Source organism: Marmota marmota, unplaced genomic scaffold (genome assembly GCF_001458135.2).
Source record: "Marmota marmota marmota unplaced genomic scaffold, marMar, whole genome shotgun sequence".
In the NCBI taxonomy this organism is placed as follows: Eukaryota; Metazoa; Chordata; class Mammalia; order Rodentia; family Sciuridae; genus Marmota; species Marmota marmota.
Window position 1 is genome coordinate 43,789,597 of NW_025999932.1, and position 72,089 is coordinate 43,861,685.

At 39.1% G+C, this 72,089-nt stretch overlaps 1 protein-coding gene across 1 annotated transcript; it reads right to left on the reverse strand.

The window, feature by feature from the left end:
• Window positions 1-8,887: 8,887 nt before the first annotated feature.
• Window positions 8,888-42,128, reverse strand: Tnfsf11 (TNF superfamily member 11). Its single transcript, XM_015484032.2, has 5 exons — window positions 41,525-42,128; window positions 34,520-34,687; window positions 16,214-16,259; window positions 16,038-16,136; window positions 8,888-10,409 (listed from the first exon to the last, which is right to left on the reverse strand). The coding sequence occupies exons 1-5, from the start codon at window positions 41,753-41,755 to the stop codon at window positions 9,988-9,990; spliced, it is 966 nt and encodes a 321-aa protein (XP_015339518.1). The 5' UTR covers window positions 41,756-42,128; the 3' UTR covers window positions 8,888-9,987.
• Between the last annotated feature and the right edge of the window lie 29,961 nt (window positions 42,129-72,089).

The window sequence follows — 72,089 nt, forward strand, 5'->3', positions numbered from 1 at the left end:
AAAACTTCCCTGGGATTCCCTAATAAAACTGAAGTGTTAGAGAGACACATTGTCTCTCTCTTCTCTGAGATGAACTGCTCTCTCCCTTGAGAGTGTACCCTTTCCCTTTTATTATTCCTTTGATAAACTCATTCCTGTTACTCTGAGCGACATATCTGAAATCTTTCTGAATTGAGAGCAAGAATTAAGGTTTGAAGGGGTTTTTCAGGCTACTCAATTTCCTGAAAGTCCTAAGCTCTGTAACAGTCTGAGTAGCTTCACAAATGGAGGCACTCTTCAATTCCCATTACATTGTGTTCTTTATGACATATTTGCACATTTATTATTTTACTTGAACCCTCCACAACTCAAAAGGTAGGTGATGTGACTATTATTTCAATTTTATGAAAAAAGAAGTGAAAGAAAGATTAAGTGTCTTATACAAAGTTAGGAAACGATAGGATTATATTTCTGATCTCCCAACAAAATGTCTACTCTTTCCACTTGTCATACTTCCCTGTCATGAGATTACAGGTAAGGCACTACACCTGAGAAAGTTCTCAATACAAAAAAGGCCCCCTTGTCTACAGCCTTACCTCCACTATTTACCCAATTTTATTTAGTCCCAGTAAGAAATTTGGATGAGAATTCCAAGGTGTCACACAACAAAAGATGAGCTGTGGTCACTCATGGTTGACAACGGATATGGGTGAATTCACCAATTATGTATTCAAGGAGCTTATACTGTGTTCTTATTTGGGACTCCGCATCTTGGGAACACAAAAGAAGTACAGAGGACAGACTCTCCCAGTACTAAAGCAGTTCCTACTCCTCTTGAAAGCAAGAGGAAGACTCAGGAAACAACTATAAGGTGGTAGAGATAAGACATGCCTTAGATTGTATGGTTAGCTAACACAAACATTAGAATGGTAAGAACCTGGTCAGGTAAGAAGTGGGAAGACATTTCAGAGAGAAAGAACTAGACCAATCACTTTGTCTGTGATAGCAGGATTGCAGGAGGAAACACTATTGTCTTATATTCACACTTCCACACACATTTCAGATGTCTCTTACCTTCTTTGAATCTGTAAAATGGTTTAATAACAGTTGCTGCAAGAAATATAGTGAGAACTAAGAAACATTATGTCTGAGAAGAGCCCTAGTGAAATGCTCAGTACCTAGGAGTGACATGTCTTTCTTCTCCACAATCCCCAATGTTTAACCATGGACACATGCTGGCACTGATCTCCAAAATGGGAAGAAACAAGCCCAGTTGTGCCTTAATCATTGATCCAGGCAAGTGAAAATACATTGCATTGCCGGGTTTCAGTTCTTGCGACTAAAAGGCTCAGGGGTGACTCCAGTTAAACTGGGCTAACTGGGCTGCATGAAATAACCACACAAGAGACACAAATACCTTTTTCTTTGGGGTGCTGTGACGGCTCCTCTGACCTTAAGGGTCTGCAGGAAGAGAGAGAGCACGCTCTGACCCCTTTTATTGAGGAGAGGCTATTCAAATGAGGCAAGGGGTCAGGTTTCAGGGGGCTGAGTCTATCTTCATGATGTCCACTGTCAGCAGGTTGACTGACACCTGGGTAGGCCTCATCCAAGGGCACAGTAAGAGAAGGGGACACACACACAAGGCACTTCCATGGAAGATTCTATCCTAAACAGGGCAAAAGGTTATATTACAAAGGAACAGGTGAGCATAGCTTCACCCATGGGGCTGTAACAAGACACACCCAGGCACAGACCCTCGAACCCAAGAAGGGTGGGGAAAGCTCTGCCACATTTCTGTGACTGAGCGCCTCAGCACCCAGCTGGGGAGTGTGACTTAGTTAAGTGCAAGATTGGTCTCCCACATTGCATAAATCCTTTCTAGTAGTAAGAAGGGAAATTGTGGGGTCCTCTTATTGTATGTGTGTGTACCTGTGAATGAAACCAGAATTTTGAGATGAGATTAGATTCCCTGCTTTGCCAATTTCCTTCTGGGTTCTTGTTGCACACATTTTGGAGAACAAAATCCACAGGCAAACACAGAAAGGAAAAGTAAATGCAGTAGGATTTATTTAAGGGAGAAGAGAGAACTCAAGCTATGTGGGAGGGGAACTGATAGCAGAAAACCCCATTTTGGTGTGCTAGTTTAGGAGATTTTATAGTTCTGGGTAGAACATGGAGCAAAATCTATGTTAAACAGGCATTGAAAACAGGACTAAAATCATTTTCAAAATCTATGTAAAACAGACATTGAAAATAGTAACAAGACTATCCCCTTTGAGTTTTAACTCTCCTTATCCAACTTCCATCTGGGTTCACCTCCATTCCCTGTTGACTTTCATTCCCATTTTCCTGCCTCCACGTTTGGTTTCTGCATTTGAACAAGACCTCAATCAGGGCCCATCAATTATAATTGCTGACCTTTGATTATTCATATTCATTAAGACATAGGACAACTTTGCTACCTTTAATAGGGCCAAATTGAGTGACCCAGAGAGGCGGGCCAGGAACTCAAAATGTAAGAAGTTGGAGATGGAGAAAATATATGGCCTTCTCCATATGCTGGGAAGGAATTCATTTTTGGCCCTGAGGGGCACCCATAGGGGTCAAGCTCCTGACAGGAACCATAAGGGAGAAATAATAATCTCCATAGGTTCTTAGTTGGAATGAATCTCTGTTATAAAAAAAAATCATTAACAAGAGAAAAACAAACATAAGCTCATTAACTTGTATATTTTATATACACACGTATATATACATACCTTGAGAACAAAGAGCTCTGAAAAGACAACTTTGAATTCAAGTTAACATAGCATCTTCCACTACAAAAACAAACAAACAAACAAAAACCAAAATAACAACAACAACAAAAAAAAAAAAAACAGTAAATTTTCACAGAAGTAACAAGGCAAAACCTTTCCTGCATCTTCTTCTTTGCAACTGCCTTCAACTTAACAATCCCCCATATTTTGGGAAGCCATATTCTGATCTCTCAGAGCATTTCCTGTAAACAAAAGGAAGCTAGTCAACTATGCAGAGGGATTCTGATGAACTTCAGGAATCCTTTTACTGACTGTGATATGCAAGTTTGGACCAGACCTGAACTGTTCATGACAGCCAAAAGGAGGCTTAATTCTGTTACCAGCAACTTTTTCTCTGCCCTTTCATATACATCATTCTCCTTTCTCCTAAATACATCTTGGACAGATATTTTTAAATATTCATTTAAAGTAGATTAAGCTAGTCTGCTCCATGTGGTTCAGGACCCACAGGCTGATAAACCCAGAACATTGAATGAGTCTTTCCTTTCAGGGATGTCAATGACGACAAAAACCTACCTAAGTAAGTCCCTTGTTAAGGTTGTGTCCAAAAAATTGCTTGATTTAATAATGTAAAGGCTATAGACATTAATAGTAACAGAGAATTAATCCTAAGGGATTTTGTTGTAAGTCACAAATAAAAAAGGTTTCCTAAATCATGTTTTATTCCTTCCCTGTGATGGTTAATTTTAGGTGTCAATTTGACTGGATTAAGGATTACCTACCTAGCGAACTGGTAAGGCATTATCTTGGGGTGTGTCTGTAAGCATATTTTCAGAAGAGATTTGTATGTGAGTCTGAGTGGACTAAGCAGAGAAGATCTGCCCTTAATATGGAAGGGCATGACCCAATTGGCTGGGCACCAAGATGGAACAAAAACAGGAAAGGCAGACGATCTCTTTCTTGGAGCTGAGATACATTCTTTTTCTCCTGCCCTTGCACATCAGAGCTCCAGAGTCTTCAATCTTTAGACTGCAGGACTTAAACTCATAGTCTCCCAGGTTCTCAGGTCTTCAGACTCAGACTTAGCTACCCTATTGGCAACACAGGGTTTCCAGTTTGCAAATAACTGGTCTTGGGACTTCTCTCTTTCCACAATGGCATGAACCAATTCCTTTAATAAATCCCCTCTCAGATAGATAGATAAATCCTTTGAGTCTGCCTCTCTGGAAAACCCTGATACATTCCCTTTAACCAGGTTTTTCTGATTAATTTTTTTTTTTTAATTTTGTAGTCCTATTGGGCCCAAATCTTTACCATTTTCTCAGGCCATTGATACATTGTAGATGATAGCAGCCTGCAGGTCTGGGCTTCTCAGGGACAAGGTCTCAGGCTTTTCTAGGAATCCTTAGGTTTGAGAGGTCAATGTTTCTACTTTAAAAGGAATCCTTTCTTATTATACTGCACATGTACACACACATACACACACACAGACACACACACACACATACACAAATATACCTGACTTCGAATTCGTTTCAACAATTCATTAAAAACACACATACCCGGTTAAATAGCCATGCTGCAAGGATACCATCTTTACCTAAGCACTTTACGTGCTCAGGGAACATTTCAATTAATTTATTTCTGCATACTCTCTTGTTAATGGCAGAAAACAAGTTATCAAGTCATTTTTAAAAAATTAACTCTGAGACTCTAGGCTTTGTTTAGGTATGCAGGAAAACAGCATACTAAATATGCATACCTTTGAAACTGCATTGCATATGAACCTTGTGTATATAAAATATAAAAACTTGCAAATATAAAGTATGCAATCTTCATCTTGTTTTCTAAAATCCGGAAGAACTGTGACAAGTCAAGGGTTAGGAGGGAATGGCAGATATCGGATGCTAAACCAGGTTCCTGCAGGTTGCAATCTAAGGCAAAGGCTGTGAACAGCAAAAGGCAGCTCAAAGGGAGAAGTCACTTCTCCCCACTCTGAAAAGCTGGCGCCTTATTCTTCCAGCTCATGTGCTTTTCCCAAGCCTCTAGGGCATTCCATTTCAAAAGCACACAGGCCCACTGCCCAGAGCCTACATTCATTCAGTGCCATAAGCTGCAATTTCTTTTATTCATTAAAAAGATCAGTTTCAATGTGCTTTATTATTGAAATCAATGGCAATGTAGCAACAGTAGGAAAATTTTGAAATGTAGAAAACATTCATAATTCCACCTCCCTAACACAACAACACACTCATGTTTATCTACTCCCTCTGGGATTGTCTCCATGTGTTCACACTTTTAGAAATTTGTAGAACTAGGAATTTGCATCATTCTGGATTTTACTTATTCATTGTTCTCCCAATCTCCATCTCTCCCTCCTAGGTTACCTGCCCCTCCCTAGAAGCTACGGCCCCAAATATTGGATAGCAAGATGACTGGCCAAACAACAGTGGGGCTTAGACAATATCCCTTGGAAAGTATAGTGCACAGACCAGAGATACCCCCAAAAGGATCTCTGGGTCTTAAACCCCAGAACTTGTGAACATAATCTCATTTAGAAAAAGGTCTTTGCAGATATAATTCAGAATCTTAAGACATCATCCGGGATGATCAGGGGGACACTGAATCCAATGACAAGTGTCCTTATGAGAAATAAAAGCAGAAAAATGCACCAGGAGAAGTGAAGAAGGGCAGGTAAGATAGAAGCAGACATTGGAGTGACACAGCTACAAAGAACTCCTCCGAGAGCCACTGGAGCCTGCAGGAGGCAAAAGGCTGTGCTCCAGAGCCTCCAGAGAAAGCATGGCCCTGCCAATGCCTTGATTCCAGACTCCCAACTCCAGGACTGAGAGGACACATTTCTGTTGTTTCAAGCCACCGATTTTGTGGTAATTTGTTATGGCACCCATAGCAAATTAATACGGAGTGTAAAAGCTTTTGGGTTTCAAGGACAGGATTGCATTGAAGCTTCCAAAATCTGCCCCACAGGAGAGCCTGTCTGCCTATCTGGACCATTCAGCCAAGGATCATGAGCATCTGGGGTTTCTTCTTACACCCAGGGCTCCCTGGTGTCTTGGCAGAGTTCACCACCACTATCCCTAGTCACCTGAAGTTCTGGTTCATTTCTGAGGATGTTAGTAGTCTCCTTCCACAACTGAATCCCTGTTTTTGAGCTGTTGCTCACATACTAAAATCATATCCACGTTAATGCCCTCAGGCCTGAATAGACATTGAGCCTCACCCCTGAGATGCACTCCCATCTCATTCCCATGGGCCAGGCACTCCCTACCCCTCCTGTACTATTGTCCTGGGTCTGAACTTAGATGGGACTTACATTTTGGACTGTGAATCACCTGTGTTCGTGATGCAGAAGATAGAGGAATTGAAGGTGCTGCACCTGTCCCTTGTACATATCTGATGTTCTTTAGGGGTTTTTCACCCCTGCTATTCAAGATGTGTCCCTGAACTTCAGTTAAACTCATCTAAACTCCTATCCCTGTTTCATGACTTAATATCTCATTTAGATATTTTCAATAAGTCTTATGTATTATTTGTGTTTCTCATGGAGTTGCATGTAAACTTTTCTCCTTTCATCTATTTATTTAGGATATTTTCCTTCTAAACTTAAATAAGCTACTTCATAACTGACTCAGATATCCCAGTGCAGTATGATGATCAACTTGACTGGGCTAAGGGATGCCTAGATAGTTGATAAAATATCATTTACAGACATGCCTTATGAAGGTGTTTCCAGAAGAAATTAGCATTTGACTCATCCTTACCAATGTAGGTGGGCATCATCCAACTCACTGAAAGATCTAAATAGTATAAAATATATAGTATAAAAATGTATAAGAAGAGCTTACTCACATTCTTTGTTTGAGCTGGGGCATCCATCTCCTGTCCTTAGACATCAGCACTCCTGGCTTTGTCCATATCTGATAATATCATAGAGATTTTTCCTACAACTATCCAGAATACACATAAGATGCAATAGCAGCAAGCCTCTGCAAAGAAAATGTGTCAACATAAAAAGAGGGGGGGAGGGTAATGATTAAAAACTATAATTTTTAAATTACAAAAATGTAGAAGTATCATAAAAATCTTATTAATCAAAAGGGTAGTTTTCTGTTTTATAGATAAAACCCAACACTCACTGTATACATTTTATTATAAAAAGTGACACAAGGCTAAATCATCATAATGTGAATCAATACCTAATTAGCATTTATAAATGCAGCTACTGGGAAACATATTTCAATTTCATTGCAAGGAAGCTGGAGAATCAATTAATAAAGCCAAAGTGAAAGTGAGGACATGTGTGGCCTGCCTCTGCTGGCTCCACAGGCATGGTAGGTTTGCAAGTTGAGTCAACGCTGTGCCCACTAATGTACAAGTATAGCCTGATGCCACTCTCCCAAGACAAGCCAATAAAATACACACACAAAAAGATGAGGTCTGAGACCCTCAGCTTCCCACCAAAGTCACCGTGGAAATGGTCATTTTCCAGATGGCCTCATGGAAATAAAGGAGACAGAAGGAAAGAGGGAAAGCAAGGACACTGCACAAGAACTGCTGCTTACATAGAGTTTTGGAAAGAGGCAACAGTGCAGGGTCTGGTGCAGTCATAAAAAACTGATTCAAGAAGACAGATGGCTTTGAATTTGGCCTGCTTTTCTTCTTTCTTATTTGACATGCATTAAAATTGAAATGGAGGAGTTAAAATGAGCAACAATTCAGTTCGCCATTGCAGCCGGTATTTGTTGGTTTCCTGGCATGATTTTGTCACAACTCAATATATTTACTCAGCTGTGGCTGAGTGATGACTTGATCTAGTTCCATCTCAATCAGATGCAGCAGCCTCTTTATACCCTAAAGGCTACCAGAGAGACTAACTGGTCCTCCAGTCAAGAGCCAAGCATGAGGGAGGTGGGGAGGATTGAAACACACACAGAAGAGTAAATGTGGAAAAAAGGAATAAATGAAAAGAAAGAGCAGAAATGAAAAGTGGCCAAAGAGTGGGAAAATCAGAGTTTTTCTTCCTGCATTTGAGACCCTATTGCTCAGAGCCTGACATGAACGTGATAGAAAAGAGAAGACTTTTCCCTACCTTCTGCCATATCCAATTGCTGTAGCTGCCTCCTTCCAGGCACAGGGTAATTCACACCAATATTTCTTTAGTCATTATTCCAGCAAAGCTCTAAAACCTTGACCTACTTGGGTGATAATGTACAATAAAGTCTGGCTGAATTCCCAAGGTCTACTCTCCAGTCTCTCCATTGGTGTTGCAGACCATCTGCCTTGCTAGCCATTTGGCTAGTGCCCAGAATATCCTGGGTGCTTTCTATTCCTGGACCTTGGGTTTAGTTCATCCTTGAGAGATTGCAAGTTGGTTGCCTCTAAGAGAAACTGTGGAGAAACCGTGATTGTAGCTCATCAAAATTAATTTTTTTCTGAAGCCAGGAAGCAGCGATTGGGGTATGCAACACAGAAGACATATTTTGTACCCATCTACCTCAAATTTACTGACAGTCTTAAAGTAATAGGAGTATTTCGGCCAATCAGTGAGTCCCACCATTATGGCTCTGCTATTTAAAATTTGCGATTTCTATTTTGCAGTATCTGCTCTACCTTCTCAGCTTCTATTCTGTCATAACCATCAAGAAACATTGTGACTTCCCAAGGGAATCATTTTCTCTTCTCTCTCTCATATGAGTAGCCACCCTGTTTAGGTAGCCCACCTACATACATTTCCATGAGGACAAGTATCTAGGCCACTGATCTTTACTGTGTGAAAGTAGAAAACATTTAGATTTTCCTCCAGGCCAAACAGTTATTTTTCCAGGACATTATGAACTTGTACAAAACACCTGATGTGTTTTTCTCCTGATGTAAACATAACATAAACTTTTCCTTTATGAGTGAAGAACACTGTTTTCTATCTGGCTACATCCTTGCATACAAATCCCTTGCAAATTAATTTTCAAATTCCAAGGTTCATTAATTTAATTGAATCTGTTCCTAGTTTTTAATTAAATCTGCATTTCTCCCAGTAACCTTCAGAAAAAGATAGGAGCCACATTATCATATTGGAGAGAACAGGATCACAGAGCAAGACAGACATAAAAGAGAAATACAAAATCACAATGCAGGTTTCATATAAATTTATTTTTGTACCAAAAAAAATTAACTTTCAAAGGCAATGTTTTTATTGTACAGTATAAAATAATTCCCACTAACTTAAAACTTGGGTTATTCTTCGCTGATAAACCACTAGTAGCTTTTCTATTTAAAAAAAAAATTACAATTTGCAGCGTTTGTAGAAAAAGACACCTGTTCAATAATTATATAAATACTCTTGACAGATTTCAGTAGCCTATTATGTATTCTTTTTGGCAATGTCAGCTTTCTAAAGTCAATTAGCTTCTAAATTTGAAAGGCACCTGGTAGCCAACATACCGCTTGTTATTCAAGGCATCCATTTTAATTTTTTTTTACACAGGTTTGACAAGTCTGAAAAAAAATCTATTAAGTTAAAAAGAATGAAGAAATATACTACATTTGATATCAGGAAACAGTATTTTTCCCCCTTAGCTGCAAGTTTTCCCCAAGGGATTTACAAAGTGCACCAGTTAAATATGTCTGTACATTTAAAACATTAAATATGTCAACAGTGAGACATTTTTTAAATATTTCGAATCAAATACTATAGCACAAATATAATTTACAATACTTTGCACAGAAAACATTACATCTGAAATATAACTTTAGATATTATATAAAAATACATATATTTTCTCTCCTCACTAGAAAAAGTATTGTTTGCAGGTTCCAGCATGATGTAACAATTCAAAAGAACTTAACCCTTCAGAAGATCATCTGTTTACAATGCGATGATACCCTCTCCACTTGAGGTGCACAGTGGCCCATAAATCATGGGTTTGATCCAGAGAGCTCACCCCTCTTGGAGCCCAAAGAGCAACCATACTTGCTCCAATCTGGTTTAATTCTAGGAATTCATTACAAAATTGTAAAACCATTGTGTAACACGCTACCATAAGTCCAAGCTCACCCATTGGCTGTACATATGCATATTGTCTACAGGGTTGAGAGCATGGATAATGAGTCTGTACCATTGTGGGCCATGCCTCTTAGTAGTCTTACACACCTATATACATATTTCTTGGTTTGTTTAAGTGATGTTTCCAAATATCTACGAAATATGTGATAATGCTCCACAGAATAGGTCTTAATCTATATCTCGAACTTTAAAAGCCCCAAAGTACGTTGCATCTTGATCTGGATCCAGTAGGGAAGGGTTGGACACTTCAATGCTTATTTCTTCACCAGACCGTAGCTTAAAAAATCCTCCAACATTTATGGAATAAAAATGGAACTCTGAATTCCCTGACCAGTATTTGGTGCTCCCTCCTTTCATCAGGGTGTGAGAACTTGGGATTTTGATGCTGGTTTTAGTGACATAGACCATCAGCTGAAGATACTCGGTTGCTAGATCTCCTGAGGTTTCATGATGTCGAAAGCAAATGTTGGCATACAGGTAATAGAAGCCATCTTGGTTAACCATTAGTTTTCCATTGCTCAAAGTCATATTGGAGATCTTGGCCCAACCCCGGTCATGGTACCAAGAGGACAGACTCACTTTGTGGGAACCTGTGGAGAGAGAGACGCCTGATTTACAATCCACTCCTGGAATGAGAAAGACAGTCTCACAATTCCATGAAGTCAGAGCAGAAAACAGCTTAACTGTCATTGTTCCTAGGGGAGAATAACTTCTTGGAATTTATTTTTCTATACAGGGAGAAATAAATTCAGATGTATTTAGTGCTCTTTGGTAGGCACATTAGAGGGTACAAAAGCCAAAAATCTCACTTTTCCTGCCTCAAGGAAGCTTCAGTACATTAGAGTTAAGTATAGAATGGGCTCAGACAAGAAGCAAGTTTGAACTGAAAGGAGAGGTACAGATAATTGCTTCGGGAATTCAATAGGGAGAGAGATTATTTCCACCTAGAGGGATCAAAACTGACTTTGTGTTGTTGCTAACTGAACCTGGGAACTTAAAAAGAGGAATAGGATTCAGCTCCACAGACAAGAGCAGTCAGGTCATTCCAGATTGAAGGAAAATGATTAGAAAGCCAACCACCACAGCAAAGCAAGAAGCTAGCAGAGGAGAATCCTCCTACCTCACATGTTTCTGCCTTTTCTTTTATTCTATGGAGAGGGATATGTAGGAGATGAAAATCTGGGTCACAGTAACTTTGAGCAAATGGCCAAACTCCTAAAATCTATTCTTATCACCATTTATTTTCCCCACCTCTAAAAGCCCATATGTCTCTCAGGCTCACACAACTAAAAAGCTATTCTCAGAGCAGCTGGAAAAAAAAAAACAACTTCATAATCCATTGTGACCAAAGTATAGTAAAATTTCTCCCCAGTGACCAAATGTTCCTTTAGTCCCTCCTCATTCCTGGAATGAGGTGACAACTAATCCTCATGCTTTTACCAGAGCAGTGAAGAATTTCCAAAGAATATTCTAAATCAGGAGCAAGTCCAGTGCTTTTTTTTTTTTTTTCATATTACAAGTCTCTAATGTATTTTTAATGGCTTTAAAATTTGGTAATACCTCTATGATGTAATTAATTAATCAAAGATTTATATTTATGTGGATACTTATTATTCTACTGGAAAAGATGATAACTAATGAGACACTAAGTAGAAATACTATAGAAAGTCTAGAAAGATTTTTATTTTACTTCAGGGAATTTTGTACATACTTAGGCTAACTGAAGGTCATCATCTCTCTGACATCAAAAGTCAAAACAGAGCTGAGTCTCAGATGGGTTGGGATTAGTTTCTGCAGCTCTGAGTTCTTGGCTATTTGTTATGACTGCCCAACAACTTAAGTCAGGTCTTGAGACAGTGAGGTAAAGAAATTGGCCCAGGGTCTTAGTGGATCCTCTGGTTAGGTGGATTCTAGGAGATCCCTGTAGACTAAGACACCCACTCATGGTACTTTCCCAGACTTGCCTGAGACCTGGAGAACACTGAACATCTCATGCACCTTCCCCAAGAGAGCCACAAGTTGGAGAACATTCTACTCTCTCTGGGGTATAGCTTGGAGCCTCAAAAGCAGACTATTCCAAAGGCCAAGCAAGAAGTAGGATAAATGGAGGGGGAAAAATATGACTTGGCCAGTCTACAGTGGGGCAACCCATCATTAGAAGACCAAGAACCCAGTGATTCCAATTCCCCGATGCAGAAACAGAAGCGTTCCTGAGCTCTGCAGCTATCCACAGAGGGGCCACCACAGTCACTGTGGCTTCAAGGGTTCTCCACAGCAAGCTACCTTCTTTTTACATAGGAGGTCTTATTTCATGGTTTACTCCAAATGTACATATCATCCTACAGTCCCAAGGGAGTCAACATGAGACAATAGAACCGTATTCACCACATTGTCATAAACACTAGTGAAGCAATTCCTCCAGGCTGGTAAATAGCTGCCTAATTCATGGACAGAGTTAATGAAAGATGTTTCCCACCTCAAGCCAGGCATGGTGGCGCATGCTTATGATCCCTAAAGCTTGGGAAGCTGAGGCAGGAGGATCTCAAGTTCAAAGCTAGCCTCAGCGACTCAGCAAGGTCCTAGGTAACTCAGTAAGACCCTGTCTCTAAATAAAATACAAAAGGGGGGGAGCTGGGGATGTGGCTATGTGATTAAGCCCCCCTGGATTCACTCCCCAAGACAAAAAAAAAGTTTCCCACCTCAAATTACCCCATACTGCCTCCTACTTGTGTGCTGCATTCAATCCTTCAATTAATTATCTTTTATCTCTTAACAGAGAGAAGCAGAATACTGACATGAAGTCTATCCATTCAATGGAAGGGACTAGTTCATGTTAGAGTGGGATATGGCCAGAGAAGGCAAGGAAGAAATCTGAAATAAGAACTTTAACATTATACCACTCTTATGATTAGGGAATTCAAGTAGAATACATTGTTCTTTTCTATGAAACATCTCTGTTTTTATCCATCCACTGACTCATGTATTCACAGATTCATTCTGTTGATCTGTCATGAAATAACAGTGTGGTGCTTTCTATAGACATTCATTCTGTCCATAATTAAGAATTATATCAAGTCGTACACCATCATACACGAATAATCATAGAGAAAATAAAAAATGAGCATACAAAACACGACATTTTCATTTCTGCTGTTGCAAAGCACAAGGTTGACATTCAGTGACAAAAAATTTCCAAGCAAAAGCTGCAGCAATTCACAATGATTGGGAAAGCTGAGCTCAATGAGAGACAGAAGGGCTAGACAACAGGGAGGATTTGGGTCAAATCTGGACTGAGAAAAGGGAGTATATTAGTGAGGAAAAGTGTTTGAGTGTTCACAGCATCAACAGAAGAAAGTCAGGGAAGCTAGATATTAAGAAGAGAGAGCTCACATGTAGACAACAGTGGGGAAAACACATGAGAAAAATATGCTGTGATTTGATTGGAGGGACTCCATATCACCCTGGGTTTCCAACACCCATGAGGTGTGCTGGTAGCCTCCTACCCCAGGCTCCCCAGCTTCTTCAGCCCTATGCTATGGTCCGGACTTCTGCAAATAGTTAGCCTGAGCACCCTAAAGAAATCTACATATTCTGACCCCACAAAATACTTCCCAATGCGTCTTATGCAAGAAGCTTTGAAAATGCACAGACCTTGTAAGGCAGATCCTAATTTCGTATGTGTAAATAAATGTGAAAAAAAGCCATTAAAATGCAAAATTAAACCATCTTGCTTTGGCCAACACCTGGAGATCAATGAACTTAAGGGGTTGTTGACCCACCAGAGCAACAAATTCTATTTTCTTACGCAGAAGCATATACTGACACATTTCCCTAGTCACAAATCCAATAACTGTCAGAAAATAACCAGGAGTTCTTTCTTGTTATTTTGGCAATGGTTTGATTCTAGGTCCCTGCAGAGAGAGAGAGAGCTTTGCAACTAAAACATGCTTGCTATTGCCAAACCGACTTTGGCACACAGTCTAATGTAATATTTATCATATGCCATTTAAATGAACTGAAAATATAAATGTAGGGTACATTCATAGCACATATGGCTGATACATAAGTATTAATTTGATTGCCTTTGCTAATGTGCAAAATAGTTTCCACTCAGGAAAAATTAGTGTAGCTCCATCATAAAGGACACACAGACAAAGAGACAAAATTTGTTTATGGAGCAAATATCTGGGACAGGAATAGGTAGAATAGAAAATCCTCTAAAAACCCAAGTGTTAGTTTCTTACTTTCTAATGTCTCCAATCAAGAAATAGCCCTCCATGGTCCATGCTATAATGGCTTCAAAATCACTTACTAAAATCTGGTACTTTTTAAAACTTAATTAAAAAAATTAAAAAAAAAAACTTGTCTTAAGTCATTTGTACAACCAAGTGGAATAGTTATAATTATTTAAATAAACTCAAATAAAATAAAAATTCCCAATCATAGAATGCTTTCCATATGCCACAATCTTCACAGCTACCCCATGAAGCAAGCAATATCTATGCCCACTTTAGACATGGCAAAGCCAAGGCAGAGTCTAATAAATTGTGCTTGGTTATGGGTCCAGTAAGCAGGCCAGTGGCAGTCAGCTTTTAGAGTCCCTGTCATGAGATACTCCACTAATCTAATTCTTTTAGGAAAAGAGAACTTAAGGGCTTTATTTTCCTGGGACAAAGCCAACTTGCTACAAGTACTATGTAGTCTGCTTATAGGATAATATATAGCATAAAAAACAGATTTAGGGATTAACTGAGTGGAATTCAACTTCTAATCCTCCTACCTCTGTGACCTTGAGCAAATGACAAACTATATAAACCTCTGTTTCCCTCTCTGCAAATTCTGCATCACAGTCACTGTGCCTCAACATTAGAGTAAGGACTACAGACAATGAACACAGACCCAAACGTCTGATCCATAAGTGGATCAGACATATTCAATAAGTGTTCAATAAGTGGCATCATAATAATTAACAATGGTATTCAATTATCACTCTATCTAATGCTTCTTGTCACCTTTTGATCCTTACCTAGCCCAAGGTGAGTGAGCAGTAGGTAGGATGATGGAATGCCCAGGGCATTAAGGTAGCTACAAGCACAAAGCTCTGGGTTTTCTCACTTTCAAAGGGTAATCAGGTCTCCAGGCCCTTGAGCTAAACCCTACCCAGAGGAAATGACTGGTCTCTGAAGAAGGGGGAGAATGTCTCATTTTCCAGAGGACTAGTGTCTCTTAAAGACCATGCTGTTGAGCTCCTCCGTGGATCTCTACAGCAAATGGCTGAGTAGTTAATTACCTGGAGGAACTCATCCACCTCAGAGGTCAGCAATGGGGCTTTGTTACCTTTAGTGTGGGTAAAAACAGATGAGTATATCAAGGGATTGTCCTTCCCAATGATGTGTTCTCAACCAGCAGTCATTTGAAATAAACAGGTAGTCTGATGATCTGAAAATGAAGTCTGCTGCTCCAGAATGAGAAGTGCTGCTGTGGGGATTAGGAAGAGCAGGAACCCTGGGGTGTGGTGATACTCAGAGATTCTCTATTAGCTGGAAGTCAAGGCCAGAGGGGAGAGAGCCATTGCATGGCCAGACCTTTCTCACAAGTCTCAGAATGACAGCCCTTGGTGATGATCTCACTCAATACCTTAGAATCCCTGGCTTAGGACTTTTCTTGAATGAAAACTCTGGGTTAACACAGGCAGCAGGGTCAGTCATTGACTGCCCCGCCCACACACAAACACACACACACACATAAAAGCAGATCCTCTTCTCTCCTGCTGTGGGGACTTGGAATCCCATATGACTGGCCCCAAAGGCCCTGCCTATAGACATCAGGTGGCCAAGGCTGTCTCTGATGGCACAGAGGGAAGACCTGGGTACTGGCAGCAGCACAGGATACAGCGGTTCTGCCACACCATGTTTGCTTTGGGGTCACCTGGCCCAGGTGTGAACATATGGCAGCTGCCATTTAAAGATCAAGGAATCCTCCTCTCCTGCTTCTACAAGGGAAGAAGTAGGAGACTTCATTTGTCCTCATCCTCTGGTCTTTCTGGGAAATTATAATGTCCATTTCCAAGACATGGATCAACTGAAGACTAATGATTTTTTTTTTTCCGCTCTTGAAAATTTCAGTAACAGGCTAATAATATTTTTGATTATGTGAATGGAATGGTAAGTGATTCTCGAGATAGTTTTATTATTAAAATAGATATAATTAAAACTTACCCGATGGGATATTGGTGGCATTAATAGTGAGATGAGCAAAAGGTTGAGTTTCAGGCTTGTCCCTCTTGGCCAGATCAAACCAGGAACCTTCCATCATAGCTGGAGATGAGAGAAAGCACATTAACCCAAGGCTAGTGACCCCATGGGATATCAAATAATCACAGATTCATGATTACCTTTCTCTGCTCGGATGTGTTGTGACCCAACGATATGTTGTAACTCCTGAAAGAAAAAGGAAAAAGGGTTTAATTTATAAGCTTATTCTTTCTGTAAAACAGTAGGACAATTCAGGAGTGTTAGATATGTGATCAATGAACCCTCTTTTCCTTCAAAAGATGCCGTAAGTGCAGAGACAGTGAAATTTCTGGATTATCTCATTAGCCATCAAAGGAGGTTCACCCCTAAAGAATTGGATGTCATTGTGCTTAAAAAGTCAACCATGCACACCATCCAACAAAACCCTTTGGACAATAGGAGGAAATAGAAGACAATGTAAATTATAAAACACAAAATAATTGAGCATAATTAAAAACTTGTAGCAGGTACACAAATGGAGATGAAGTTAACTAGGAACGTCACAATTACACGGAATATATGACCCTCCTAAATCCTCAGGGAGGCTCTATTTATGTCTGTTTCATTAGTGAATTCCTGTTACAATGCTGAAGCTCAGCCCACAGGAAAGAGAATGATGCCTGGCTCCCAGTGGTTAATTTTTTTATTTTAAAGTCACAGTGTATTTAAAGTACTTTATGGAAGTCTAAGAGCTTTCAGAGTACCAATAATTAACTCTAAATATTGCTCCAAATAGAGGTCTAGAAGCATAAGCCAGAAAACAAACGAACACGAGTGCATAAAGAGTTTAGGTAATCGCACATCTCAATTTGAGCCCTCAGAATGAAGGCACCAATAGGTAACACATGCCCACCTGAAGCCAGACATTAGCTAGCATTAAATGTGCCATCATGGGATCTAATAAGGTGGAGTGGATGAGAGCCCAGGCTTTCACACGGTTCAAATCCTTCATAAACTAGGATATTAACAGCCCTTCTATCATCAGGTGGTTAAGAAGATTAAATGAGATAATGCAGGTAGGCACTTAGCTGAGTGCCCAGTAAATTCAGATATATAGATACTAGAAATGCTAGAGAGATTCCTAACTTCTGTTACTAGGATAACCATTCATGCTAGCCCCAGTTATGATGTTTAAAGAATAGACCATATAGAGCTTCAGTTTTTTGAGTGTCTGGGTAGGAGGGCTTTGAATAGATTAGACAGATAGGCAAACAGATAAATGTAGACAGATGGATTCAAATAGATACAATAATACAGCTTCAATTGTTATAAGCTGGAAGGGTAATGGAGATAACATTTATTCCTTTCTGTACCTTCAGGACCTTCCCCTCCCAGAGACAGGAGAAACCTATTCTGTTTTTAATGACCACTCGAGGACACAACTCAGCTGTCTTCACTTACCTATTTGAAAGTCCTAAAATCATTGTGTGGTAACTTTGTGAAAGGAATCCTAGGGTTTATCTAAAGTCATCTTCTGCCCTGCCCTAGATTCAGGACACTGCACAGCCCTGGAGAAACCATTTGCAGGGCATTCTATAGGCCAATCCTTTTGAATTGAACAATACAGTTGGCTTCTTTCTGCTGTTCACCTCCAGCCTCCCAAGTCCCCTCTCAAGATCTTTGGATTCCCCATAGTCCCCCAGTGTTTGGAATTTCCTGGTTTGAGCTCCTCAGCATTCACAATGGAGATCATGATTTTAAACATACACACACTGAATATTTTCACACATTTAAATACACCATGAACACCGTGTATATTTATACATTGTATATATTTTTATACATTTACATAGATATAGTGTATCTTCATTCTGTATGAATTTATGCAATTTGTATAAATGTATCTTTATGTGTTCTCTCATATGTATACATTACTATACATTTATATATACAGGGTTCTATCTTTATCCATTGTGTATATCGTTACACATTCATAAACACATAAAGCTTCTTTTAACCTGATTACTAGCTCTTAAAAGATTGGAATAGGAACCTTGGAGACTTAAAGCTACCCTCTCATTTTCCCTCTAGCACTGATCTGCCTCACCATCAGAGGAGAAAGCAAGGAGTGCCGAATGAAGCAGAGCTAAGTATGGCATATGCCTGCAAGTGCCAGTTTCGTGATTTTTCTCTGCAAACACCCTTATTATCTAGACAAACAAGGAAAGATCCTTTGTCCCTGCTCAGTGGTTTTCAAACTTGAGTGTGTATGACCACCTCAGGGAGGATGATGGAAAACAGATTGCAGGGCCAGCCCAGAGTTTCTGATCCAGATCTGAGGTGGGACCTGAGAATTTGCATTTCTAACAGGTGAGCTGGTGCTGTTGGCCTGGGACATCATTTGAGTATGACAACCCCTTTCACATCCCCAAACATTCACAGATGGGCAAATGGGGAGGTTATCATGAAGCTCGAGACTTGGGCAGAAGCAGCAGAAGATTCAAGCCACTGATTAAACAGGCAGGAATTAGTTTGTTCATTCTCACCTCGGAACAAACACTTCTTGCCCATGTAATCAGTGACTTCTAGGTCAGAGCTGCCACAGACCCATTTAGTTACAAGAAAATTCAATAAATAGCACCTCTCAGAAGCAGTTTCAATGCCTGCTTGTAAAGGGAAAAAAAAAAAAAAAAGCTTCATGCCCCAGGATGAATGAAATCTCTAGAGACTCAAAAGGTAATGCTGCTCTTATGTTATATCTCTCAGGGATCCGAGAACTGCAATTTCTCTTAGAAATTCTAAAGGAAATTTTCAATTAAAAAGAAAAGGGGGGGGGCTTGTAATATTTCTACAACTTTGAGTTACAAAAAATGTAGTCCCAATATGTGTATCACCATCCCACATTTTTGAGTTCTAAAATCATTGTTATTTATGTACAAGCATAATATAGCATCCTCTAAGAGAACACTTTTAGGGTGTTTGGTGGTTGAGCACTGTAACAAAAATAAAATAAAATAAAGTTAACATGGGAATGCCAGTGAGGAACCTGATTGTACTTTAAGGGAAGCTTTTGGGTTGCCTTGGCCCCATCCACAGCCAGTCTAACTCAATTAGCCTGATATTACTTGATATTTTTTAAAAAATGCTCCCAGGTGATTCTAATATGCAGCAGGTGTTAGGAAACATTATTGCTAATTGAGTGTTCCCATGGAGAGCTGTTTGGTGACACCTCTGTTTAGTCAAAGGTTTATTATAATCTCACAAATTATTTTTCTATTCCATGTACTGAAAGTTAAATAACTTCTTACATTTGTAGCCAACCAACTGTTTCCTTGTAGGATCACATTTTACTCTTACGAGAATCAGAGCCTGGATACCTATTATTCACCTCATTTTTCAGACTGAGAAATGGAGCTAGAGAGAGAGTAAGGTCTCATCTAATAAAACTGGGGCTTGAACCTCTGTCTTCCAGAGCTACACCCATGCCCCTTTAGAAGGCATCATAATGAATGCTCTTGAGAGCCCCAAGAATCCTCAGAGCATGGTTGTTTCTCTGCAGTAGTTAACTCTGAGGAGGAGGCACACCTTGACTGGGCATCTGGCTTCTGGGTTCCCAGGTGTTACAGGGCAGAGGTCTGCCACAAAACTGAGGCAGTCTCAGAGGCCCCTTCTTCAAAACGCTGATTCTTGCAATCATGCCAGGAAGATTTCAGACAAGTTGCTCAGAGTAACGGGCATGAGTTTATTAGAAGGGATAAGAAAGGGGAAAGTGGGCACTCCCAAAGGAGAGAGTGGGTCCTCTTGGAGAAAAGGACGACATGACCCTCCTGCCCTCCAGTTTTATTGGGGGTCCCAGGGAGGTTTCTAGAGAGTCCCACTCAGGTTCACTTTTTGACTTTTGACTAACAGGAGAAGGATGACATCAGACTTCTGAGTCTCTACTGCCCACAACAACTCTGGGTCACTTTGGCCTATGTTAACCAGTTCTAATTGGAACCTGTTCTTACAGATTTTGTGGCTAGAGGGAATTATCCTTATCTCCCTGAGTTCTGGGATCTAGTCTATGTAAGGGTCACAACAGTCCCCCTCTTCACTGTAACTTGTGTTCTTCTTATCAACATTTCAGGCCTTTGCAACATTGCAGATAACAGGTCGATCACAGAGAAATGTAATATGTCCTGTGGACTTAAGCCAGGCAGTGCTGCAAATAAATTGCCTTTTAAAAGAGAAAGAAAGAAAGGAAGAAAGAAAGAAAGAAAGAAAGAAAGAAAGAAAGAAAGAAAGAAAGAAAGAAAGAAAGAAAGAAAGAAAGAAAGTGTGGGTCATCACAGTGGGCCCAGATTACAGAATTATTCCCTTAACCTTATGTTCCCACCACTTGAATCTGTTCCCTATCACTGGAGATTGACAAGAGGAGCCCAAACCTCAGGAAACACGATCCCAGACTTTTAAGAGGCTTCAGAATGCAACTGACTCGGAACTGGTCAAATATGTTCTGGGCTAAACTGACAAATCCCCCAAACTAAGGCCTGCAGGCCCTATGGATAAGGGGCAGGACATCTGCTAACATGACAGTGTCAAGTCCATTCCACAGAACAGAGCCACCCTACTTGGTCACCTCTTCAAGGATCAGATACTTTGCTACATATATTCCAAGCATAGATCTTTCTTGAATGTCCCCCAATATTTTTGGTTTTTAATATTATAGAAACCCTCCCCAAAAACATACCCAAACTTCACCTCAACTAATAATTTCATTTATTTTCTAAGCTTCACATTTATACTGATTTTCATCCACATTAGTCCTATATATCTCAAGTTAATGAGAGTGTTTTTAAATATGTAGAGTTCTTTATTCCTAAATCTTATTCAGACATTGCTTCTGGTTTCTTTGAATTCACAAAGTTCTAATAATCTAATTTGGGGAAAACACTACAAAGAGCATCCTAACTCCTTTTTTTCCTGAACAAATTATTCAGATGAAAGAGATCTTTTAAAAAAAACAAACTTATATGCGTTTTATCTTACTTTAAGCCAGCTATAAATTAATAAAACCATTTAACTCTCTGGATAAACATCTAATGCAATCACATTACCTACACTAACAGAATGCCCACAGATTTGCATAAAGAAGTTCAGGTGGCTTTGACACATATCCCAGAAAATAGCCTGAGAAGAAGCTCTGCAGAAACAGATTTCAGTGTGAGCAAGCTGGGCAAAGGGCACTCCCAGCCTTCTTTTGGCTTCAAGCCACTATTGAGTTGTCTTCAAGAGAACTTAATGTTCTGCACCGCCCGCCTCCCCAAAGCACAGCTATCGGCTTTCTCTGAATTCGGCAGAGTTATTATCTGCTACTTACAAAAAGCAAAAAGAATTGGCTCTTGATTACTATAAACTATCCACGATGACTAGGATCATTACCTACAATAAGTTACTAAGAAAGTCCCATGAATGAATGAATTTATTTGTGGTCACTGTAAAAAGTAGCCTTTTCAGAAAATTGATTCATTATTAAATAAGCATAATTTGGGCTTAGTTATTTATGATCGTTTCCTTTAACCCTTCAAAATAGGACCAAAAAAAAGGAAAACTCAACTACTGCAGGCAACCAGAGAAATCAGCTGCCAATTCAAGGATAAAAGAAACCCTCTGACACACTGCCACCTAGTGGACAATGTCCAAAATTGACAAACCTGGGACAACACCCTTTTTTAAAACAATAAAGAGGAAGTTTCTGGATGTTTAAAAAAATCTTTTCATTGTGATGTCTTTCTATTTAAACTGCATAACTTTTCATCTTTGCTGTCAAAGTATATTTGAACAGACAGGAAAACAATATTTTTTTCTTTCAAACCTCAACTTTCACTTAACTCATCGAAAAAAAAATGTTGAGATTTCACAATTTCTCCTCCAGGAAACAAAGTACACAACAGATCAATGTGATTGTGTAACTGTGGTCTCTAGTGCTGCCTCTCTTCAACTCTTCTTGAACTCAACATCCAAGAAACACAATTCCCATGAGTGTGATAGCAAAATTTACTCCAGTCTGATAGGACCCGGCTCTCTTCAGAACCTTGAACATCTTTCAATACATTTTTAGGATCTCTTGCCAAACACAGGGAGGAAGGAGACATCCCAAAGCTGGCTCCATCTTGATTAAGTCAAGACCCCTTTGGGGAGGCTGCACTCTATAAGAATACTTTTTAGTACTTTTAAGTCCTTGGAGTAGTTATGGGAATTTTGCTCCAGGTAATGTAAACATTTACAACAAACTCTAAGCCTGCTTTGCAAACTCATCTAAATAACTGCCCCAAACAAGACTTTGGCAACATTTCAATTCAGGAGTGAATGTTATTAAATTGGTCTTAAGTTTGTTTGACTGCATTTTTTTGCATCCTATGAAATAATATAAACAGATTTAAGTTCCAACTGGAGACATCCCCAGCTGCAAAGATACCCTGAAAAGGTCAAGTTACTGGAGTTTGAGTTTATCTGGACTAAAAATCCACCTGTGCAATGTGATGTAAACTCTGTGTTCCGTGTGGTACCTGTCAATCAGAGCACAGAAGAAGCAATTTGTACAGCCAGATGCTTTGGAAACCACTGGTTCTAGTCCATAGCTGGGGTCTCAGGTGGCTGCTTCCCTCTGCAATACCAGTAGCAGCTGCAGGGACATCTGGCTGGTTGAACAAGGATTTAACACCCCGTTTGCCAGATATAATGCAGGGTTCATACACTTGTTAACATATGTAATGCTTTCATTTTAATATCTTAATGACACCCTTCATGTAATTCTTCTCCAACCTAGTTACAAGAATAGTGCATTCATCAGTGAGTTAACACATGAATACCACACATGGGTTGTTTCTGAAAATGAATAGCCAGTTTCCTATTCCTGCAGAGGAGTCCTGCAGTCTTCCACCTGGTAAGTAGCTCAGCAATTCATCCCCTCCTCTCCAGCTACCACTGCTTTCAAGCTTCAAGCTATCATCCCTTCTCGAATTATAATAACAGCCTCCTACCTCCTTGCCCTGTCTCCTGCCCTCCTCAGACTGATCCATTGCTACTAGAATGAGCATCCTAAAGTACAGGTAGAAGCAAGTCCCTTCTCTTCTTAAAATCCTCCAGGAACAGCTTGCACACTTCAGGAATAAATCCACATCCCTCACTAGGGCTTATGAAGCTCTGAATGACTGAGCCTATGTGATATTGTGATATAAAAAGAAATAACATCATTGGTCTTCATCTCAGGTTCCTGGCACAGAACTCCTAAAATTATTGTAATTTCCTGACAGGTAGGAGTGATGAAAGCATCTTTTGTTGTTTATAAGTATCTTCCAACCAGATCTGAATTTATGCTAATGAGGTGACTATTAGAGAAACCAAACAGAAGATTAGAGGATTCGAGCTTTAGCTCCACCCTCTGACCTTCAGGGAGGAAGAGGGGCTGGAGATTGAGTTCAATCAAAAATAGTCAAAGATTTAATCAATCATGCCTACCTAACATACCCTCCACCAAAATACTATGTAATAGGATTGTGTTCTTTATAATACATTGGTAATCGTAACTAAAGTGCTTCCCTGAAATCTGAAAACTGTTCAAGCAAACTACTGCACCTGAGAAGGGGGTCACCTGAAAAACCCTCTCCCCACACACACATGCATTTGTAACTGGTTGGTCAGAAGCACAGGTAACAGCTAGTTTCAGTTGTAGTGGTCCAGGCCTGTGATCCTAGCAACTGTGGAGGCTGAGGCGGGAGGATCACAAATTTGAGGTCAGTCTCAGCAACTTAGCAAGGCCCTCAGCAATTTAGTGAGACCCTGCCTCAAAATAAAAAGGGCAGGGGTTATAGCTCACTGGTTAAGTGCTCCTGGGTTCAAATCCCAGTTCCAAAAAGAAGAAGAAAAAGGAGAAGGAGTTGGAGAAAGAGGAGAAGAAGGAGGAGGAGCAGCAGTTATTGTCTAGAGAACTAGAAACCACTTAAGGTGAGAAAAACTTCAAACATTTAGTGTGAAGAGTGTTGTGCATGTAGAGAACACAGCAGCTTTTCCTTTAGCTTGGTTAGACTCCAGGCTCTCCTGCTAGTCCTCCCCTGCACCACCACCCTCATGGGTTCCAGCCTCTTGGAACTACTGACAGCTCTACTGCAAGACCCCTGGCTCCTGCTCATGCAGACCTCACACAGCTGACATCACCAGCTCTTCCTTAATCACAGAGCTGCCATCTCCACGTGTTCTTAGTTTACAAAGCACAGAAAAAGCAGCCAACCCCATGAGGGACAGCAACTAAAGAGACAGGATTTGGAATCTCTCTCTCAGCTTTCCTCCCTCCCCCTAAAACTCATACTGACCTTTTAATCCATAGGGCCTGGGAGGAGGGAGGATATGATATAGGACCTGGAAGGAGCAGGTGACCCCCCAGGTCTTTACGAAGTCAGTGGAAACAGTTCAAAAACATCCTAAAACAAAGAACTTTAAGAGGAGAATCCGTTGAGTAGTGAGCTGCCTAAATAAAAGCAGATTGCAAACTGTGCTTCTAACCCATTTCCTTAGAGTATAGCCCACAAGATATCTGAAAGTGGGGAGCCCAGAGCATGGAGGAAGGGGTCAGGGAGTGAGGTGAGTGAGGGCTCCCGCAGCCCAGGAAGAATAGGGGAGGGGGGAAGCTAGATGGGGTGTAGATCCCACTAATCCTGAAGGTAAAAAACATATCCAACCTAAATTTCTAACTTTTATTGATCCCTAGAAATCTTTACTTTTCAATATAAAACTACCGCCTATAAAATAATTCTCCCAATGCCAGTATCTCAACCAGATTCTTCACCTCCTCCCTCATCAGCCACCACCATCTGACAGCTGTCTATGAAAATTCTCAGTGAAGAACTTGGCCAAGATATGGGTTGAGCTCCTCCCCTGCCCAAATACAGTCACCAGGGCATCATTTCTGCCAAGAGAAGTCTGAAAAGTAGAAGAGACATGTCTTCACAAATGGCTAATGAACCCTATCCACTGAGGGGCTGAGGAATATTGTGGCCTTGTTTTCATAAAGCAGAGCGATGCTTTTCCTGGCAGTGTGATGGGTATGCTGGGAATAGAAAATTAGTTTTTATTGTTTAACCTTCATGGTTTAAATGAGGAAGCTTCGGCTACAGTTAAAGGTCCCCTTGGGCATTCATAAAGGAGCTGTATGACAGCAATATTAGTCTTCATAAAGAGCCCAATTTTAAAATGTCTGACACCATGCTACTTGTTAAAAAAAAGTTTAATCAAGGGGTTTGGCAGAGTTATTGCAATGTGGCATCTTGGGCTAACTGTGCTATTTACCATGTCCCTGCTTTCCTTTGCCAATCAAAAAATAATAACGCCAACCTTACCTCGGCAGTGCTTTCTACACTTGCAAAGCTTCATCTCCTTTGGAAAAAAAAAAAAAAGGCTTATTCTAGCACACTTTCCCCAAAAAAGTGTTTCTCACCGCTAGGAAGCAAAGTCAAAGGGGTGCAGAAAAAGCTGGGCCACCCATTAGAGACAGATGAGGCCAGGAAGGGAAGGCCATGGTCACCAGGGAAGAAGTGCCCCAGCCTCAAGGTCCCTAATATGTAGAAGCCACAAGGAGGGAGGAAGCTCCCCTTTCAAAGAAGCAGGACAACATTGTACTTGGGAGTGACCTCCAGCGCTCCATGAATCTTATGATTTACAATGTGCCTAGCTTATGATAACAGTAACCAATTAGATACCCAATTATACCTACAGCAGGGGTGGGCATAGATTATTCATTTATTAAATTTGTTCTTTAAACTTTCATTAGGCATCTACTTTATACCTGCCACTGGGGACAGAAATGAAACATTACATGGTCCCTGTCCTTGGAATGCTCACATTTGAGTGAGTCAGAGCAATCCCAGCTCACATGGTTAGTGAAGAGCTACTAAACCACAGGCAGGTGGGCAGGTATCAGTGGGAGCCTCCTTTGGAACATAATGCCTAAGTTGAGAGACAGGAAGAGAGATGATCACATAAGAAGGGCCCTGGGTTCAATCCCTGGTACCAAAAAAAAAAAAAAAAAAGAAAGAAAGAAAGAAAAGAAAAGAAAAATAATGGGTGTGGAGGGGACTGGAATGGAATTTAAAGACCAGGCTCCTAATTCATTCATACATCCATTCAACAAAGTTTGGTGATAGCTCCAAGAGATCAGCCTCCAGTAGGTCATAAGAATATTGTGGTCAGGGGACAGATACCCTCTTTATCCTTGCTGTAGAGAGGTAAAAGAATGCAGCCAGGTGAGGGAAGGTCAAGCACTTTAGTATGGAGGTGGGGGCCAGTGGGTACAAGTTGAGGTGTGGCTGATGAGATGGAGCAGTCAAGGTAATGAGCTTGGGGCAGCAGAGGTTAATGAAGGTTTTCAGAACACAGAGGACTCATGGTACTTGCTCAGCAGTTCAGATTTTTATCCTGACTACAGGGATCCCCTGAAGGGTATTTTAACCAGGAAAGTAAGAGATATGTTCAGATGCATTTTAGAAGTCACTCAGCCTTGGAGAGGGTGGATAAGGCAATGAGGACATGGACAGAGAGGTTATTTGCAATGATCTAGGCAAGAAATGATAATGGCCTATATTTACATGAACAGAGTAGAGAGAAGAACATGAATGCAGTGTTAGGAAATAGAATTCACAGGATGGGGAAGGGGAAGTTAGTTAGTAAAAGCGTAAGACCACCTTTTGGCTCATGGTCTGAGTGATGGAGATGACATTACTGACTTATGTCCTTCACCATGGAAGGGGGAAGCAGATAAGCAGCAGCATCATGGGCGTGAGGACAAGGGCTCCAATTCACCAAAACATTGATGAGTATGAGCTTTTGAGGGTATAATTAGTATTTTCACTATTGTCACTGCTACCTCCTAAACCTTAGCATTCTCAAAAGCCAAAGATTGTAGGCTGGGGTAGCACCCCAGGATGTTCCACGAGAATGGTACTTTCCCAGAATGGAACTCTAGACTTCAAAAAGTTCGAGCCACATTGTTTATCTGATCACCTCAGATACAGACAGCTCTCTACAATGCCCAAGGCCACCTTTCCCACACCACGCAGCCTCGATTCAAGTTCACAGCAGACACTTTATTCACAAATGGCTTGTCTGTCCAGTGGCTCTCACCTCTCCTTAGGATGCTTTGAAGAAGTGACAGGAGCACGCCCAGCCCACCAAATCAGAATCTCCAGTGATGGATTCCGGAGCCCTTTTATATCATCATCATTATTAACATGGACCTCTAGTAAATCTTAAAATTCAGCAAGCTAGGGAAGCACTGCTCTGGGGCACCACTTTTTCCCTGATTGCAGAGGTTTTCCCTCTCCTGGGATGAGCCCTGCCTGGCAAAACAATCCAATCTGTCCCTCACCAGTGAAAGGCCCTCAGTCCCATTTACTTCTAGAATCAGCCCAAGATCTCAGGCCACATAACAAATGCTCCCCTTTCATGCACATCCTTTCAGTTCTATGTTTCTTTAAAGATGTCTACCTGGAATACCTTTTCTTCTCCCCTGGGGTACATGTAGCACAAATATAAGCCCATCTCTGACAATGTCATGCACCAGTTATTTCCCTCTTGCAAACCTCCTAACTCCTGCCTTCTTCCCTGGGCCTCCCCTGAGATTGAACACACTGCCAAAAGCCTATTGTTGGGCAAAAGGCAGTAGATGGCCTTGGTTTTATAGGAAAACTCTGTGGGTCTGACTTCAAATTTCCCATAAAGACAGCTTCTATAAATGCAAAATATGATTGGGGTTGAATTGCAGTTCCCAAAACTGTATGGCAAACAGAGATGAAATCCTATTGGAAAACCACTACATGACTAACATCTTGATTTGGGAACATCGATGCCCCAAAACTCAAGTTTCCTTGTGGGTTTATGAGAAAATTTCTTGGGCACAAGAAATTTTGTATACTTATATACAAAGGCAAAGAGACAATGAATAGGGTTTAATTTTTCCCCTTGTCTTTCTTTTTGTTAACCAAAAAGCAAATGAGAAATAATGGCTATAAAACAAGTCTATGCATTACAATTTTACAAGCAGATACAATCTATTTAAATTTTAATTGATTTCTTATTTACTTTCGCTTAAAATTAGGAATGGCTTCTTAACAATAATCAAGACTGAAATTCTGAGGGATTCACTTTATATATGGCGAAAACACAATCACTTCATCTTTGAATTTTTTGGTTTTAAATTAATGCTCTTGAATTCACAAAACCTTGCAAAAATTGTTAGGTTTATTCAACATCACAAATGTATTTAAATGGATATCCATAAAACTTCCTCAAAAAGATAAAGGCTGTTTAAAAGAGAAAGGAAGGAAGGAAGGAGGAAAGGAAGGGAGGGAGGAAAGGAGGGAGAAAGAAAAGAAAATGTTGACTATGGAAACTTTATATTTATACACTTGTGTATTCAGAGTTAACTCTTGCTTGTCCATTTTCCTAACTATGCAGGGGCTAGTGAATATCAGAGTCTCCTCATTCTTCCCTCACACCCATGCTCTTCTTTTCCCTATTAGTTATAGGCAATCTGCTTCCTTAAGGTTTATGGACAAATGAACTATCTGCTAGAGACAACATTGTCCAGCATCCTCTGAAGCAAGGTATGGTCTTAAGAGTAACCTCCAGCCAATAGGATGCTATTAGTAGTAATGTCTCAACTCTTAGGTACCACACTGACTTTTTCTTTAATCCCTTCCTTGTCTAGAGGATAATGAGTAAAAGGAGGGGAGTATGGGGGGTGTGAAGGATGGTGGAATGAGACAGAAATTATTACCCTTTGTACATGTAGGATTGCATGAATGGTGTCACGCTGCATTGTGTGCAACCAGAGAAATGAAAAGTTGTGCTCCACTTATGTACAATGAGTTGAAATGCATTCTGCTATCATGTACAACTAATTAGAACAAATAATTTTTAAAAATTTTTGTATTAATGTCATCAAAAAGAAAAATAAAACCACAGGTTATAAAAAAGAAAGAAAGAGGGGCTGGGGTTGTGGCTCAGTGGTAGAGTGTCTGCCTCACATGTGTGAGGCACTGGGTTTGATCCTCAGTACCACATAAAAATAAATAAATAAAACAAAGGTATTGTGTCTATCAAAATATTTAAAAAAAGAAAGGAAGAAATGACAACAAATGGAAATATAAACTTGGACACAGAATGACGGGACATATTGAGGATGGAGAGGCATCCCTACTAATCCTGGGTGGCTTACCTCTGGATTCTTCAGGGGATACTGTGCATTTACATTTGGAATCCTGAAGGAGTTGAGGCCAAATATATACCACTGATCCCCCCGGGAATCAAGAAAGAACTGGAGGTAAGAATGACTTGTTCAACAACTATAGCTCCCTGGTCATTCTCTAATAAGTCCTTTGTTAGAGGTTCAGAGACCTACACTCTGCAAAATGCCTAAGAGATGACTGATTGATAGTCATTATCATCACTGGCCTTTCATATTCTGGAGTACAGTTACAAAACTTGATAGAACCCTACGTATATAAGAAGCCAGAGTCAGGATTTTAGTTCCCATTGCAGGCCTGCCTCTACATTGTGAGCAGGCCAAGGAGAGGTGAGCAGACCTAAGAAGAATGTGGCTCAAATGACAAGTCCAGCTGGATACAGCATCTAACATAAATTAACCTGTTTTATGACTGTATGAAGCATTACTACCTTGGCCTATGATATTTATAATTATCAGTTTTAGCTCTGATGAAGCATCAGGTAAGAACCAGGTTTATAACATTCTTGAATGGCTTTATGAGTTGATGAGTTGGTAGAAGTCCTCATTCATTTAAAAATATTCCTTTCTGAAGTTCAATAAGTCATCCATCACTTACTTGTTCTTATTTAAGTTCATTCCTGAAAATACATTAGGGACAATGTATCCAAATGTGTGCAAACTGACTACAGCTGTGTCCTGATGGATCTTGAAGTTTTGTTCCATAGTCACCAAACATTTCTAATGATTTAGCTCTAACCGGAGAAAATATTTTAATGCTCCCAAATATACATAGATATTTACTTAAAATATTAAATAAAAACACTCCTGGATATTATGCACATCACAAAATATTCACCATCTTTTAAAAGCTAATACCAAATAATAAATATACTGATAAGTGCTCATGCTTCCTCTCTACCTCTTAGGAGATAATCTTGAATTCATTGGACATCTCACTTTGGAGAGCAAGGTGATTTGTGTCATCTGTATATTGATCTTCTACACATCATTCTTTCAAATATTTTTGCAAGTAAGTTTCAGAGAGTTTTTCAGAAACAAGCCAATGTGCAATCAACAACCTGGCACACTAAAGTCAGGCAGAGTCAGGGCCTCACCCAAGGGCACAGAATGTATAGTTAGCACATAAACAGATGGCTCTCCACTGAGACTGGCCAGGAGGTAGGAGGGCCAAGTGCCCTCCTTGCCATGCAGGGCAGTCCTCATTAAGGCCTGAGCTCACCACTCTCCCCACCCCCACCGTGGCTAGCAGAGGCCAAGGAAGCTGCCAAAACTGAAAACAAGAATCACTTTACAAATCAGACACCATTATTTATACCAGTGTTTTCTTTATTGTCATAGACTGTTATGACAGACTTTATAAACTGTGGTTGGTAGAATTGGATCACTGAGAGGCTCTCAGAGCTCTGTGCTAAATGGGGGGGAAAAGCCAAGAAAACTCAGCCACAAACAAAAAAAGAGGAAAAAAACTGCATTACTTGTCTGACCAAAGACAGGCTGGGTAAACACCACTTTTTGCACACATATAATGTGATATTGTGCTTATGTCTGGTATTTGTTACCACTGGATGGGTTGGTTGATCTCTCAATAATGATTGCAGCCACACATGTAATTTTGCTTTATGGATTCACTTGATATCTACATTAGAACTAAGAGTAAAAATTACAAACTACTAATAAATGCCTAATACATCATCCTATTTTTAGCAGTGTCAAGAAAAATAAGAAATCTGATTATATTGGCAAGTTGTACAGAATATCATATTAACCAATAATCCTCATCAAAGGATAATTCATTTGACATATAATTAATTAGGCTAGGATAAGAGAAAAGTAAAACCTTGGATATATAAAAGAAAAGATGTGGCATCGTGCCTGGAACAGCACGTATACTTAATAGATGCTGGTCGATTTTAATGATAAGATATGGATAGCACTCATCTCCTCCCTGGTCTAGGGAAAAGAAATGGTATCTTATATCCAGTACACATTGGTTTGTTATAATTTGCACATTACACCAATATGCATTAGTATATTATAGCCATTTTTAAAAGGATTACTGTGTATATTATTATCTATGTGAAAAAGTTAAAATCCAATGGCGCAACAAAAACAAATGCGAAATAAATGAAATAAAGTTCTACTCATCTTGTTAGTCTTAATAACCTATTACTAGAATTAAAACAATAACAAAAGAAGTTGATTAATTTTGCCTGCCCAAAAATCTTTGTCCTTCTGGTTTTCCAGGCGCTGAATTGCTCATAATTAATGTTACTCATTTGGAATACAGAAACATATCTCCAAAAGCCTCCCAAAATAGTAAAAATTCTGCCATTTTTTGCTTATCAACACCTTTAAGTACAAGATGGCTTTTTATACTATCTAAGCAGTCACTCAGAAATCTTGAAGGAAATTGATAAGTCCTGATGGGGCAGGTAGTGGAAGAAAATTCCATAAACAACAGAGAATGTTAGAGAGCCATCAGATGGTCTGCATTTGCTTTCCCTTAGGACATGATGAAAGGCTAACATTTTTTTAAAAAGTAAACAAATTGTTCCAATCCCACTTTTTAATATCTAAACTATGTCCACTTATGGAATACAAATTATATACTAAATTATATACACACCAACACCCACATATACAGATACACAATAAGATCTACTCGAAGGTGTTTGTTCTTTTCTATGAATTTGTCTGCTATCCTTTACCCAAGTTATACTGCAACAATTACTATGCCTATACATAGTTATGTCTGTATATTATCTAATTCTATTTTAAATGTCTCTGTAGAGTTTTCTAGTTTTATTTATATAGGCCTTGTATGTTTCTTATTACATTTATTTTTAGGGCATTTATTTTACAAATTACATATGGAATTGTTAATTCATATTTTGTAATTATTGTTGGAAAATGGGACAACGAGTGATTATTACTTATTCATTCTTATAAACAGATTTGTTTTGTTTTGCCTGTAGCCTTTCAGTTACATTTGAATTTTCTTAAGTACATAATCATGCCACATGCAAATTATGCCTTCTCCTCTCTTCTATTTTCTTATTTTACTGTTTGTTATAATTTCATTTCCTAGCACCTCCAGAAACAATGTTAAATATTGTGGGGACAGTGGGCCTCTTTCTTGTGTTCCTCGCTTTAAGAGAAATACTCCTAATTTTCATCCTTAGCTAACTTGCAGTTTGAGATATTTCTGAAACATCAAGAATCCATCTAACAGTATTTTCTAATGGAATAGTTGCAAAATGTTTTCAGTCACATCTCAGGCTCTAGGAAATAACATGTTTTTCTTCTTTGACCTATTGTTAAGATACATTCTTGGATTCTTATAGTAAATGTTCAGGTATCTACTCTTAATATTATTTATTTCCAAAATTATGTTGGCTGGTCTTGAATACTATTTCTTCCATAATAAACTAAAAAGATACTTTATTAGGAACAAGAGCATCAAGGAAATTAAAAGTTTATCTCTTTGTTTTAAGGAGATAAAATATGGGTTGATATAAACAGAAAATTAAGACACAATAATTTACCTAACTGAAATCATTTGAATAAGGGATTCAGCTTTCAATTAAAGATTATTCCTGCCGGGCGTGGTGGCCCATGCCTGTAATCCCAGTGGCTCAAGACTGAGACAGGAGGATCTCTAGTTCAGAGCCAGCCTCAGCAACTGCGAGGCACTAAGCAACTCAGTTGAGACCATTCTCTAAATATAATACAAAATAGGGCTGAGGATGTGGCTCAGTGATTGAGTGCCCCTGAGGTCAATCCTCAGTACTCCCCCCGGATAAAAAGAGAGAGATTATTCCTAGTACATGTATATAGCTGTTTGTAGATTGATCACCCAGTATTTGAGAGAGAAGCTTCACAGACAGAGTAAAAAATAAACTAATGACATGAAACATAACAATGAAAATGAATAGATTAGCAGAATTGCTATTGCTGTAGCTCAAAAATTATAACATAAGACAAAAAGAACAATGAAATTAAACCACATTTTATACATCTATTGCATAAAGTTAAGCACTTACTAATTATAATGAAAAACTAATTTTCATAAGCAACGTGCTTTTTATACATATCAGAATATGTATGTTATTCTAAGATACACATTTTTACAGTATAATATTCCTGAAATTAAGATGCAACTAGAATCTATGATGATCGTGTTCAATTTTTTAATCAATATCTTTTCTTTCTTAGATAGCATGAGATAAAGAAGAAGCTGAAAGTAGGTGGTATCTTAAATTTGATAAAATCCAAAGCAAACCTAAACTCTACGTGGGTTACAGACATTTACCTCTGTTAGTTAGTTTTACCAAAAACAGCTTCATCTCCCTACCTTTACTCTGATTGATAGATACACTCATAAAAGTATGCTATTGCTCTATATGGATTTTTAAAAAATAAACTAAAATTATATTTAGATTTAATGGTTTTGAGGACTCCAGAATTTACTCTGAGATGATAAGAAATAATCCAGGCAGTTGCAAAATAGAAGTTGGGATGTATAGATGGATGCAGATGTGGTGCCGAAAAGCAATGCACATTCTTTTGTTGTTATTGTTGTTGTTTTGTTTCGCATAGAAGTCACTATTTGGGTTCTACCCAGTTTTTGGTGGAGCCAGTAGGTAAAATAATTCTGAGCTACAGAATTCTTAGGTGGTTTTTTTCTAGGAAATAAAACAGGCAGCTATTTTAGAATTCTGCTGTGCATGCTTATCTTTTCACATGCATGACAACAAAGGCCCAGTTACAATTGCTTTTCATCAGAGCCCCTGATCTCAGATGTAGAAGAGGGGATCCTACCATTTCAAAACTAATGTAAAGGAAATAGCTACCAGGAAATCCTGTGAATCTGGGGAATGGTTTCTATCTTCAGGAATTCAAACTAGCAACCACAGGGCACCTTTGTGCTCTTTCCACGTACAAATTTAAATCCCTCCTCTTAAGTAGAAGGGAAAGAAAAGAATTTTGCATGAATGTCTCTGTATGCCATAATTAACCACTACTACTTTGAAAGAATTCTGCTAATCTCTTTAAAACATTCTCTTTAACTCTTTTACAAATCACTAAAATAAAAAGAACAGAGTCAATAGCACTTGGCAAGTTTTAATATTTGCTAATTGTAGAATCAGCAAGGGCCCTTAACTTATTAACCTCAGTGTGGACTTACCTTTTGCACGGCTCCTTGAAAGGCCTGTTTAATTCTCCTACACGAATCAGGTATTAATTTTGTGTCTTCATTCTCCAAAGTTGTGTCTTGCAAGTCTGCATTTTCATGGAGTCTCAAAATTCTATAAATGCAGTGAGTGCCATCCTCAGATAGTCTATTCGGATCCATCTGAGCAGGGAGAAAGTAAGGACATTAGGAGGGGTTACTGTTAATTATTCTGCTGTTTAATAAAGTGTGACTTGAGAACAAAAAAGTTCATTCTTGCAAGAGTTTTTATGTCCCCAATGATTAACAGTTAATATAATTACCCTTCAGTTGATGAAAGCATTGACTTCTAATTCATTTTGATGAGTGGCTAACTATCATCCACAACCAAAGTGAAGTTGGGTGGTAGATTTTCATAATCAGAAATGTGTGATTCACAGGGAGCTTCTCAAGACTAATAACCTGAAAGTCCTCAGAGGGAGGGCATCAAGGAAATCACCTGTGACCAGTAGAGGTAGAAAAAGGTTTTGTCTCTAAGACATATGCAGCAGGCTAGATGGGATTTTGAAGAATACATAAATCAGGGGAAATTAACACCATCTCTAATCCCCATACCTGCCTGGTCTTTTGCCTTAATCAATGAATATTTTAATCATCCAAAGGGAGAGAGAAATCTATTTCATAACTCTAAACCAAACCTGAAGCTGTAAGTATAATTCCTCTTTTAGTTGAAACTCTCTTCGGTATTTCTCAAATTGGAGTAGTACATCTATCAGAGGGTGTTTGGAAATATATGTGGGATATATTTGGTGTCACATTAGAGTGGGGAGCGCTGTATAAGCATCACCTTGGAACAAGGTACTAGGGAATGCTAAAATTTGTGTAATGTAAGGGATTGTACCACCTACATTATTCTCTGGGTTCATTAGCTGATCATTTGGTTAAAACAGGTATCTAGCACCAGCACTACTTTAAGCACTGCTATACACTGCCTGTCAGCTCCTGACAGGCAAGCTTCCAGTGTTTTCTGGCAAGGGCTCAGGCAAACTTTTGCAGTGGTTTCAACTGCTAAATAAAGAAAACTGATAATCAGCCATAGACATTTTAATAATAATAGTTTCACCTGTCCTTTCTTTTAAAAAATTCAAGGTACTTTATGTGCATTTGCTTATTAGTAGATACAAACTAGACCCCAAAAAATTGGAAAAAAAAGGAAGAACTGCATAAGTTTACATTAACCAAAGCTCAGTCAGAATTAATACTAAGTCACTCTTTCAGTCAGGTGCTGTGGCGCATGCTTGTAATCCCAGTGACTTGGGAGGCTGAGGTGGAAGGATCGCAAGTTCAAAGCCAGTCTCAGCAATGGCAAGGTGCTAAGCAACTCAATGAGACCCTGTCTCTAAAGAAAACACAAAAAATATGGCTGGGGATGTGGCCCAGTGGTTGACTGCCCCTGGGTTCAATCTCCAGTACCAAAAAAAAAGGGGGGGGGGAGTCACTCTTTCTCTGATTTAATTAGTTTTTAAAAAATATATGAAAATATGTACAGGTTTATTAACCAACCATCAGAAATAAACTGTAAAGTATTCCATCTATATCTGAAATTCCCCAAAATGAAATGACAGCCTTTTAAAAGTATGCACTCACGAAGGCAAATTTTATTATTCCAGTCTTGCAAATACAAGGATGATCTATAATCAAGAAGTACCACCATAAAGCAAAACTATTTGCAAACTATGTTTATTTCTCCTATTTTCTTTAGAATAATTAATGTGAATCAGAATGTGTGAGTGTTTATAGAAGAACAGCTCCCAATCACATCATTTTTTTCTTTTTAAGGCTCATGTTATGGTTTAGATATGAGGTGTTCCCCAAAAGCTCCTGTGTGAGATAATACAAGACCTTTCAGAGGTGAAATAATTAGGTTATGAGAGCTTTAACCTAATCAGTGCATTAATTCATGTGAATAGATTAACTAGGTGGCTGAAGGAGATTGGTCCCTGAGGGCATGATTTTGGGGTGTAGATTGTGTTCTAGTTGAGCAGAATCTCTCTCTGCTTCCTGATTGTCATGTGCTGAGCTTTTTCCCTCTGACATGCCCTCCTGCCATGATGTTATGCCTCCCCTCCAGAACAGAGCAACAGAGTTGGCCATCTATGGACTGAGACCTCTGAATCTGTGAGCCCCAAATAAACTTTTCTTCCTCTAAAGTTGTTATTGTCAGGTCTTTTGGTCACAGCCACACACACACACACACACACACACACACACACAAGCTGACTAAAACTGCTCACTTATGCCTAAAAGTATCCTACAAAATCGAGAAAGCTTAGGCAACCAATATGAAGGGTCACCAAGTTCAGACCTCAGAAAAGAAAGCAGAATCATTCGAAGACCTCAGTTGGCTTAGTACCAGAAAAGTGTGGAGCTGAAGGAACAATGTGTCATTCATAGAGCAATGCCTGGGAACCCTACCATTGGTTAAGCTTGAGTCTTAATGACAAACTAAGCTGTGTAACAGGAGCAGTGGTCCTCTGCATTCTCAGTACTCTCTCAGTAGAGTCCAAGCAGCCCCAGAAACATGGGATCACCAGAAGCTTGTCAGAAATTCAGAATCTTAGACTCCACTCGGGCACACTACCTATATTAAAATTAGAGAAATGATGTCTTAAAATGTCAAGTACACAAACATATAGATTTCTGCTCTTAAAATGACATCAAATTTCTCTGGACACTAGTTTTAAAATCAGTATCACTAATTAGTATGAAAATACTGACTCATGAATAATGGTTTGATGATTTGATACAAATAAATAGAATGCAAAGATCTTCTCCTTTATCTCTTAAAAAAATGCCCGAGCCCAGATCTTACTCCCAACCCTGGGCCAATTTCATCAAGATCTCTAAAAATAGAGTCCAGTTGTTGAATCTTTTCCCCAAGTACTTGGAAAATGTAGTTCAGATCCACTGTTTGCAACTCAAGTATGTTTAAAATCTCAATTGTTTTTCCCCAAAGAAATCTTAATTGCATGTCAGAATTAATTTTGATATACTCATTTATTTTGTTTATTTAAGGATCACTTGTTAGAAATCATTTTTAACCTACAACTAAATGTCTTTCTCCTTCCAATGTACAGGAGGAAAGAGGTGAACAGAGGTTTGGGGCATATGAGGCCAAGCACATACACAGGTCAACTTCTATGTGAAGGAAATGCAAAGCAGGGAGCAGGATTAATGACAGAGACACAGCAAGCACTCACTGAATGACTAAATGAAGGTATCTCCTACCTAACACCTAACACTTGGCACACAACAATCTAGATAGAGGATTGGAATGACTGAAAACTTGTATTATTTTAGCTAGTAACTAGATTATATGCACATTATAAATTAGAAATGAACAAATGTGGTGCAAATCACTGATAGCATCTTGACTAAATTAAATATGCCAGGTACTATACTAGGTACCGCAAAAAAAAAAAAAAAAAGTGAGCAAAACAGGCAGTCTCTACCTTCATGGAAATTACACTCAACTGAAGAACACAACAATTCCACAAAAGATCTGAGCAAACTGAGTTACAAATGAAGTCACTGTACCTAGGCATGTCTGAAAACACTAAATCTTGAATATCTGATTTTAAAAAGGTGTTTTAAAATGCACTTATCAGATGAAGTGGTACCTGTGAAACAAACTTTTTAAAATATAAACTTCTTTGAAACTTAATCATTTGTTGGGTTCAATGAGGCAGGATGCTTGACATTTGTGCTACTTCGTTATCTTTTTTTTTTTTTTTTTTCCCAAACAGGCAGCTAGCACATCTCCACATCAGATTTTCAAGCGGGGAGGTTTGTCCTGGGTAAAAAGCAGCCAAAGAGGTTGGTATGTGCATTTTGAGAAGTTGAGGGGAGGAGTTAAAAGGGCCAAGGAGCTTGAGTTTTCTGAAAAACTTATCTTACAGCTAAACTCTAAACTTTGAATTCGTTATAATGCATGTTTTAAAAAATGCACAAATATTACAAGCAATCATTTTAGAAGATTTTTTTCTTTGTAAACCAAAGTATGAATACTATGTGTTAAATATATAGCACAAACCACATGCTATTTTCTCTTTGGCAGGGTTGGTAGGGGAAAAGCCAATCTACATTGGATCTAGTACATATATTTAAAACAAGATAAACTAGGCATAAGCAATATAAAGCAGTCAGAGGGACTAATTCATTGTTAACTATTGAAACATGAACTGAGAATGGGAAAAAAATTTTTGAAGTTGCTAATTTTTATACTTCTCTGAGCATCCTTCTAAATGCATCTAAAGCTTAAAAAAAAAAAAAAACTTGTTTGTTTCCTAAGAGTTTGCATAACTTCTTTCCCCTACCTTTATACTAAAACAATAAAATTGGATTCCTTTATCATTTTTAACTGAAGTTATAAACATATTCTCTGATACTAGATGATGTCATTTTCTTCAGATGAATTCAGAAATCCCAAGTACTTGGTCCACAGCTTTCAAAAAACTTCTGTCATTTGGCACCAAGTTCTGATTCAAAGGACCCGATAAAAGCAAAAACGTTGTCAGTGACAACATTTTGTTTCTTAGCCAGAACTATGAAAGAAGACCTTCAAAATAAATAAAGGTGAAAAAAACTGTAGATTCAACCCCTATTTACCCATAACCCAGCTACTACAATTACAACACATGGCCAATCTTATTTCATTTACAAGCAATCACTTTGCTACCTTCCCCCACCATCAATTATTTTGAAATAAATTCCAGACACCAAGCATTTCATTTGTAACTATTTCAGAACCTTTTCCTAAATGATTAGGATTTCTTTAGGAATCAAATGTAGATACTAAACTCAATAAAATGCTATCAGAGCTGGTGGTGTATTCATATGAACACTTTACTTCTAATACCAGTTCTTTACTAAAGGAGATGACCTTTTAAAAATGTAGTGCAGAATAATAACTAAAATGTTTTCATAAGTCTTAGAGAACCCCAATCTTCGCAGCAGTTAGGGAAATTGTACTCAGAAATCTGATGACATTAAAGTCTCCTAAAGAAAAACTTAGAGCTAAGCTTACTAACTCACAATTGTGCTTTGGGGAAAGGTTTTGAATGTTTTGCTGTTATTCCTGTGCTATCCAGATGATGATAGGTGACCATCAGGACAGATCGCTCAGCCCACTCCATTACTGGAATTCCTTTGTGAAAGCTGAACAACTGGAACAAAAAGTCAGCTGGTCACTCTTTTCTACAGAGCCAAGCCAGTTTCCATCATGGTCCCTAGAATTCCTCCATTGCCCACTGCTCTATGTTGAACACTTGCTTCACTATTTCAGCTGGGGAAATGCCATGTCCCTAAGGTGGTAAAAAAGATAAGAGAAGGGTAGTATCATTATTGGAGATATCCTCTGGTATATGGCACCATGCATATAGTAAATAGACATTGTGTATTGAAATAATTGATTCTGAAGTCACATTCATAGCACAATTTAGACTCTCAATACACAAGCATTAAATGAAGGTTGTTAACAAAATGCAGGATGGGAAAAATGGATAAACCATTCATTTTATTTATTTATTTTTATGTGGTGCTGAGAATAGAACCCAGTGCTTCAATGTGCTAGTCAAGCACTCTACCACTGAGCCACAACCCCAGTTCCCAAACCATTCATACTTGACTGCAAAGCATTCCAATGAAGTTTAAAAAGTTGTCATTTTCATATGAATTTGTGTAATCCATGTCACAAGCAAACCACTCCAAAAATTGTGTTTTAGAAAAAAATCTCACCAGGGAAAAATTATGTTTATTAACATGAAATTACAAATTTTCTGAAGGATTGCTCATAGCATTTCTATTTTTGTTTTCGTACATAATTACACTAGTGCTATAAAATGCATACTAATGAATAATGAATGCTTATCAGAAAACCTGTGAATGAAAGTGGGAGTTCAAGATGCTGGCACATGTCAAAAACCCATGCAATCCAAGCAATGCAGTGTTTTGATGCGTTCAATTTGGTTTAGTAATCACCTTTGAGTCTGAAAACCAATGAAGTCCAAACCCAACTTTCTTTTCCCATAAAAAAAAAAAATGCACAGTCAGCCCTCCACTTCCTCTGAGAAAGAGTTCACAGCACTAGACAAGAATATTTGAATGAATCCAACCAACGGCACTGCAATTTCCAAGAAAACACAAGAGCATAAACCACCAGAAAGCATAATATTACAAATTTACCCCTTCCTTTCTACTATCTCCCTGCAGTTCTAAGCCCTCCTGCACAGCCTCTTCATCTTTTCGAAGGTTGGTTACCAGCTAGATTGAAGCGAGGCTGTGCCAGCACACATACCTTGCTTCCTTCCTCCGCCCACCTCACTGTCAGGCTCGTGGGGCTGTCCCTCTTCCTTCACCCCTTAGAGCTGAGCCCCACAGGACAGCGAGGCAGCAGCACAGCTCCTGTCTAGGCGACTCCAGCAGCGCTGTCATTCTCACAGCTCATGCCCTGGGCTTCGCCCCCAGGACTTCAAAGGCTGAGGGCACCTCGCGGCCCTCCAGCACTGGGGCCAGGAGGATACCTGCAAAGCAACCAATCCCAGGAACTGGGTGGTGGGCGGGAAGCGAAAAGGTCAATGCCCATCTGAAGGCGCTCATTTTCCCCCCTTAAGTGGACTTAAGTTAATCCTTAACTCCAAGTGAGAAATGGAAGGGAGAGAAAGTGTGCAATGACTTCCAGGAGAGGTGAGCGGCCCATGCTATTTCCGGGGGGGATTCAAATCCAACATCTGGCCCGACACGTGCAGCCTCTGCACGCTGCAGGACACGGGTGTGGATAAGGAGAATGGGGCAGGTGCGCCCGCGGTCTTTAGCCCGACCCTCCCTCTCTTGGAGTCACTTTCCCCCCCTGAAGTGGCAAGATCAGGGGAGCCGAGCCTGGTCGCCGGACTGTTTCCCTCCACTGCTAGAAGGAAAAGGTGACGGCGCCGACCACGCGCACCTGGGGAAGGCGTCACTCACCTGAGCTCTAAAGTAAAGGAACAGAGCGACGCTGCAGACCACCTGGCCCAATCCCAGCCCCAAGAGAGCCACGAACATGGAGCGTGAGGCCGCAGGAGGCGAGTGCGACGCAGCGGGTGCGGGCGGCGACGGGGCGTGCAGTGGGCCCTCGTGCGGGGCGCCGGAGCCGCCGCTGCCCATCTCCTCGGAGCCGCGGAGGTACTTGGTGTAGTCTCGGCTGGCACGGCGCATGGCGCTCGGCCCGCTCTCTCGGGCGCTGTCCTCCCTGTACCGCTCCCTCCCTTTCTCTTCTGCCCACCGCCAACTCCAAAGGCAGCCTCGAAGCAGGCTCGGGGCCAAGCGGGACCTCAACGTGGAGCGCACTCTGGGAGCCCGGTGGTGACTCCTGGATCGCGGAGAACCGGCAGGGAGCCCTGGGCAGCCCCAACTCTTATAAACCGCATGGAGAGGGCTGGCCTCCTGAGCCAATCAGCCCTGGCGAGGCTGCCTCTTCCACTCCCACCTCTGGCTCCCCTTCCTTCCTCTTGCCCTCCCTCTCTTCCTCACTCTCTTACTAGAAGGCCTCCTCCCCATCTGGGCCCACAGAAGAGGCTATGAGTGGTTCCAGGGGTTACTGACTCCCTTGTCCATCCTCAGCTGCCCTTCTGGAGATCCAAAATATGGTCTGGGGAAGATGTAGAGGAGTCCTTTGGGTAAAGGAGGAGGGGCACATCATGGATATTTCTCAGAGCAGTTCTCTGGGCCTTGGTTTCCTGAATAGGATTTAAAAGGTTAATTTGATTATCTCCCAAGACCCTTTTTGGATCCTTCCCAAAAATTCAGCAAGGAACATCCTCAAGGATCTTAACTATTTAGCCTCTAACGTGGTTCCAAATACAGCTACATAGATTCCCAGTTTGGGGAAGACTTAGAAGATTCCGGAATTCCCTTCCCAAAACACTGTTTCTGTATCTTCAAAGTAACTTTGAGAGAGGCAGGTTGTGTGAATGCGGTAGCAGCGAGCCTATAAACACCAACACAGAAAGAAAACCAAAGAATAGAATATAGGGGTGCCGTGCACAGCCAGAAGCAGGCAATCCAGGAGGGCCAAGCAACAGGAAGAAGTGTTACAGAAATCTGGTAATAGGGTTAAATGTTAGTTTCGTTGTTAAAGAAAAGTTGATCCGCTTGGTGAAAAAAATGAAAATACAGCATAGCTCACAATTGTTCTGATACATCGTCAAAGGGAAGGAGGGAGGTGCTGGACAATTTAAACACATAAAACTTAGAATATTTCCACTTTTTAAATGATACTTGTTTTGCATCTTTTTTTCTGCCTAGTTCTCTAATGAGAACTTTTTATTTGCAACATTTATCACAAATAACACATCATTGAATTATTAAAACAATTCTTCTAAATTGAACATTTAGAGCTCAGTGTTTGTTAAAGAAGAGTGACTGAGGCCTGGGGTTATAGCTCAGTGTTAGGACGTTTGCCTGGCATGTGTAAGGCACTGGGTTAGACTCTCAGCACCGCATATAAATAAAATAAAAGTCCATTAACAATTAAAATTTTTTTAAATAAAATAGTGACTGAGTTGTATTTTTTAAAAAAGTGTCCATACAAATGAAATGATTATGTGTATGTTTATCTAAATGCCTCGAACATTAATGTGTATGTGTGTTTGATAGGGAAAGTGGAAAAAATATTTTAACTCCAGCAGAGAAATAATTAACATCAATCTTCTATTCCATGCAATCTTGGCTTCTTTCTACTTTTCATTTATTAGCTTTGGGAAGTAGGTTTATTTCCTCCTCTCCTCCTCCTTTCTCTTATTTTTCTTCCTTATTTGGAAAACAATTCTGTATTTTATTCTTCTTATAAGTCTTTATTAAGATAAAATATTTTTCAATCTGTTATAATAACTAAATCCATAATGATACTCTTCCATTTTTAACAAGTTTTAATGTAACAATGTTTTATACATTTTTTGTACATGTTTTTTCATTCCTTTCAATCTTGATTTTCAGGTTACTAGAAGATACTTCAAATTTCTGATTCATGTCAGGTATGTTTGACCAAGTATCTTTATTTTGGGGACATGTTACATCCCTAAGAGTTCTTCATATGTCATTCCTATTCCTTGGCAATTATTTTCTATTATTATTCAAAAGAGGTCATCCCATTGTACTCTGTCTTCTACAGGCTGGGTTAGAAAGATTGACTATACTGTCAATCTACTGACTGCTTTTTCCAAGGTAATGTCTTTCTCAGCTTTATTTATTAATTTGCCAACATTCCACTCCCCAATGATTGTGTCAACCCCAAATGTTCAAGGACTTTTTATTATTCACCTCTATAATATTCATCATTTCCTAGAATATTGCTTCATATTATAGGCACACAGTAAATATTTGTTGGATTAAAAATGAGTGAAGGAACCCTCAAAGCCTTTGCCTATCTCCATGTTCAAGTCACACCATTTCTCCCTGAATTAGTCACATCTCCTCACTGATCCTGCTACCTTTACTCTTGCTTGCCCTGAACAGTTCTGTACACACTGATAAGGACTTCCTTTTAAAAAGCAAAAATATGTATCATTTCCATATTCATAATAGCTTCTAAGTATTGCCTGTAGAAAGTCTAAAGTCTTGAGATTAAAAATTCATAAATAGCACTTCCTAAACTGGATCAAGACTCAGCTTCAAATGCTACCCCCAGTTGGGGTCTACTCTCCATCCCCCCATCTAATGACTCTCCTGCTCACTCATCCTCTCTCATTCAAGTGAGAGACTTCTCCAGGAGTCCTCCTCTGCTCTCCTAGCCCAGGGTGGTGCCCTTTGTTTTTTGGTCCCCAGCACCCTTTACTTCTCCTACATGACACTTGTGCATTCATTTATTCACTCCATAGTTATGTTAGTGAGAATCCACTATGTTCAAGCATTGAGTTGAAACCTGGGAACTCGGTCATCAAGATAGAATATGAGGCTTGACCTCTGATGAGAAAAAATACTGAACAAATGATTACCAGATAATTAGCAAGACCCTGGTGATTGCTTCAAAGGCAAAGTGCAAGTACAATGACAACTAATGACAGTGGGGTCTAAACATATTCTGGAGAGTCAGAGAAGGCTCATAGTTTTAATGTAGCAATGTTTTATATATTTTTTGTGCATGTTTTTTCATTCCTTTCAGTCTTGATTTTCAGGTTACTAGAAGATCCTTCAAATTTCTGATTCATGTCAGGTATGTTTGACCAAGTATCTTTATTTATCATAGATAAAGATGATATCTATTTATCATAGATAAAGATGATAATTACAACTGATCCTAGAGTAACAGCCTCCCAGGGAGAAAGTGACCAGGGGCCTATCTTAGGCAAGGGATGGCTGTATTGTTATAATTACTTTTAAAATATGTCTTACTCATTGCATATGCCTGTCTTATTTAGCATAGATTCGTTAATATTTGTTCACATATAAAAATATCAACTGATTAATTTATTTTCAAGCTAATAAAGTGATTAAGCTGAAGCCTAGTGAAATGATAGGTATTAAGAGATGCCAGGACCCAGAACATAATTGAAGACTCAAAGTATATGTCAGTACTGAACTATAAACAACACGATGATTAGATTAACATTACTCAAGCTATATCTCCTTGTACCTTGGAATACTAAGACAGGATTCTTATAGACTTAAGTGACAATTTATTAGTTCATATAGTTGAAAATGTAGGGTTTGGTCTGCATTCAGGCATGGTTGGATATAGGACTGAATCAAACAAATGAGTCAGAAGATGAAGTTAACCCAATGCAGATCTCATGGGCTAAGAAGAGGGGACAAATAGTTTTCAAAGGAAAATTAATGTGCAGATGTGAGAAAGGAAAGGAATTGATGCTACTCTGCTAGTCAAGTGAAAGTAGCAGTTGTTCACAATCAGTAATTCTGCTAGGTCAGCAATTTTCAAACTTTTTGGTCTCAGCACCTCTTTACATTTTTAAAAATTACTGCAGACCCCAAGGAGCTTCCATTTATGTGAGTTATGATTACAAATATTTGATATTTTAGAAATCCAGACAGAAATTTTTAACATATTGACATGTTAATATAATGTCACTTTGTTTTTAGAAACCCAGACTTAAAATGAAAAAAGTGGCACTGTTTTACATCTTTTCAAATTTCTTCACTATTTGGCTTAGTAGATCTTCCTATTCATTTCTGAACTGACTCTGTTACAACGTTGTACATTGTTTTAGTTAGATTTTTAGTTTCTGTGAACAAAATATCCCATAAAAAACAACCTGGAGAAGAAAAAGTTTATTTGGGGCTCAGAGTTTCAGAGGTCTCAGTCTGAAAAATGAACAACCCCCTTGCTCCGAGCCCAAGTTGAGGCAGCACATCATGGGGGAAGGGCCCAGTGGAGGAAAGCTGCTCAGCTCATGGCGGGGTCAGGAAGCAGAGATAGAGCACGGGAAACAGTTCACTGGGCAAATGCACCCTTCCAGGCCACACCCTAGTGACCCACCTCCTCCAACTATACCTCACCTGCCTCCAGTTGTCACCCCATCAGTTCATTAAAAGTAGGATGGACTAATTAGGTTACAGCTCTCATACCCTAATCATTTCATTTCTGAATATTTCTGTATAACAAGAGCTGACATATCTCATATCCAAACCATAACATTCCTTCCCTGGCCCCCAAAAGTTCTTCTCCATCTCACAAAGCAAAATGCATTTAGTCCATCCCTAAGAGTTCTGTATTTTTAACAACTTCAGCATTACCCAAAAGTCTAAGTCCAAAGTCTTTACTGAGACTCAAGGCAAACACTCAGCTGTGAACCCCTGTAAAAATCAAAAGCAAATGACATATATTCAATATAAAGTGGTACAATGTAAACATTCCTATTTCAAGGATTAGAGGCATAGGAAGAAGAGGTGATGCCAAAGCAAGACCAAAACCCAGACAGGCAAATAGGTCCTGTAATTCTGTGTACAATATCTATGACACATGACTGTGCAATGTGCTCTCCAAAGGGCTTGGGCAGGCCCAACTCTTTGGCCTTGCTATTTGTAGCTCATAGGTCCTCTCTTTTCACCTGTTTCTCTCTGCAACCAACAAATTTTCTCAGTAGACCATTCATATTACTGGCATCTCTTAATTCTTGGGATCTCCTTTCCAGCTTTGGCTTCACCTTCATGGCTTCATTTATCACCCTCTCAGGAGCAACCGGCAAGGATTTCAACCCTGCTGCACTTTGCATGGCTTCCCAGACCCTCCTTTGAAATCTCAGTGGAAGCCTCCATCCCCTTAACTCAAGCATCCTGAAGTCCTGCAGAACCAGCACCACACAGATGACACTAAGGCTTGCTGCCATATCTGAGTTGTGCAATATCTGGGCTCCCTGTGATCATAGCTGCTGAGGTCTCTGAGTGCCTGCATGACTGAGCATAGTGAAACAACTTTTTAGGCCCCCATATGCAAGCAAGGTGCCCCATGATCTCTTCTCAAAAAATTGTCCCTTCTATATCTTGGACCTTGCAATGATCTTCCAAATTCCTGAGATGCCCTCACACCACCTTTCTCGTTGACTCTATGCAAAGTGCTTAACATCTCTTTAGGGACTATAATCTCTTCGAAGAGCACAATTTCCTTAGCCCCAGATTTACATGTACTTTTCTGGCCAAACTGCAGCTTTTTAAAATCCTTTTGCTCTATTTCTATTCCTGTTTATCAAAGAAAACCTGGCTAAAAGCTGCCAGCCATGTCACTGACTGAATGCCATACTGCCTGGAAATTTTCTTTGCCAGATTAATTAGTCCATCTCTTACCAAGCTGGGGCCTTCTGAGAAACTGAGGCAGCATGAAGACCCCTTCTTCAAGCCCCAATTCTTGGGATCAAGTCAGGAAGATTTCAGACATGTTGCTCAGAGTAACAGGAAAGGAGAAAGAGATACTTTCAAGACAGAGAGAGTGTGTCTGTCAGAGAGGAGAGACAATGTGCCTCTCCTGTACTCCAGTCTTATTGGGGGGGGGGGGCTCCCAGAGAAGTTTCTAGAGACCCACCCAGGTCCACCTCATGGCTTTTTACTGACAGCAAGGTAACATCAGACTTTCAAGTTCCCACACTCACAGCAACTCTAGATCACATTGGCCCAGGCTAACTAGTTCTAGTTGGATTCTTAACTGTACATTCTTATAGATTTTATGGTTAGGAGGAACTATCCTTATCTTCCAGAGTTTCAGGATCTGGTCACAAAAGTCTCCTTCAGAGTAACTTGGGTTTCTCTCTTGTCAGCATTATTTTGGGCCTACATTTCTCCTGCAGGTAGTTTGCTGAGGAATATGACATATCCTGTTCTCAGAGGCAGGGCTGTAGGTAAATCACTTCTTGGAAAAGAAAGCATGTGAGAGTCAGCACAGTGGCCCCATTTTATAGAATTATTCTCCTAACCTTGTGTTCTCACTATCCTCATCTGTCTGTTCCCTAACACTTTTAAATTCAGCCTCACACCGAGTCTCAAGACATGCGTAAAATCTATCCAGGTTCTCTGCCAGAATATAACACCAATGGCCTCTATTCCAATTCCCAAAGGTCCTCATTCCCACAGAAACCTTATCAGTGGCATTAATGTCCAAATGTATATTATAATTTTTTTTGAAAAAGGATTTAGTGTTCAGAATTCTAAAAATCTTTTAATACTTTTTCTTCACACATCAAGGGTTTAAGGAACATGATTTGGATAAAAAAGAAGAACCTAAATGACAGAGACCTGTTGGACATGAATGGACAGTACAACACAAATGGTCTAAGTATCAGTATAATTATCAGTGGTCAGGAGGCATACAGAAAAGGAGAGGCAAGGGACATGGAGAATGGTGAAGACTGAAAAATTGGAGAAAAGCATTTGAAATCCATTCTAAAGTATTAGAATAAAGTATTACATTCGGTTAGGCCTTTTATCTTTTAAGAAGCTTTTCTTGATACCCTTTTTCCTAGGTTGAGTATCACTTTTCTATGATTCTTTACTACACTATGTACATATGTTTATCATATCTCTGAAGCTTTATTTTATCTTCTTTAATTTATTTATCTGTCTCACCTACTAGACACCTACTCTGTCTCTTTGAGACAGAGCTTACATGTTTTCTGAAGGCTCATGTGTTTAACACTTTGTGCCCAGTGTGTGGCGCTACTGGGGATGTGGTAGAACTTTAGGAGGTGGAACCTGGTGAGAGGAAGGTAGGTCATGGGGAAGGATAAGCCTGTGAAAGGAATATCTGGACACCATTCTCTTCTCTTTTTCTTTTTTCACTTCCTAGCTCCCACGAGCAGATTTACTCCACTATGTGGGTCTACTATGATGTTCTGCCTCACCACAGGCACCAAAGCAATGGAACCAACCAACCATGGACTGAAACCATGGGCCAAAATAAACTTTTCCTCCTTTAGATTGATTTACCTCAGGAATTTTGTCACAGTAATAGATACCTAACACAGGCAGTCATTATCTTTGTACTACTACTGCATTAACCAGTGCTTTGTGAGTTTTGGTAAAATGAATGAACAAGTTAAAATTTTACAAAATTTCCTAGCATTCCAATAAGATGGCTGGACTGGGAAAAAGACAAAGTTTGAGTGCCAATATATAATATCACTGTCCAAATATAATAATAGCCTAACTTAAGGAGGAAAGCATATAGCAAACTTACAGGTATAATATGCCCTTGCCTAGATAATAAGGAGAAATGAATACATATATTTTATGCCAGTTTTGTAGAATTTTAATGCCAGGCTATAAAACTTAAGAAAACATGAACTTGAGTGACTTTCAGATTTTATGTAATTACGTATTGCAGCAGTTCTCAAACTTTTTAGTCTTATATTAAAATGTTCAAAAAGTGGCAACCCCTAAAAGCTTTTAAAATATGGTTGTATCTATCCATATTTTCCATTTTAGGAATTCAAACAGAATTATTTTTATTTGACATAATGTGTAATATATTTTATGAAAAATAGTTATATTTTGAAAAACAAAAATGCATTAGTGAAAAGATCACATTGTCTGTTTTGCAAACCCCTTTAATAAGGGGACACTGTTCAGCCATCTACTTCTATACTCAATCTATTGTGATTCATTGTTTTTCTTGAAGTATATGATGAAAATATAGCCTCACATAATATATATATAGTTAGAAAAGAAAGGAATAATTATTGTCTTTTCTACTACATCAAAACTCAACAGTATCATTTAATAACTATTAGTTGCACCATAAAATCTAAAATCATTAGTGATATTTTCCTACTCTGTGATAACAGTATCCTTTGTTTTCTCTTGCCTCTTTGATTTAATCTTTTATCCAGGGATGATTTTGAACTTTAGGCATTGGTCACTCAGAAAATATTGATTCACTGAGTTCCACAGATCTTCTAAATGCTGATATGTTACATTAAACACAATCAAATACCTGAGTCCACTTATATCATCACTGACTTCATCAGAAAATTTTCAGTATAGGGAAGCCAAGTTCACAAGAGGCAAAAATTTCCAAAAGTTCTTATTTTTCCTTGAAAGCTAGAATTGTATTACCGGCAACCAATACTGTCAGTTGTCTTTCTTAAGTTGAAAGCCTCATTATGTTCATTTTCCTGATAGTGTCTTCCGAGTACCCAAACCTAAAAAGCATAGTTTATCTGTCTTTTTTTTTTCAGTTTGCAACTCAATCGCAAGGGCTTCTTCATGACACCATCACAATCATGTGGCAAAAGTGCTTTAATGCATACTTCCTATTGTGCCCCATAGAATATTGTTTAAATGTGTATTTGAATGTCAAAGTATAACAAAAATAATTTTCCCTGCTCCACCAAGGACATCCTTAGGTGAAACTGGCCTTTTAATTTGAAGCATGAAGTATGTACCAGTTATGAACACAGTGACTATAAAGATAGTTTTCATGTCGGCTATGTTTGATTTGTGATATGACTGCAGTGTTTTATCATCAGTACAAATCTCTACATAGTTTTAAAAATAAAACTAATCATGATCTTGATATTATAAAGATAGCTTTGATCTTGGGATCTCTGAATGGGTCTCAAGGATCCTAAGGGTGTAAGGACCACACTTGGAAAACCATTGATCTATTAGATGGAGACATAGTTTAATAAAAAGCTGTGCATAGTACAGGCTAGTTTTAGTACATATGGTAAATACACAGTCAAAAAAGTTCTTGGAGTCATTAAAATCTAGGTTATCTGAAGCAAGAAGGAAATTTCTATTTTTCAGAAAGGAAACAGGTAAAGGGGAAAGGAAGACATTTGAGTTAAGAAACACCAAGCAATGGGCCTCTGCTGGGGCAGCACCACTTTCTTTAGCAATCTGTTGTGTCAATCATCCCCTTAGGCCTCCAGTATGACTTCCCACTTGTCTAGCTGATGCCAGGACTAGTGGCCTAACTTTCTCATATACCACTTACACTGCTTTCAGCTCTCCACTAAGGAATTCATCAGAGTCCATTCCTTCTTCAACCATGGGACTATCACAAGAATAAGGTTGCTATTTATACCCCTGATTCAATCTGAGCCAGCCAAATTCCATCTTTTATATGTTGTGCTACTTATTAAGCTTTCATATGAAGAAAAGTTTCTGTGACCAAAATAAACAAGCATAATATTTCCAGCAACACCGAAACTAAAGATAAGTTGAAATAAGAAACTTCTGTTGAGTTTTAAGTATGAAAGTTATATTGGATAGATAATTTAAATATATCATTCTGGGGGCTGAGTTGAGGTTGGATTTGAGAGGTGATTGCCTGAAGGCAGGTAGTCCTGCTAGACATAGGAGTAGGCCTCTACTAAGGGATGATATTAATTGAGACACAGAGGGAAGGACCCTATTAAGTGGCCCACAGCCTGAGGAAAGACAGTCAAATGCAATGTTAAACCTAACAACTAAACCCAGTCTGTTTAGGCTTGAAATGCAGTTCCACTATCCTTATCTATCCAATCAGGGACAGTTTACTCTCTGAGCCCTCACTAATATAACAGAGATGGGGACAGCATTATCCACATCATAGGGTTATAGTAAGAACTAATAGTTGATTTAGATAAAGTGCTTTGAATAGTGCCTAGCAGAGAGTTGATAATATTAGCGTTTATAATTTTTTTAAATAGGTAGAATTTGATGGGTGGGCAAGAAAGGTAGCAGGTGGGAGAGTTAACACTCAGACTTTTGATTTGGGTAGCTAGTTGGATTATGACACCATAAATCAAGACAAAAGCACAGAAAGTTTTGGTAATGCTAACAGGATGAAGTCATTCATGAAAGATCACACTTTATAATTTCAAATGTCGACTTACTTCTATACAATCCATTCATCTCACCACTTCCACAGGTTTCCTCAGTTTTATAAGTCTTTGATATTCCATCTTTACCTTGCATCATTTGAATGAACACACATGCTATTTTTGCAATAAAGAGTAAACAAATATTTTATACAAACACGAATATACATGGAGACAGAGAGAAAGAGAGATTATAAGTCTTTGGCTCACATGATTATGGAGGCTAACAAATTCCATGATCTGCTGTCTACAAGTTGGAGACCTACGAGAGCCACTGGTATATAGTTTGAAGGTCTAAGAGCCACAGAGGTGTACAGATTCCTATCTGAAGGCCTGAGAACTAGGTGCACCAAGGACAGGAGAAGACAGATGTCCCAGCTCAAACAGTCAAGCAGAGAATGAATTTCCCTTCCTCAACCTTTAGGGTATATCCAGACCCTCAATCGGTTGGATGAGGTCTACTCACATTGGGGAGGTTCTGCTTTTCTCTGTTCCCCCAATTCAAAGACTTCTCTCTTCTAGAAATACCCTCACAGACATACCCAGAAAAAAATGTTTAGTCGGATACTGGGTATCCCCAGCCCAGCCCTCTTGACACATAAAATTAACCATCATTCTTTCTTTACAGAAAAGAGTAAATAAATGTTTTGTAGTCTTAATCTAGTGATATAAAAAGTCCATCATTCATGATATTCTCCTAATAGACAATTTAAACAAAATTCTCCATAACTATTTGGTCATTACTTTACAAATCTTCCCTTTCTATATTTCTACCCATTCAGTTGATTTAAGAGCAACTTTTCTTCTTCAGAGGTGAAGTTTTGGGCTGGATTACAAGGATTTTCCTATCATTATATCCTACTAGAAATCCAGATTCAGCTTCCCATATCTTGCCACTTTACTTTCCTCTGAATATGTACAGGATAAACTTGGTTTCTGAGTCTTATCTTCATTGAAAAGATAATAGTCCTTTAACTTTTGGTACCAGGTATTAAACCCAGGGGCACTTAACCAATAGGCCACATCACCAGCCCTTTTTAATTTTTAATTTTTTAGGCAGGGTCTCATTAAATTCCTTAGGACCTCACTGAGTTGCTGAGTCTGACTTAGAACTTGTGATCCTCCTGCCTCAGCCTCTTGAGCCACTGGGATTGCAGATGCCACAGCACCTGGCAATGTTTTTCCAACTTCTGATTCTGAAAATTCACGTTGTCAATATTTCCATAATACATTTACCATTACTATTCACATCTTTATGGAAAAGGAGATACTTTCAATTTAGATTCAGTATCTTCAAATTTAATATTTACAACATAATATTTAAATCATATTATCTAACTTTTTGGTTACATATTACATTTTATGAGAGTGATACCCAGGCTTAGAATTCTGTGACAACTAAAAGTTGTTGGAGGCCTCCCAAAAACAGATTGTGGGATGTGTTTGTTACTCTAGAAACAATTATGTGATCACACCATTCAAAATTATGACTTCTGTGTATATCTATTTTTCTTTATTTTGTTGATACTACAGTAGTAATTTCTGGTTAAAGAAGAAAAAGAAAAAAAATAAATACAATGATATCCCAAACTCTAATAAATGGGTAGAAATATATTATGATACAAATTTTCCCATATGATGTCCTAATAAGGATTACTATAATGACACGGATGGCATATTTCAAGAACCTTGCTTTTCTCTTTATTCTCCATTCCTCAGTTCCTCTCTCCTCACTGACTTATGCTCTGCCCTCTGTTCTTCTCTGTGCCTAGAAGGCTGACCTTCATTGCCTGAGCTCTCCTGATCTGTGACCGAGCAAGCTCCAGTGGGAGGCATGGGTAGTGATCTATTGATAAAGGCAGAAGAAGAGAGAAACCAATGTCCTGATTCTCTCCCATCCCAGATCCTAGCCTCATTGAGATTTTAGTCATGGCTACATCTGGCTTTTCCTCCTCTACAGATAAAGCTTTGTCTAGGCTCTGGTAACACCTTCCTCTCTCCTTATCCCTTTGCACCAAGGAGTATCTATTAGCTTCTTGTTGGTGCTGTAATAAATTATCACAAATTTAGTGAATTAAAAGAAAACAAATATATTATCTTATAGTTTTGGAGGTTAGAAGTCTACTAGTGTCTGCAGGGCTGCTCTTTGGGGCTGTTGTTGTTGTTGTTTTGGAGTCCCGAGGGGAGTTTCTGCTCCCTTTTCCAGGTTCTAGAAACCACCTATATTCCTTTGCTTGCAGCTCCTTCATCTTCAAAGCTTATCGCTCCAATCTCTGACCTCTGTTTCTGTCCAGACATCTCTCTCTTACTCTACTATCTCCTCTCAATAGAAGACTTGTGATGGCATAGGACTTATTAAGATAATCCATGATGTGGGCTGGGGCTGTGGCTCAGCGGTAGTGCACTGGCCTGGCGCATGTGAGGCACTGGGTTTGATTCTCAGCACCACATATAAATAAATAAAATAAAGATCTATCAACAACTGAAAAATATTTTTTAAAAAAATGATAATCCATGATTATCTTTTCCCCCTAAGATCCTTACCTTTATCACATATGCAAAGTTCCTTTTGCCATATAGGGTAACAGATTCACATGTTCTGGTGTTTAGAGCACAGACATCCTTGGGAGGGCATTAGTCAGCCTTCTACGGTGTAAGAAAGCATACTACTTTTTCTAGTCCCAAGGTTTTTCATCATTTCTTATTAATTTGTCCAACCCTGACCACAACTCTTCAAAGTCTCTTCACTTTGGATTTGTCACTTACTTCCTGCCAGGACTCTGTGTAATATACAGTCATCCCTCTGTAGGGGTTTTGCCTCTGTGCAGTCAACCAAATATGGATGGAAACATTTAGGAAAAAAAAATTGCAGAATGTTCCAAAAAGAAAAGGTTAAATTACTACACACCAAATACTATGCAAATAAAGTGATTTGTAGGCATTGTATTCAGTATTATAAGAAATCTAGAGATGATTTAAAATATACAGGAGTATGAGCATAGGTTATATGCAAATACCATATCATTTTGTATGAGGGACTTGAATATCCCTGGATTCTCAAGGCAGATTGTACTTGCCAAATCTGAAACCAATTAACTAATTTATAAGCATGATCATCATAAAATACTTATGCATCCCTTCATACTAGTGACAATTTTTTAAATGTGAATTACTGGAATGAATAATAAGTACATAAAAATATCTTGCCCTGGAGATGGGGTCAACCCAAGTAACCCCCCCCCCCCCAGCTGGTGTGCTTTGTCTTTTTTACTGTGATCACTTTTTCTCCTCTGTGTTTCTACCTCTTCTGATTTCAGGTCAAGGTTGATTTTGTTCTCTGTAGACTCAATGAAATCTCTCACCTAAATCTGGCTTCCATAAAAATCTAACCCAGCATGCCTATTACCCTTTTTACAAGCAACCTGTCCTCATCACATTCCCTGAAGTTCACAAATTAACTACTAAACTATAACAAATTAACATTGACTTGGTCAGTGAACAATTAAAGTAAAGTGTTGTGTTGGTAAGTCTCTGAAAATATACTAACTTACTCCTAAAGGTGTGCATTTCTAATGATAAATTACTGAACATCAGGAAAAATTTGATGGGAAATAGAGGAAGAAACAAATATCCTTGTAGTATTTGAAAGAAATGCACCTGACAATAGCTGTCTATCTCTTTTATGCACAATGCTAGAAATATTTATAGTAATTTTTACATCTAATTTTCTAGGAAGGAACTTTGATAGGTTTTTAATTAGTTAATATTATCTCAAACTTTGCCCCAAAATAAAGTTGTATAAAGTATTATATCTTTGAAACGAGGTATCTATGTGATGAAATAAAGTGAGATGAATGATGTAGGCACTGAAACATACTATTAGGCTACAACATAAGTGTAACTGGATACCATGTGATCACTGTGATACTGTGATAGTCAATCTCATGACAAAAATGATTACTAAGTGACTAGTGGGTGGGTAGCATATACAGCATGGATATGCTGAACAAAGGAATGGTTCACCTCTTGGCAACTCAAGATTTTGTTATGATACTCAGAAGAGTGTAATTTTCAAATTATGGATTGTTTATTTCTGAAATTTTCCACTTAACATTTTTAGACCATGTCTGACTGCAGGTAACTGAAATTGTGGAAAGCAACACAATGGGTAAAAGGACTATTGTATCTGAAATTAAGAATTCAGTAGATAAACTTAATAGCAGACTGGGTCTCATAAAATAAAAATCAGCGAATTCAAAGGAAATTCAAACTTCAAAATTGAAGCAAATAAAGGAAGAATAATTAGAAAATAAATCAGAATAGAACATGAGAAATACGTGGAACATTATCAAGTGGTCTAATGTATGTGTAATTGGGAGTTCCAGAAGGAAAGGAAAAGATAGAAAAGAAACAACATCTGAGTAATTACAGTGAGCATTTTCCAAACTTGAACTCATAGATTGAAAGGTCAGAAATTCCCAAACACTGATCCCACTTAGGTGCACATTAATCAAACTGCCAAAATCCAAAGACCTTAGAACGACTCAACAGTCTTTATTTTTTCTGTTTCTTTGGCTGGAAATCTCAAGCAGGTCTCATAATTTTTGTTTTCACACTTAAGAAATGCTCTGAACACTTTTAATCTTGAAAACACATTCAGTTCAATAATTCAAAGAAGGGATCGGTTTAATAATAAAAACATTATTCCATTTAAAGTTAAAAGTTCTTCTCTGCCACAGTTCAGAATTATCAGTCTAGAAAAGTTTTGATGGTGAGAGGGGCTGCTTTGGACAGGTTGGGGTAAGGAATAACAAAGAACAAATGGGGTTTTATTTTTTTAATTTAATTTAATTAATTTATTTATTTTTTATTCGCACAGCCAACATTTATTATGTTTTCTGTGTGCAAGATTCTTTTTTTTCCACATGACAGCAGTGGAAAGCATTACAATTCTTATTACACATATAGGGCACAATTTTTCATATCTCTGAATATAAAAAGTATGTTCACACCAATTTATGCCTTTATACATGTACTTTGTTGTTGGTTTTTTTGTATTACAATTCTTAATACACAAATATACCACAATTTTTACATCTCTTTTGTATATAAAGTATGTTGATACCTAATCCAAGTCTTCATACAAATGGGGTTTTACTTGACTGATAAAGTTATAATCTGACCCAAGGCTCCCTGGGCTTTGAAGTGTTCAGAGTTAACTCTTTAAAAGGGCACTTTCATGCTTTCCTTGAAGCTTTTCCCTCTAGAAACATCTGGCTAAAGCTCCCTTTCCCTGGCCAACTCCTACAATTCCTTCCCTACTCCTCAATTTCTGAAACTATTAGTACAACTCATTTTTTTTCTTTCTGGACACAGCCTGCCTCACAGGAAGCCTTCTTGGATCCAGTCCCTCAGACTGTCCCCTCCCTGGCTGCCCACATCATGTCCCTGGTACACATTTCAGCCCTGTTGTCAATGAAAACATAGTTTGTTTTCATTATGTGAAGCTTCATCTTAGCTCTGCCACCAAACAGGCAGCTCCAGCCACAACCAAGTACTTTTAGACTTCTTAGACATGGAACGAATTCCACTCTGTCACCTTGAACTTCACAACAAATTCCAACTTCCAACTACTTACCTTAAAGCCCCTCTCAAGTTATTTCCTGATTACTTCAAGTTCAATCATGTACATCTTTAACTTCACTTCTAGCTTCCTTCTGTGCAAGCATCTTTCTCTGAAATATGGAAGCTTTTACCACCTAGTCTTTGGTTCCCACTTTAACATGCTGTTACACAAGCAAACAGCCACTTACCATACAGTATAATCAGTGAGATGTGTCTTGGGAGCACATGAGAGAAAAAATTCTTAACCTAGACCTAAAGACTCGGGAGTCCAGAAGAGACTTCTTGGAGGAAGCCATATTTAAAATGAGACTTGTGGGATGAGTAATAGTTATCCAAGCAAAGTGGGAAAACACACATATCAAGGCCAAGGAACAAAACAGGGTGTATTCAAGGAACTGAAAATTTAGTATAACTCAAATGAGGGTGAGGAAGGAAGAGGAGAAGACATGACCAGAAAAATAAGCAGGGATCAAGTCATATAAAGTCTTTGTCTCTTATGATAAAAATTTGCATTTTATTCAAAGAGCAATGGAGAGTCATTGAAAGTACCCTTTCCCCTCAGGGAAACAGCATGTTTTGGTTTGCAACTTAGAACATGCTTAGGCTGCAGTGTGGAGAATGGATCAGGGGAGGGTAAAAGATGGACAGAGCAAGCCTGGAGTGGAGAGTCAGTTATAGGTCACTGTCAAATCTGGCATGGAACACATGGTGGGCAAAAGGGGTAGAGAGCTGTGATGGATCTCAGAGTCACTCTGGTGCAGAATCCCATTGGGTTTGGTGACAGACTGGCAATGGGAAGGTGGGGAACAAACAAGGAATCAAAGATGGCCCACGGGTTGCTGCCAGTCCCTGTATGAGAACCCAGGAATAGAGCAGCCTGGATGAGCTCCACCTCACATTTGCAGGTGTGAGAATCCTGTGAAGTCTCCTGCTTCTGTTGATTGAATCACCTCCTGTTCAACCTGGTCTTTGCCCAGGTTCTACCTCCTTTTGGCTTTCCCCAAATCCCTAGAGTTTCCCAAGAGCCCTCTCTCTTTGACCTTTCCTCACCTTGACCCTATCACTTTCTTCCTAACAGTGACTTTATTTATCTAGTCATCTTCCCCAGCAGACTTGGATAAGAGTCATTAAGATATGGAATCTATATTATTCACTATTTGTACCTTCAATGCTTAGCAAATTTCGGACACATAGTAGGTACTTAAATCAATGTTGTTGAATGAAGTGGATCCTTCTGAATCTTAAAATACTGAAGCTGCAATGCATATGTCAAAATACTCATGAGATATTTCTGAGTAAGCACATTTTAGAAATAACCAGTGTGGTAGATATTATCACAACAAACAGGTATCAGGTACACACATGCAAACAAGGCACTGTTAGCCTTCTGGGAAAGGTAGAAGAAAAGACCAAAATTGAGATATTCTAATGGAACTTTGTTCATATAGGTTGCATTGGTTGTCTGAGGAGAGGCCCTCAGTGCTGACTACAGATCCTATATTCTTTCTGCAATTATAACTGCCTTTCATGAAACAGCACACAGGCTGTACTGGAGGACCCTGTGCAAAAGAGAGAATAGAAAAAAAAAAGGATTGTTTTAAACATGTGAATATTCAAGCTCTACTACAGAATGAAAAATTTGGAAATCTGCCCTAAAACAAAGAGGTTAAAAATGGGGACACTGAGGCCACATGTTCTGTGATCAAATCCAGGCTATGTTGGACTCTGTTGGCTGGGTGGACTCTATGTAAATGTTTTCTTTCATGCAGCCAGTGTGTTTCAGTGGTGGGATGAAACTCATGAGGTTGTTATGAGTTTAATATAAGTTAATATATATGAACTCCTTAGTCAGATTTTTTTTTAAAGGAGGTGAAGTCTCCCTATTTCCCAGGCTGGCCTTAAACTCCTAGGCTCAAGGAATCCTCCCACCTCAGCCTCTCAAATAGCTGGGACAACTAGTGTGCACCCCTGTGCTAAAATCAGTCAGTACTGATGACACTGAGGAAAGACGCTATCACAAAGGCTATGCACTTTACTTAGTGAGAGTAATTACAAGTCTAAGTAGAAGAGTCATTCAGCTTCTTGTCTTTGAAAATAAAACCAGTGTGTATGAAGAGAGAACAGTTGAAGCCATGAGATGGTCCTCCCAGAAGTAAAGGTTATGTACCAATGGCAGTTCGAAATGGTAGGGGGAAACAGAGGAGGAGCCAGGAAAGTTATCAAGGGAAGTAAGGAAAACAGAGTATGGCGACTGGGTCACAAGCCAGTATGTCACAGTTGGATAATGCTGAGATCTAGTGCATAAAACTGACAGTGCCAGACCTTGAGAAAACGTTGGAATACATCAGTACACTTACTTTCTCTAGCACAGACAGTCTATAAGGACGTTTATATCATGACTGAACAGAACCCTCAAGACACAAATTTAAGTTTAATTTTTTTGTTTTTGGAAAATCCATTTTTCAATTATAAATTATTTTTGAAATAAAAATTGTAAAATCTTTGAGAAAGACATAGATCAATATTAATAATCAGCCAACTGTTCAGCTATGTTAGCATATCAGAACTTTTTTTTTCATTCTTATCAGCATATGAGAGGAAACCTCAGGACAAGTGGGCAGACGACCGCAAAACCTCACTTTATTTTTGACATTTGCATTCACATTTGACATTTACTCTTTTTTATATGTGATTTTGATGGAAATTGTATGACTCATCTATTTGTAAGACTATGGAATTCCTTCATATTTTTAAAAAATGAGCATTTCTCAGAACTCTGTACTGAATTATTTCAACCATTTTGGGACTATAAGGGGTTCCCTGATAAAAACCAAACTGCCTTGAAAGGCAATGTCTATTGTTGGAATTGTAAAACCCATCATGGACAGAGGCTGCATGGAAATGGTGTAGAGTGGGTTAGTCGTCAGATGAGCAGTTAATCTGGGTAATCTGTGAGGTTGTATCCAGTCCTGACAAACAAACTGCCCATCTTAATTGCCCTTCAGAGGTGTCATTGACTGAAGTTTGAAAAACGTTTTAAAATGGAAAAAAAAAAAAATTCAGGGATTCAACCCAAGGTGCTCTACCACTGAGTTACATCTGTAGTACTTTTTATTTTTTATTTTGAGTCTGGGTCTTGCTAAATTGCCCAGGCTGATCTTGAACATGATCCACCTGCCTCAGCCTTCAGACTAGCTGTGATTATAGGTGTTTGCTACCATAGTGGTATGAAAAATATTCTTAAGAGGTCCTATTCAGGAGCTGGGGTTGTGACTCAGTGGTAGAGCACTTGCCTTGTGTGTGTGAGGCACTGGGTTCAATTCTCAGCACCACATACAAATAAAGGAGTAAAATAAAGGTCCATCAACAACAAAAAATTTTTAAAAAATTAAAAAGAGGTCCTATTCAGATCTTCCTATCAGTCTGGCTGTTCATTATCTGTATCCAGTAGAACATTCTGCAATGACAAGGTGCTCTATATCTGTGCTGCTAAATATGAAAGCCTTTAGATACATATGCCTGAGGATACTGGGCATTTGACAAGTAAAACCAAAGTGCTAAATTTCCCCAGTTCCTCACCAGTCATGGCCTGAAGTTTCCACATTGGAGAGGACAGATCTATACTGGCTTTTTAAAATCTCTGATTAACATCTGCTGATTAATATCTTGCATTAAAAGTATTACATTTCAGATACACTGAAGATCAATGATTCAACCATTCTGGAGATAGTCTAAGAGGAAATTAGAACTCAGAGGAAATTAAATTTCATTTTTTCTTAGAGCCTATTACAGAGGCTGGCACTGAGTAGCCTTCAATGAATATTGTATACATTTTTCTTTAATCCCCTGAACTTCTTTCTCCAAAGGTATACCATAGGCTTCTTTTAAACATAATACCAGTCTCTTATTTCATTTTCACTGTGCCAGAAGTACAAGGATAATAAAAGTTCAAGAACTTCATGAACCAACTCAGCACATGAACTCAGAGATTAGTCAACAACTTAAACAAACAAAGCTAGCCAGCTGGTCCCCGCTCTACTTTACCACAGTCTGGGGTAGGGAAAAAGTCATTTAGGAAATGAGTTGAGAGTCTTTCCCTTTCTTTCCCATCATCCCCCTATCTCCCAATTCATCAGTTTAACCTGCAAAACTTTTGACAGATGATAGAGGAGGTGGCAGATGATCTTGGGGACCTCTCCATTCATACACCCCATAACTGTTCTTGGAGGTGTCTTTCCATGTGACCCAGTTGAACTCACATCTTGCAGGCACCTACCCCAGTGTGACACAGTATGTCTCCCTGTATTCAGATCTTCCTGTCAGTCTGGACGAGCCTCCCCACCACAGACCTGCAGCCACAGAGGATGGGAGGAAGACAACAGCTCCGTGAGCTCTTGCATTTTGGTGTTTTATGTCTAAGGGGGGTTGTTTTGCAACACCAAGAAGAGTTTAGACAAATAAACATGATCAGGACACACTATAATTAATGGGCTCAACCACACAGTCAAACTGCCCATCTTCATAATTTCAGACTGTTTGGCTTCACCTTAGGACTTTGCTTTCTCTTTCACAGCTTCATTTGGGAAAGCAGGTCCCATCTAGGCTGGGATGAGTAGGTTGTTCATTCAGTACCCTCTGCTAAACAGAAGACCTGCTTTTCACTGTTTTGTTGCATGTCAATTTTGCTGGCTGAGTTTCTCTACCACTTCCTCCACTGGTGAAAAAGGTGAGGAGCCCAGACCTATCAATACTAAAGCTTATGGAATCTTCCTTTGCCAGAGTTTACCATAGTCAGAAATAATTAAACAGGTTTTGTTGCAGGCTGAAATTCAGTACTTCATTGTGTTGTCCCACACCTCGTATGCTGAATTTCTAACCCCAAATACCTCAGAATGTGACTGTATTTGTAAGAAGGGTATTAATAGAGGAGATTAATTTAAATTGAGTTCATTAGATGGACCCTAATCTGACCTTGACAGTACTTATAAGAAGAAATATAGAAACAAACACATACAGAGGGAAGAGACTATAAAGACAGGAAGATGACATAGGGAGACAGCCATGTACAAGGCATGGAAAAAAACATGGAACAGGTTCTCCCCTGGGCCCTGATGACAACTTGATCTCGGACTTCTAGTCTCCATTGTGGGAAGATAAATTTCTGTTGTTTAAGGCACCTGATCTGTGGTACTCAATGGAGAGAGGATCCCTTTGCCTGGCATCCTTCTTCCTTATCTTGAGCACAGAGCTAGAAGAAACCCCAGGGCACTCCCTGCCCCCAGATTGGTACTATTTTTCCTCCATGGACAATTTCATTCAAAATGTAAAAATTAAGTTGATACTCTCTCTCTTTGCCTCTTCCTCTCCTATTGTCCAGAATAAACTAGTCTTTAGAACCCCAGGATCCAACTTTCCTCCAGGGAAGCCAGAGGAGCCCTGAGTGGTTCCCAGAGCCCTGGACAATTCTTCCAAGCTTGGCTCCAGGAAAATGCAGGTAGCTATGAAAAAATTATGCTTCTGGTCCAAGAATTACTTGGTCTATGGGAATAAAATATCTACTCTATAAAATACTTTCTTCTGTGTACCACCCCTATTATGGTTTGGATACAAGGTATCTCCCAAAAGCTCATGTGTGAGACAACATAGGAAAGTTTAGAGATGAAGTGATAGGATTTTGAGAACCTTAATCTAACCAATGCATTAATCCACTTCAATGGATTAATTGAGTGAAAAGTGTAGGTAAGTGGGGTGTGGCACGAGGAGGTGGGTGACTGGGGCGTGACTTTCAGGTTTACATGTTATCCGTGGTGAGAACCCTCTCTCTCTTTCTCTGTTTCCTGGTGAAATGTTCTTAGCTGCTTTCCACCACCACACACCTCCCCCATGATGTTCTAACTCACCTCAGGACCCAAAGAAAGGGGCCGGCCATCTATGGACTGAGTTCTCTGAAAGCACAAGCCTTCACATAAACTTCTCCTCCCCTAGTTGTTCTTGTCAGGTCTTTGAAAAAACTATTAATGAGGGTTAGGGCTGTAGCTCAGTGGCAGAGCACTTGCCTAGCATGTGTGAGGCACTGGGTTCGATCCTCAGCATCACATAAAAATAAACAAATAAAGGCATTTTGTCCATTTACAACTACAACAAAAATTTTTTTAAAAGAGTATTCGTGAACTGAATGATAAATTGCCTTTAATTTTATTCAAAAGTTGCCTTTATTGTATTGCTCATCCACAAGTATGTGATTGATTCCTTTTTCTATTCTAGATTGCCATATTATTACTCCTATAGTTAACCATATCTTGAGAACCCCCAAAGGCTGCTTCCAACCACAGAACACTCCTCTGCTCTATCCTGATGCCTGCCTTAGGCTGGATCTATCTCTCCGAGACTACTGAGCCTTGGGGATTAAGAATAGGGGTCAGAACAAACACCAAGGCACAAAAACGTTTTGCTTAGGTGACTATCTAAAACTGTCAAATAATCCATCAGCATGATTTAGATGTCTAGTACTATATCATGCATGGAAAGCTACCAGAGATCTAAATCACCTGAGACAGAACTAGATCTCTAATCGGGGAATGGGCACACTGAGAGGGGACTTGGGTGAGGAGAGATGGTGAAAAACAGTTCAGCTATTAAGAGAAGGCATTATTACAAATGCCCAGGGACAGGAAGTTGAGCCACTTCACTTGCCAGGAAAAAACACTGTGGCCAAGCAATAAGGTGACCCATTTCTTGCTGCAGCCCTAAAATGTCCTTGCTCTGACTCCATAATTTAAGATATTTAGAACACAAAGGGTATTCAGTGGCCCCAAATTTCCCATTCCTCAGGTCCACTAACCCTTTCAGGGAGAAAATTCCCCCACAGCTTCTTTTCCCGTAGCTCTTGGGAGGAAAGTGTCATTAATTTGACCCAAGGAGCTCACTTCAAGCATTTAAAAAAACAATTCCCATCAATTAAGTTCTTTGTAGCTGACCCAGCTCTATCACACTGTGATTTTAATTAGCTTTGATAATTTTAACATAAATTATACTTAATGTAAATTTAATTCAATATAAACTTAGTACATATCTCTATAAAAAGATAAACATCAAGAAGAAAGCAATTATTCATAATCACTCACTGGTGAAAATAAATGTAAATAATTCAGCATATGTATATCAGTAACTACCTTTTATAAATAAAACCTTCATAGATAAAGGTTTGGTGCTATTTTTTATCATCATGTTTATTTTAATATCCACAGCTGTTTGATGACACTAAAAATAAATCACCAAGCTTTCGATTTTAAATCATAAATTATTTACACATCAAATAGCCTTATCCTATTTCTAGAACCACTTAATCATTAAAACTCCTTGAAATTAAAGTTGAAGGAAGAAAGAATAAGGGTTCTAGGAATGGATAAGTATTAAACACTTCACTTTTTTTAATTTTCAACTTAGAAATTCAGTGGTTTGTTCTTTAGGGACAAAAACTATCCATGGTATCAAAGCAACTGCAAATAAATGTCATGCTTTCCACTTTAATAGCAGCACCCCATAATTTACTTAGCCTTTGACTATTGCTGGACATTCAAATTGTTTCCAATTTTTGGTTCTCAAAATGATGTGATGCACTTTATGGGGTATGGATATTTTGCTAATGTCCATATTTGATTCTTAGACTCTCTTCCCAGAAGAATTACTAGATGGAAAGGTAAAATAGTAAGGCCCTTGATTCCTATGTTAAGCTATAATTTATACTCTTGCAGCCAACACTGTCTCCAAAAGAGCATAGTCTTTCATAATCTTTAAGTTTGCCATTCAACCTGCTCCTCGCCAGATTCAATACTTCAGTTCCTTTAAACTTTTAAGCTTCTCTCCAAGGAGAGATAAGACTCCAAGCTCTCAAGGAATTACAATCAGTCTTGAATAGAGAAGCCTGCAAGCTACAAGATTCTTCAAACTGGATGAAAGAGCCTTTGGAGTCCCTTGTTCCAGGAAATTGCACACAGGTTGCACATGCTCCCTCATATGTATGTTCTCTCCAGGTCTTGGAGAGTTGCTGTCCTTGCTTTAGTGATAGAAAAGGGATAATAGATGCAATGGCTGTATTAATTAGGACTAAAACTAGCATAATTGTTCTGGCAAACACAGATGTATGTATGAAGACAATGCAACATATTACATTTTTAAATAAGGTCATCCCAATTGATATATAGTGACTCTACTTATAGATGTTATTTTCTCATTCAACAAATTGGAAGTAGGAGTTCCATATGTAACTGGTACTATGATGAATGTTGGGCAGACAGTGGCAAACATCATGGACATAGCTTCCATCTACCCACGTGGACTTTAGTTCATGTGGTTGAGTATGTGTAAATAGTATGAAGGCATCCCCATGAAGTCAGATGGGGATGCTTTCCTGCCCAGCTGGGAAAGCCTGTGGGCCTCACAATGCAGTCTGCCCTTTCTGTTATCAGCCCAGCCAGCCTTGCTCCTAAGTCCTCCCACACCTTCAGAAGAGAAATATCTGTAAGTTTGCCTTGCCTCTCTAAACTTTCCATTGGGAAGAATCAATGCAGTAAGCAACCACAGAGGCACAGAACTGGATTTAATGAAAAAGGAAAGATGCCTCTACCCAACCACCTTCAGCCCCCACCTAGATGCTTCCATGAAGGTACTCAGTAAACAGGAAAACTCATCACACCAACTGTGACCTACTATCTTTGAAGCCAGACTGGCCGGTTTCCTATGCAAATAAAGCCTCCTTGCTGTGTCTGGGGCAGGTTTTATGTGTAGAGCAACTGACCAAATCCTGGGGTTCTGGACCTTCATGGAGATCACCATGACCCCAGATCATCCTGAGCATTTCTGTTCACAGTGCTGGTCTGTCCAGGAGTGTCTGCCATTTGTTTCTTTGCCTGTCTGTTTGGCTATTTGTTTGTCTTCTCTCCAAATCTTTAGCAACTCAAAAATAAACACCAGAAACCGAAATCCACTGAAAACATTGACAAACGTCCTGCAACCATGCTTGATGGCGTTGAAGCCAAGGAAGTGGGGCTGGGGGGACAGGGTGTTGGTGGGTGTTCCCAGTTCCTATGGTCTCAGCCTTAGCCACAGCTTTAAAACACATGGTATCGGGTTCTCAGCTAGCCCCCTCGGCGGGGAAAGCTGGGAGTTTCTGACCTCCTTTGGGGTTAAGGCTGCTGGTCTGAGTCTGTGCGTAAGCGAGTGGTCACAGTCCTTAATTGCAAAGGGGAAGTGGTCAGAAAACACACTCTGTGCTGGCGAGATTGATAACTTGTAAGATATCTTGGAAGAACGCCAGGAAATAACAACGAGGTTGCATGTGAAACTAAGTATACATACATCACTTGCATGTTTGCTTATAATTTCCAACATGTTCTGAAAAGAAAGAAAAAGCAAACAAAGGGAAACCAGTTTGAGATGGAGTTCGTAACATAACCAACAATGTTCTGTGCCCTTTCTTCAGAGAAGAGCACACACTGAAATAGTAACAGCTGACATTAACTGTGACAATTACTAGGTTCTGGGTACTAATAACATGCTTCTTATGTATTCACTTATGAATCTATCATAAAAAATCTTACAAAACAATCATTTATCCCCATTTTATAGATAATGAAATTGAAGTCCAGAAATTTAAGTCATATGTAGAGTCCCTGCAACCCAGTAAGTTACTATAACCAGGATTTGTCCCCAAATGGCTCTAGGTTTCAAACACTTAACAAATACATCCTGCTGCCACTTAGGGTTGAATAATTCTACCCAGTTCAAAACAAACTTTTCACCTGAAAAAAAGACATAAGTTTTGGATTATTCTGCTAATAAAGCTGCTGCTATCAAGACCAAGTTACATATATGAAGTTTCCTCAAAAAACTAAAAATAGAACTATCAGGTGGTCCAGCTATACCACTCTTCAGTATCTACCCGAAATAATTAATTCTTTAATTAATACCTGCATATTTGTATCTATCACGACACGATTCACAATAGCCAAGTTATGGAATCAATCTAGGTGTCTATCAACAGATGAATTTAAAAAAAGAAAATGTGGCATATATACACAATGGAGTTTTATTTATCCATAAAAAAGAAAGAAATTATGTCATTTGCAGGGGAATGAGTGGAACTGGAGCTCATCATGCTAAGTCAAATAAACCACTCAGAAAGATAAGTATTATATGTTTTCTTTCATAAATGGAAGGTAAGAGGAAAAATGTCACAAATGTAGAAGAAAGACCATTAGTGTAAAGGCAGGGAATGAAGGGACAGGGGAGGGAGAAAGTAAGCAGAGGTACTAGGGAGTGAAATTGATCAAATTATGTTATATGTCTGTTTGAATATGCCGCAACAAAATGCACTATTCTGTGTAATTAATATGCACCAATTTAAAAAAAAGTCACAAGGATCAAGAGTGGTTTTATTTATTTATCAATATTTTCTTAGTGCTGGGGATTGAACCCAGGGCCTCTTACATGCTAGACAAGCACTCTGCCACTGACCTATATGCCCAACCATTTTTCATTTTATTTTGAGACAAGGTCTGGGTAAATTGCCCAGGCTGGCCTTGAACTTGAGATCCTCCCGTCTGAGCTTCCTGAATAGCTGGGATGATAGATCTGTGCCATTGTGCCTGGCTAAGAGTGGTTTGAAATTGTAAAGTCAGCTCAGTGAAGCCTATAAATTGGGAAGCATGTTACTTTCATGATGCTTTCACATTTCTTAAGAAGAAAGCAATCTAGAGAAAGACAATAAACTTTGACCATACGCAGCTTCCAATTTGACATCAAATGTTGTTTCTGTTTGAGCCACCATGTTCTGGCCTAAAGCAAAGGAATTATTACCAGGCTATTCTGTGATATTGCTCCTGGAGTTCAAAGTAGTTACATCTAGAAACATAATACAACCTTAGAAGTGGTAGACAATGAAATTGAAACCACAAAGCACACTTGGTGATCATATGCCCACACTTTGTCTTCCAGGAAAAACATGAGAAAGAGTTACTCCGCTTTATGATCTGACTCTGTTGAAAACAAAAGCCACACATTTTTATTTTTGCTTTTTGTCCTTTGTTTTTCATCTCTGAAGAGTGGTGGATTTGCTGGAGCTTGTTTGAAAGCCTTTGCTGGGCGACCTGAAGACTCTTAATTTCAACGAAAACTCATTGCCTATCAACTGTATGAAGAGCATGCTAAATCTGGAGGACACAAAAGCTGAAAAGACAAAGGCCTTGCCTTCTACCAGCCTGTCACAGGGATAAGAGTGTCGTCATTGTCTCCCTTAGGAGGTAGGCTGGAAAATAGACCTGGGACTTAAAGAGGAAATAACAAAGATGGGATAAATGTCTTTGGGGAATGTGGGGTTTAAATTAGACTTTGTGAGTAAAGTAGCCAATATGTCAATGTGTAATGAGAGAAAAATAGAAAGTTTAAGGTCAAGGAAATATTTATAACTAGAACATACATGTGAGAGAGTACACAGCGAATCTCAGACTGATGTGGGTAGGCAGCAGCAGGGACTGGGGTGTATGCACACCTTCCCTGTGTGTACCTGGGGAGAAAACAGGTGGATGTTCTAGTGAGGACTGAAAACAGAGGCCAGGGTAATGCTCTGTGAGTTCTTGAATGTAGACAAAGGATTATAGATTTATTCTGAATGTCCAGAGGTTGGATGTTCAACCAAATTTCTGAGCATTGAATGACATGATCAGGCATATAATTTAATAAGATTTTAGATGGCCTTTAGACAGAGCACACCAGTTGTAATGTCACAGTGACCCTACTCATCAGATCCAGAGAGGACTCGAGTGACAGCATTCCTGAAGTCTGTTTCCAGTGCTAACTCTGGCTCTAGTGTAGGCCTTCATACAAGGTCAGTTTGGTCCTGGCTTTTCCCTGGAGAATAATGGTATAACTAATATTTCACCACAATATAACATGGTAGACAAGCACACATTATGTGATACTGAAATTATATGGGAACCACCAACCCAACACTCATGGGCTCATCATTTTCATGGAGCAAAAAGCCTGCAACAAAAGACTATTTTGACCCTGTAGGCATTATAGTGAGTGTTAAATGGATCCCAAGTTCCAGATTCAGACACCAAGATCTGTGAGTGAGCTGCATATCTGTTATCTGGGTGATGCCTGGCAAATGGTATAACCTTGGTAGATCACCTTGCTTGGGCTGCTGTGACAAAGTGCCACAAACTAGATGACTTAAGCAATAGAAACTTACTTTCTTACTGTTCTGGAGACCAACAATGTCGGCAGGTTGATTCTTTCTGAGGGCTGAGAAAAAAAAAATCTGTTATAGGCCTTTCTGCTTGGCTATAGATGATTGTCTTCATGTTACCACGGCTTTCTCTCTACATGTCTGTTTCTGTGTCCAATTTCACCCTTGTATAAGGATGACAGTTTATTGGTTTAGGTCCCGTTCTATGACCTCATTTTAACTGAATTACCACTGTGAACACCCTGTCTTCAAAACTGTCACATTATGAGGTACTACAGGTTAGGATTCTACCTTTAGGAAGACACCACTCAACATATAACACTAAATTTTCTTACCTGTGACAAGGCACTAATAAAATTATTTACCTATTATATGCGCTAGAAGGGGCTCAGGCTTATGACTTGCTTAGACCAGTTCTTGCTACAAAGTAAGCACTCAGTAAATTATCACTAGTGTTGCAAGTATCAACCAAGGAATGGAGAATGTTCTCCATCCCTGCCTCTCCATCCCGACAGCTCAAAGTGAGGCTGGTTAACAAGTAAGCAAACCACCAAAATCTCTTTCAGTTTCTTATGGAAGTGATCACAGTGGCTCTTAACTCATCATCCACTTGGATGTAAGCATTCTGCACCAAGCAGTTTCCTTCTAGAAACTGGAAAAAGGAGGCAGACAACACTTTTCTGTTTTCCTCTTGGAAAAGATAAACTTCATTGCATCTGTAAACACAGACTGACAGCATCTGATGGATGAGCTTGTATAACCACGGCCTAGGGCTGCAGCATCCTGACCCACACTACCTCAGCGTCCCTCGTGCAGGACCAGAGAAGCCAGCACAGCCCTGGGAAAGGCTGTGTTTAACTGTCTGTGCCGAGTCAGCAGCTAGTGTGTGAGGATGGCTATTTGTGGGAGGCGCCCAAGAGTGGCTGTTATTTTAAAAGAAATTCTCATAGAAAAAAAAATCACTGGATTTAAAATAAATAAATGGGCTCATGGAAGTTGAATAAAATTGTAATGTAAGTGAAACGCTGAGTGTTGGATCATGTCCACCCACCACTGATGAAGACAGCTGTCACAAGCTCTGAGTTTTCAGTTCTTTCAGGATTCACATGATAATAATGGTAATAAAAAAAAGAATGCTTTCAAAATAATAGTTCATGTCATTGATAATGCTTGCTCATAAAATTGAAAAGGTAGCTTGCTTTGGGCACACACACATGACTGGCTCTAATAATAGAAAAGATGCACACATATGCTTTGTTTTATTTATTCACATTCTAACATCTCTGAAATTGGTATGCATATTAAAATGGACGTGAAAAGAAGCATTGTGTCCTAGTTTCATTGGTTGCATTCTTTTGTTTACTTTCTTCCTGGTATATGAAAATACTGCTGCAGCTCACAATCAATAGTGATAACAGAGTCAATGAAATATTTAGCAAGTCTAAATTTCTTTGGTTACCATTGGGTATAGAAACATGACTTGCTTCATCCTCATTGTATTTCCCTGAATTTCTCCTGGGTCTATGTTGTGCCGTAAGCAAGAACATCTTCAAGCCACAAATGCAGAACAAAATGGACACAGTTTAGTATTCTAACCAATATCACACAGCAAATTAGTCGTAAGTGATTCAGACTCAAAAATCATGGATTGGTTCTACTAGATCATGCACATAATAAATATGAGATTTTAGAGCAGCCACAAAATTCAGTATGTGTGTGTTGTAGTTGTTGTTTTAATTTTGTAGTTTGAGCTGTATGATATAGTTTGGAAAAAGAAGTAAGATGAAGAAGGGATGGGGGTGTAGATCAGTGGTGAAGTGCTTGTCTAGCTTTGAAAAGGGGGGAGGTAAGCTAAAGCCATGTAAGCAGGAAGTAGATGTAAGAAGCCTGAGAGGCAAAGGATGATAGAGACTCTGAGCTTCTGAAGATTATGAGGACCCAGCCTTTAGACTGTGTGAGATACCGTCCTTACTTACATTCTTAGTCTTACATTCAAACTTTCAGCTCTACAAAAGCAACCATGCATTTTCAATTATTGACATTCTGAAGGGCTGGGCATCCAATTAGTGCTGAACGAATAGCTCCTTTTCTTTATTTTATTTTTTGTTTGTTCATTTAGATATACATGACAGTAGAGCATATTTTGACATATTTTACACACACAGAGTATAACTTATTCTAATTAGGATCCCATTCTTGTGGTTGTACATGAGGCTGTGTTAATACTGGTCATGTATTCATATAGGAATAGCTCCTTTTCTTAAGAAAGAGTCCATATCCTATTCCTGATACGATGTCTACCATATCCTAGTAGAGAAGACAAACAGAGATGGATAAAGATGAAAATTTCTTCCCTGAGCTCCAGGAG

What these genes read in the sequence shown, in the direction of transcription:
- Tnfsf11 (XM_015484032.2), bottom strand. Translation starts at nt 41,755, where the DNA reads ATGCGCCGTGCCAGCCGAGACTACACCAAGTACCTCCGCGGCTCCGAG. An exon ending in TCCTTTACTTTAGAGCTCAG is followed by an intron (nt 34,688 to 41,524) that starts GTGAGTGACGCC and finishes CTCCCTGCTCAG; the next exon opens with ATGGATCCGAATAGACTATC. An exon ending in TTCAAGGAGCCGTGCAAAAG is followed by an intron (nt 16,260 to 34,519) that starts GTAAGTCCACAC and finishes TTTTTCTTTCAG; the next exon opens with GAGTTACAACATATCGTTGG.